This window comes from Gossypium arboreum, chromosome 8 (assembly GCF_025698485.1).
Source record: "Gossypium arboreum isolate Shixiya-1 chromosome 8, ASM2569848v2, whole genome shotgun sequence".
Lineage (NCBI taxonomy): Eukaryota > Viridiplantae > Streptophyta > Magnoliopsida > Malvales > Malvaceae > Gossypium > Gossypium arboreum.
In genome coordinates this window covers 23,983,869-24,044,816 of record NC_069077.1, presented here as the reverse complement: position 1 = coordinate 24,044,816, position 60,948 = coordinate 23,983,869, and the positions used below count along the sequence as shown (strand labels likewise).

General features: G+C 34.1%; 5 protein-coding genes across 5 annotated transcripts; 2 read left to right on the top strand and 3 right to left on the bottom strand.

Annotated features, from left to right (window-relative positions):
- Positions 1-16,153: 16,153 nt before the first annotated feature.
- Positions 16,154-20,409, top strand: LOC108467676 (WRKY transcription factor 22-like). The gene is made up of 3 exons (XM_017768407.2): positions 16,154-16,882; positions 16,963-17,073; positions 17,177-20,409. The coding sequence occupies exons 1-3, from the start codon at positions 16,500-16,502 to the stop codon at positions 17,658-17,660; spliced, it is 978 nt and encodes a 325-aa protein (XP_017623896.1). The 5' UTR covers positions 16,154-16,499; the 3' UTR covers positions 17,661-20,409.
- Positions 18,032-19,366, bottom strand: LOC108468773 (pentatricopeptide repeat-containing protein At3g61520, mitochondrial-like). Its single transcript, XM_017769629.1, has 2 exons — positions 19,285-19,366; positions 18,032-19,149 (listed from the first exon to the last, which is right to left on the bottom strand). Exons 1-2 carry the CDS (start codon positions 19,364-19,366, stop codon positions 18,032-18,034), a joined length of 1,200 nt encoding a protein of 399 aa, XP_017625118.1.
- Positions 20,410-21,314: 905 nt separating the features above from the next.
- Positions 21,315-23,806, bottom strand: LOC108467884 (3-methyl-2-oxobutanoate hydroxymethyltransferase 1, mitochondrial-like). Its single transcript, XM_017768698.2, has 5 exons — positions 23,364-23,806; positions 22,949-23,155; positions 22,710-22,856; positions 21,875-21,928; positions 21,315-21,782 (listed from the first exon to the last, which is right to left on the bottom strand). The coding sequence occupies exons 1-5, from the start codon at positions 23,766-23,768 to the stop codon at positions 21,522-21,524; spliced, it is 1,074 nt and encodes a 357-aa protein (XP_017624187.2). The 5' UTR covers positions 23,769-23,806; the 3' UTR covers positions 21,315-21,521.
- Positions 23,807-50,436: 26,630 nt separating this feature from the next.
- LOC108468054 (peptidyl-prolyl cis-trans isomerase CYP18-1) lies at positions 50,437-53,326 on the top strand. The gene is made up of 5 exons (XM_017768907.2): positions 50,437-50,658; positions 50,740-50,814; positions 51,586-51,747; positions 52,339-52,497; positions 52,984-53,326. Exons 1-5 carry the CDS (start codon positions 50,656-50,658, stop codon positions 53,065-53,067), a joined length of 483 nt encoding a protein of 160 aa, XP_017624396.1. The 5' UTR covers positions 50,437-50,655; the 3' UTR covers positions 53,068-53,326.
- A 258-nt stretch (positions 53,327-53,584) lies between these two features.
- Positions 53,585-56,181, bottom strand: LOC108467395 (4-hydroxy-tetrahydrodipicolinate synthase, chloroplastic-like). The gene is made up of 3 exons (XM_017767994.2): positions 55,634-56,181; positions 55,187-55,270; positions 53,585-54,635 (listed from the first exon to the last, which is right to left on the bottom strand). The coding sequence occupies exons 1-3, from the start codon at positions 55,717-55,719 to the stop codon at positions 53,708-53,710; spliced, it is 1,098 nt and encodes a 365-aa protein (XP_017623483.1). The 5' UTR covers positions 55,720-56,181; the 3' UTR covers positions 53,585-53,707.
- Positions 56,182-60,948: the final 4,767 nt, after the last annotated feature.

Sequence of the window (60,948 nt, the reverse complement as noted above, 5' to 3'; positions counted from 1 at the left end):
TATAGAAAATCACTTCAAATTTGAAGCTTGGTGGATTTTGGAAAACTCCTTTGTTGACGAAGCTAAACACATATGGGAGTTTGGCATTAGGGGATTTTCTGAAAAAGCTTGAAGCTTTCAAAAATGGCCTAGAAAATTGGGCAAGACAAATGCAAAGAAATAAAAAATGGAGAAAAGAATTTTTAACAGCAAAGTTATCAAAAGTGCTTGCAGCTGATAGGGATGACAATAACTTGGCTGAGATGATTGATGCAAAGATTCAACTAAACTTTGAAATCGAAAAAGATGAAAGATATTGGGAACAAAGGGCCAAACTGAATTGGCTGAAACTTGGTGACAAAAATACAACATTTTTTCATGGCCAAGCAACGCAAAGGCAGAGGAAGAATCTGATTAACAAGCTGCAAAATGATAATGGATGCGAAACGGGAGACCTTCAGGAAATGGAGAGTATTGCACGATCCTACTTTCAGACTTTATTCACTTTAGGGAATCAGAGAAACTATGACTGTTTGCTTTCAGGTACTGATAGATGTGTTTTTGAGGAGGATAACAGAAAGCTTACGGTGCAATATACAAAAGAATAGGTTTGAGAGGCGTTGTTTGAAATGAAACCCTTAAAGCCACCTGGCGAAGATGGATTTCTAGCTCTTTTTTTTTTTATCAAAAATGCTGGCACTTTATTGGAGAGGAAGTCGCTGCTTTTTGTTTACAAATTTTGAATGGAAAAATAGAGGTCAGTTCAGTTAATTCAACTCATATTGTGCTAATTCCAAAAATTAATAATCCTTCTAATATGACACATTTTCGGCCTATTAGTTTATGCAATATTATTTATAAAATAATGGCTAAAGTTATAGCAAACAGATTCAAAGGTGTTATTGATAAATGAATTGACAGTGCGCAAAGTGCCTTTGTGCTAGGAAGATTAATCTCTGACAATGTACTGCTAGCTTATGAATTATTGCATACAATAAAACAGGAGAGGATGGGGAAAAAGGGTTATATGGCGGTAAAATAGGACATGAGTAAAGCTTATGATAGGGTTGCATGGAAATTTGTTAGGGAGATAATGCTGCGAATGGGATTTGTTCAAAAATGGGTTGATGCTATTATGAACGGCATGTCTACTGTTTCTTATCAAGTTGTGCTCAATGGAAGTATTGGAGAAACTTTTCGTTCAACCAGGGGGCTTCGACAAGGTGATCCATTGAGTCCGTTTCTTTTTTTTAATATGTGGAGATGGATTATCTAGTATCATGAGAATAGCTACAAAAGAAGGAATTTTAAAAGAAGTCAAAGTAAGCAGAAGCGGCCCACAGGTTTTACACTTATTATTTGTAGACGACTGCATTTTATTCAGAGAGGCGTCAAGAAAAAGAGCTTTACTATTTAAGGAGATTCTAAATGAGTATAAAAGTTGTTTGAGTCAATGTGTAAATTTTGATACATTTACAGTCTTTTTTAGCAAAAACACGAAGGAGGAAGAAAGACAGTTGTCAACCTGTTGGGAGTTCAGTGTTCTGATGAGCCAGAACGATATTTAGGTTTACCGAACATGGTTGGTCGAAGAAATAAATAGTCTTTCCAAGCTCTAAAAGATAGACTTAAGCAGCGTATTGAGAATTGGAGTATTAGATTACTATCGCAAGGTGGAAAAGAGGTATTCATTAAGGCTGTCTTACAAGCCATATCGACATATTCTATGTCTTTCTTTTTACTCCCAAAATCACTATGCAATGAAATGGAGGGCATTGTTGCAAAATATTGGTGGAAAAAAGGTCGTGGAAAGGGGGAATTCACTGGTGTATTTGGAAAAATCTTTTCATTTTGAAAGAAAACGGAGGTTTGGGATTTCGAAATCTTAGCCAGTTCAACATTGTGTTGTTAGCCAAACAGGGCTGTCATCTTTTTAATTACCCAAAGTCTCTTTTAGCTAGAGTTCTTAAAGAAAAATATTATCTGCGCTCAAACTTTCTAAATGCATAGTTGGGAAACTCATCTTCTCTTACTTAGAAGAGCATTTGGGCAACGAAGGGCCTCCTTCTCAAAGGGCTAAGCTGGAGAGTTGGTAGGGGAAATGCAAACTCAATTTGGAATGACCGATGGATACCAGGGATCGAGCCTGAGATATTGCAGAACAGAGGAGACAATGGCTAGCTGGAATTAGTATTTGATATAATCGACAGTACAAATAAAACGTGGAAAACGGAGTTAATTACAACTACCTTTCAAATGGATATTGCTCAAAGAATTTTGCAGATTCCTCTTGGATAGCAGACTGTGAAGACTTACAAGTGTGGAAAGGTGAACATTCTGGCGAGTTTTCAGTACGAAGCGCCTACAAACTATTACAAGATGCTAGCTTGGATCCTAATAGCTATTTAGTACAGGCCGAAACTAAAGATTTCTACATAAAGTTGTAGAATTTACAATTACCAAAAAAAAAATTAATTCTTATTTGGCGGATCTCTTGGAACTATATTCCTACGCTAGTTAATCTTAGATACAAAAGAGTGACTACAAATGCTAGTTATCTTTGTTGCTGCTCCGAGGAAGAAGACAGCTACCATGTGTTTCGGCAATATCCTACAAGCAACGAAGTATGGAATAGTCTTAATATGACTTGGGTAACAGCACACACAGATCAAAATACATAGACATAACTTATCTGGGTTTTTGGAAGGGGCACCAAAAAGCAGATCCGAATGTTCTGCTGCGCTTTATGGGTTATTTGGGGCTCGCGAAATCAAATGGTTCATGAAAGGAAAATCACATCAGGTAAGGCCCTTTTACACAAAATACAAAGTTACTTAATGGAACTTGAAGGAGTGAGTGAAAAAAATCGTACCTTTAAGTCTGCTAAAACTCAAAGACAATGTGAGGAGTCAATAAGGGAGACAATACAGTTCGATGCAGCTTTTGATATTAGAAACTCCAGATCGACTTCAAGACTAGTTGTTCGAAACCTTAAAGCTTCAAAATCGATTCTTCATTCCAACGTCTTGTCTCCATTTGTAGCAAAGGCATTTGCATGTTTACAAGTAGAGGTGATCATGGGCCGGGTTCGGGCCGGGCCCAAATAAAATTTTAGGCCTGTGTACTAGGCCCGGGCTCGGCCCGGCCCAAAATATGGGCATAAAATTTTATCGAAGCCCGGCCCGAAATAAAATTACTAAGCCCGATCCCGCCCGGCCCATATTAATTTTTTTTTCTTATTTCATTAAATAAAAAATTTAAAAATATAATAAATCAAATATATTTAAAACATAAAATAAATATTAAAACAAATAAAAATAATACTAAAACAATTCTTAAAACAATACACAAATTAACAATATAATAAAAAATAGTTATATTAAAATTTTAAAATAATTAAAATAAAATAAAAAATATATTAATATATAATTCAAGTGTGCATGCCCGGCCAAAAACTCTTACGAGGTCTGCCCATTTTTAAACGGCCTCGTTTTTTGCCCAAGCCCATTTTTCGGCCTATATTTTTACCCAAACCCTCCCATTTTTCTAGGCGGGCCTTGGGCGGCAGGCCCAAAACCCATGATCAGCTCTATTTACAAGCAACCAAGTTAGGCATCGAAATGGGATTAGGCTCAGTTACAATTATGGGGGACTCGAAATCAGTTATTAAAAAATTCCAAATGACGGATCGGGATAGATCTATTATTGGAGCTATTATTAAAGATATTCAGAGCAGCAAATCTAGTTTTCAAGAAATTGCCTTCAGGTTTATTCAAAGATCAGAGAACCTTCAATACCACAAAACAGCAAAGGAAGCATTAGAGAAAAGGGAAGAGTTATACCTGGTGGGAGAGACGTTGAAATGTAATAAAACTACTCCAGAAGAAAGATGGCCACAAAATTCGGGCTGAAGATGTGGAAGGTGAAATGAAACGGAAAAGGTAGCAAATAAAAATAGATATTTTGGAAACTGCTATCATTTGAACAGACTTGATGTTTTGACATGAAAAGGCGAAAATGATAATGGCGTCCAGGCTATTGAGTTGGCTGGGAAATGACTATCGGTTTACTTTCTTTTAGCTTCTTTAGTATGTAATTTCTGTTTTAATTAGCTGCTCATTCCAGCAAAACTGAGCCCAATATTCTTTGGATTGTAGTTGTTTGTTTTTCTTCTTTTCATTTTCAATTAATAATATCCTAGCCAATTTTTTTCAAAAAAAAAATCAAATGGACCACATTTTTTGTGATGTTTGTTTTCTTTGAAAGTATTATTAATTTTTAGTCATGTTCTGGTATACATGTGAGATCTGTCAATATAAGGGTGTCGCCAAATTTATTAGAAACCATTCATGAAAAATTTTATCAATGATAGATCATAATAATAGTGATAGATTCGAGATAATAAAAAGGATGATAGGCCATTTGAGACTTGACTTTTTGTGCATCACTGATACGGTGGATCCCGTGGGGTTTTTTACAGTTTTTCTTAGTTGATTAGTATTTATAGTCAAGTTTATTTGATGATGGCAAGGCTAGGATACACAATTCAGTGATTTGATCAAATTAATGCATCTTTGGTTTATTTTTAGGTTATTCCGGTGTTGCAATTACTATTGATTTGTCCTTCTCTTTATTTTTTTTTTCAGATTATTATGGAAACATGACATTTGTGCATTAGTTTGTAGCGATTTATATATCGTTTAAACTATATACCATATCTTTGTACTTAAAAAAAAAGAATCACATTTCATTGGAATTTTATTATGGAAATGTACCAAGCACCACCTGTGTGATAAATAGTTATCCACCTACTTAGTTTATTCAATAATTATTAAATAAAATTTTAAAATCATTAAAAAATTTAAAATTAAATATTATTATATTTTAAAATAAAACCATGGTTTTAAATAACTTTATAAAACAATAGTCTCTAATGATTTTGGCATTATGTTAAATGTAGGCCTTAATGCTTACATCTATTGTCAATTTAGCTCTTATTCTTTTTTTTAGTTAAATTTGGCTCTCAATCTTTTAAAACGAGTCAAAATGATGTTTGTTAATGAGAATAGTAACCAAAATGTTAAAATTTTAAATATAACTGCCTATATGACAATCACATATACTCCATGCTAATTTTTAAAATTTTTTAATTATTTGATGACATAAAATACAAGACAAACGGTGTTATGTTAGCAAGATGTCCACATGAATTATTATAACAGCCCATTTTTTATAAAATTTGAACAGTAGTTTTGAGACCACAGATCCGAGTCCAGAAAGAAAAATTACTTTAATACTATTTTATGATCTACAGTATGATAATAATATTGTGTAAAAATGTATTAGTAATTTAATGAATAAATTTTACTAATTTGCTAAACCAAAAATTCTGTAAATTTTATAGGAGAAAGGCATATGAGTCTAGTTTCAAGTAAAATTAACGAAACTTAATTTAGAGTCTCGTAGCTCCAGATATAAATGAATTAGTAACTGTAACTTGGTAAAACAACTAAACCTGAACAAGAGTAAATTGTACAATTATGATGTTTTAACTTAAAAAATAAAAAAATAAATAAAAACATGTGGGTAATTGCTTATTAACTTCATATGGACTTACTAAACGTAAAGCTTACCCCTCATCTCTACTTCTTCAGTTTTGGCAGGTCGGCTCGGGGTTGGAGATCGTCGGAGGCAAAATCACACTATTAAGCTATCATTTTTGGGAGAATTAATTCAAATATTAGAAATATCAAGTGAGTGGCATGTATAGGAAGTTGGTTTGTGATATGTATTATTATTACGACTTTGACCAAACGTATCGGTCTGCATTAAGTTATCGTATATGATCATGAGATGTGGTCCTTATCCATTATGGTTTGTAAGTTTAATTAATCATGCCATGTCCTATGTTTTGATGTGATGATATAGTTAGCTTTGTTTGTTATGCATGATTGGTAATACATCAGGTAAGTTAAATGCAGGCCAGTGGATCATGAATTAAATGGAAATGAGTAATGTTGCCTTGAATATGGATGTTTAATAGACAAATTGGTAACTACATTATGATGGTATAAAATGAGAATAAGATTTAACATGTCTAGTTCTAGTTAATGTAAGAATGTATATTATATACAGGATGGTAAGCAAATATGTTTAAGTGAATGACATGTTATTGAATGATTATGGATGTGTAAGTGCTCATTTATGTCACGTTATATATATTTAAATATGAGTCTATGCATGTGTTCGAAAAGTTTTGAATTAAATGAAATTTTATGGCCTAGTTTTCGTCTATGTGTATGGTTAAGTCTGGTAATGCATCGTACCCTGTTCCGACCTTAGATACTGGTAAGGGGTGTTACAAAAAATTTCATAAAGAAATTTTATCGATTACATGTTTAATTTGATAATGGACTAAATCGCATAAAGTGCAAAAGTTGTGTTCTAATAGCTGAAGGTATTAAATAGCTATAGAACTTTAAATTGGAGGTCCTTACATGGCAATTAGACCATTAATGTAAAGTTAGTAGATATTTTTGGATGATTTATCCATGGAAAATTAGAAAAAGGCTAAGAACTAAATTGGAAAGTGATAAAATTAAAAGATGACAAATAATTAAATAGAAATAAAAATCATTTTATATCATCTTCTTCCCCAAATATTCCATGGAAACTATACGAAAGAGAAAGAAAGCTTTCTTGGCCAAATTGGATCCGGATAGACCAAATTCGAAGCTAGAACGAGGAAAAGAGAAAAATGTCGGATTAGTAGATTTAATGTACAGAAACATTTGTCGAGGTAAGTTCATGTAACTAAATTGTGTATATTTATATGCTTGAATTTAATGTTGTGTGTATGTGATTTGTATAAATATTATATATATATGACATTGAAGATATATCCGACAAAGCCCGATAAATGATAATGCCCGATACATGATAAATGATAAAGATGTTACTTTTATGCTTGAAATGAATGTGAAATGTGTTTATTTGAGTATTGTAAATATTGTAAATACATGAAATAATCAACTGCCTGATAATGCTTGAAAAATGCTAAATCCCGTTTGAATAAATGAAAATCGTTGGATAAATGTGATTTCCTGTAACAGTCTAATTTTCAGTGGTATCGGAACAGTGATTCGAGATCACTAAATCCAACAAATGAGTAGGAAATATTATTAATTTAGTGAGTATAAGTTAAATGTGAAGTTAGGAAAAATTTTGAAATAGTGAAATGTACAAAAAATATATATATATTAAAATAATTAGAATTGAAAACGAGGTATCGAGACCTCGAGAATTTTAAATCGAGCTATAAATATTTTTATAAATATTTATGGAGTGTTAATAAGTTAGTATTAAAGTTTCGTCAAGAAATTTTAAAGTACTGATAGCTAATTGAACAAAAAAGACTAAATTGTATCAAATGCAAAAATTGTGGGAAATGATTAAATAGCTTAAATGAAAAAAGAAAGAGGGTTTAAAAGGAAAATAGACCCAAGGTATATTTGGGCTGGACGGCAAGAGCATGAAATCACCAAGAAAATAAAGGCAAAATTGGAAAATTGCAAAATTTACTTAATAAAGCTAGGACTAAAGTGGAATTATCTAGATTTCTCTTTATTTTTCTGCATTCTCTTCAGCAAAAACACCATGGAAGAGTTCCCTTAAGCTGGTTTTTCATATTTTTACTGCAAGTAAGTTCAATTCTTGATTATTTCTTGAAATTTTTGTGTTTTTGTGACTTTTACAACTAGGTCCATTTGTTGAATTCATTAGTCCTTGATTCTATGAAAGAAATTGAAAGTTTATATGAATATGTGCTGGAATTATATGATGATTTGATATAGAATTAGAGCTTTAAATTGTTTATATGCTGATTTTATTGAAAGAATTGGATAGAAAGTGAATGTTTGGGACCTAAATTGTAAAAGAGTTTGAAGTTAGAGTTTTATGTGGAAATTCTGAATTTCAATAGTTATGAAATAACTTATAATGTCTAGGAAAAGTATTAATTGAGAAAATTAGTTTAATTGAGGGGTTAATTAAGTAAGGACTGAATTGTATGAACTGTGAAATTTGGGGCAAAATGGAAATCAACATTTTGCACTAAAACAGTTTTGGACAGCAGCAATAGTCTAACTTTGAAAAATCTCCAAAAATTGTATAAATACAATTAGAAGATGAATAAAATATAAAATTAAAGCTTATTGAGTCTAGTTTATTATAGAAGAAACGATGTAAGCAATGGAATTCTAAATCATGAGATATAATAAGTTTTGTGAGACAATGTTAGAATGATTTCGGATTCCCCTGTTCTGACTCTGGAAAATCATCAAAAATTGGAGAAAAATAATTAAGGGATTAAATTTATATGTTTAAAATCCTTAAAGAGTCTATTTTCAATAGAAATAAGCGGGAACATCATCCGAATCTCGTACGATGAGATAATTAATTCTTAGTGAAGAAGGATCGGAATTGTCAGACAGCAGAACAGAGGCAACTTTAAAGAATAAACTGTACTTATTGGCTAAACCAAAAATTCTGAAAATTTTATGATAATAAGATAAGTAAGTATAGTTTCAGGGAAAATTAGCGGATCTTAATTTCAAGTTCTGTAACTTAAGATATAAATAATTTAGTGACTATGACGCAAATGGACAGTTTTGAATATACATAAGTATATAGTGAAATTATTGATAATGTTACTTGTTGCATGTTATATAAATTAAGGATGTGGAATGGAGAGGAGGAGAAGGAAAATATGTATGAGTATTCAGCTAGCATGGCTAATTTGTATGTTTTAGGCTCATGGACTAAATTGAATAAAAGTAAAAAATTTATGGGCAATTTTGTAAAAAAAATTTAGAAATGACCAATTTGCATGAAATGGATTATTTTATTATTTAAATTACAAAATTGAATGAAATTATTAATTTAGCTCAAGATCAGGGAAAAACATGTTTTAAGGATTAAATTGAAAAGTGTTGAAATTATGGAAAATTCTGACATTTTATAGAATTCATAGGTTGTTATCAATTTGTGTGAGAATAACTGCTGGAAATGAGGATTAAATTGCAATAATTTTATTTTATTTTAACCTAAGGATGAAATTGTCATTAATTAAAAGTTTAGGGGTAAAATGATAATTTTGTTTAGAGCATTAGTTGAATGTATTATAACATGAAATAAATGAAAATGACGATCAAATTTCTTTATAAAGATCCGGATGACTTGAATACGAGACTTGAACGTGGAAAAGAAAAGATATCGGATTAATGAAATATCTGATAAATGAATCGGTAACTCCGGTAATGCTCCGTAACTCTATTCCAGTGACAGATTCGGGTTAGGGGCGTTACATTTCCCTTATTGAATGAGGTCCTGCATTTGTTGCTGGCGGGATTTAGCTCGGACAAGTAATCCTATTGACCTCATTGCAGAAAGTATTTAGCCTAGACTAGTAATCTTGATATAAGCCCTCTTGAGCATTTGTTACAGATAGATTTAGCCAGGACAGGTTATTCTGATTAAGCTCTTGTGAGCATATGTTGGAAACAGGATTTAGCTTAGACAAGTAATCATGTTATATAATATGTGGCTCGAGAGTGTGCTTTCTGATTTAGTGCCCTAATGGGTACCCCTAAATATGAATTGATGGATCTAGATTTGTACACCTCGAGTGTACTACCTGTGTAACCATTGATATTCTGAATAAATTCAACGAGTAAAAATCTTGACATCAGAAGTTACGAATAAGAAATTATACGTATCTGTCTGAAATACATGAAAATGATGATACATGATAATCGATATATGGAAATATGAGATGGTGATATTTGTACATGGAATTTATTTGATGAGTATGTTCATCCTTAATTATAGATTTGCACACCTTGAGTGTACTATTTGTGACCTTGATATTTCGAATGATATGAGTAAAGTTCTGACATGAAATAATTTGAATTCGAGATGAATTATTATGAAAATATACTTGTAATACAAATATATGATTTATACATGTTATATGAATACGTGATATGGAAAGTATATATATATCTGGAAATTTGATTGATGTTGAGTCTATATATGTTTCTCAATGTTATTGTAGAAGTATGACTAACAAGGGCAACGAGGATATGTGTAGGGCTTGAGATCAAATTGATTGAATGTGCCTTGCATGTTTATCTGGAGACAAAACAAATGGTAAGTTAAGTTCCATGTTATACAAACTTACTAAGCATTATATGCTTATTGAGTTTTATTTCCCTGTTTTATAGTAAATCGGAAGCTCGTTGGATTAGAAGCTTGGCGGAGATCACTCACACTATCCATCAGCTTATTTTGGTACATATTAGTTATGGTCATAATGACATGTATAGGTTAATTGGCCATATTGGCATGTAAATGATTGATTGTTATTTAGCCATTTGAAATGGCTAGTAAAAATTTGTTTTGGTAAAATTATAAGGTTATATCATAATGAATATCCATGTGTTAGTGTGGTTGATTAAATTATATTAACATGTATGTTCACAAAAGGGTAAGATTATAAACATGAATGCATGTAATGATGTACCATGTTAGATGTTAAAATTAACTTGATTATGATGCTTGAATTGGTTGGTATATGAATAAAAGTTTTGGTGTAGGTTATTGGCAAAGGTTGGGTGAGAAATAAAGCTAGAAAATGGCTTTATTTTGTCTACACGGGTAGACACACGGGCGTGTGTCTTAACCATGTGTGACACACGGCCTGGTACATGGGCATGTAGTTAGGCCGTGTGTCTCCTGTATCTTAAATTTGAGAAACAAAATGGTTAGAATTGAGTACGCGGGCAGAGACACTAGCGTGTGTCTCAGTCGTGTGTGTTGTATGGCCTAAAACACGGGTATGTGTCTTAGCCGTGTGAAACCTGCACCTAATGTCGAAGAATTTAATTAACCACACGGCCTAGCACACGGGCGTGTGGCCAGCCGTGTGGCACAGTTTAGAGAGTTACACGGGGTTGAACACGGCCTGCAGCACGGGCGTGTCCTAGGGTTACATGGGTGTGTCCCTTGGACCACACGGGCTTCTGTGCCCTATATCTTGGAAAATTTTAGAAATTTCGCGAAAAATTCTCTGAGTTCCTGATTTAGTCCCGATTCGATTCTAACACTCATATTGGGCCTCGATGGTTCATTTAAGGGATGTTATGAATAATATTGGAAAATGAATAAATTTTGACATGAATTATTTGTAAATGTTCTGGAAACTCTGATAATGCTCCGTAACCTTGTTTTCGGTGACAGATACTAGGAGTGTTACAATTATCATGCGAGTTATCAAGCCAACAACATTAAAAACGAATGTTTTGATCAGCATTTTTGTTTAAAAAAATAGTTGAACTCTTTTTTGAAATGTTAAGGGTTAAATTTAGCTCAAAAAAATAATCAGGATCAAATTTATATAAAAATATAAACTTTGAGTGCTAAATTTATCGTTATGCCAATGATTTTAGAGAAATGATTGTATGAAACTTGGATACCATGTCATTTATATCTCTTTCCAAAAATTTAATGTTATTTCAACATTTTCATCCTAAATTTCAACACGTCATGTTGGATTTGATTTTTTTTCAAGATGAAAATACTGAAATGACATTAAATTATTGGAAAGTGATACAGATGACATGGCATCCCAGTTTCATACAATCTTTTCTTATAATTTTATCAAACACTTCATAGTTTTAAGAACATTTTAACGTGCACTTTGAAAAGTTAATGTTTATTAAAATTTAGGTTAAATTATTAAAATAGTCACTTTTGTTTACCTCAAGTTACATTTTAGTCAACTATATTTGAAATGTTACATTTTAGTCACTTACATTATCCTGTTGTAACATTTTAATTACTGTTGTTAATTTCCGTTAATGGTGTAACGGTAAGCTGATGTGGCATGTTAAATTATCATTTCAAACAAAAAAATTTAGGTTAATTTATAGAATTGGTCTTCATATTTTTTCGTTTTGAGCAATTTAATTTTTTTCTTGTATGTTCTATTAACATTTTTTTCTTTATTTTCTACTTTATTCTGTTTCTCCCTCTATTTTTCTCCCTTCTCCGTTTCTTTTAATGCAGTTTTTCTATGTTTTCCATTTGTTAAAACTAGTCATTATACTTTTTTTTTAAAAACAATTTAATTTTTTCAAGTGAGACAAGTTTGTGGATTAGTTTTAACAAAATGGAAAACATAGAAAAACTATATTAAAAGAAATGAAGAAGGGAGAAAAACATAAGGTGAAGCAGAAGAGAATGGAAAATAAAGAAAAAAATAAAGTTAAAAGAGCATAAAAGAAAAAAAATAAATTGCTCAAAATGAAAAGAATATAAGGACCAATTGTAGAATTTAACCTAAATTTTTCGTTTGAAATGATGATTTAATATGTCATGTCACTAACGTTATAATCGTTAACAACAATTAATGGCTCAATGACTAAAATGTTAGACACGATAACATAAATAACTAAAACGTAACATTTTAAACATAAATTATTAAATGTAACTTGAGGTAAATAAAAGTAATTATTTTAATAATTTATTCTGAAATTTATAACATTAATGTAGATATAGTGAAAAAGAACAATATAACCTTATAAATTTGGATATATACTTTATTTGGATGTATACTCCTAATAGTTTTCAAAGTGTACAACTAGATTAATTTAAGTATAAACTGTTCCAAGAACAAATATTTAAAAGTTGAGTGTATATTTTATATATTTATCTCTAACATTTTGACTGCCTCAAGTCTGCATCATTATCAACACTTAAAACATATTTTATCCAATCCACCATTATCTTACACCTTTGGAAATCAATGCTTTTATTCTTTTAAATAATATTTGACTTTTAATAGTGTTAAATAAATTAATCTAGATTTAATGATGTGGAAGTGTAAAGAGTGAAATTAAATTTTTAGAATTTATTTTGGAGTGTTTTGACATATATGAGTTTTAAAATAAAATGAATAAATAAGTTATTGCAACTTTTATGAACCTCTGATTAATTTAAATGTAAATGAAGAGATTATTAACTTGTTATGAATAATGTAAATGAGTTTGATGTGACTCTAAGTATTGTGTGAATGCACATAAAAGATGTAGTCAAAGCATGATGATCATGTAATACCAAGAAATAACTTTATTTAAGTAACAATGAAAATAAGAAAACAAAATCAATTAGATTAACACAATTTACACGGGTAAAAGTATCATGGTTGTTTTTATATTAAGGGGAAAATTGTATTTTGCCTATTTTAAAAAAAAAAAAGTAAATAAATTTTTGTATGTTAGAAAAAAGTGTAAATTGGTCATCCCATTAAAGATTTCGTCTATATATTATGTTACCCTTATATTAAAAAAAAATATGTACATTACATCAAAGAATAAAGTCGTTGTTTTATTAAAAATTTCATTCATTTTTACTACTAAATGTTGATGTGGTTGATAGAGGAATCAAGCACTAACACATTGTATGCTTTGTGTGCCTTTAGGTGTCAATATTTTAAAAAAATTTAAAAATCTTAAAATTTTAAAATTATTAAAATAACATCCAAAATGATTTTGAACAAATCGTTGTCCAAGCTCAAATTAACTTGGACAATCATTTGTCTAAGTTCTTTCTAGAGTGGTTTCTTAAATAATTATTAAATAATTTTAAAAGATTATTTAAAAGTTATTACAATTATTAGAAACTAATAAAATAGTCAAATTCACTAACCAAAAATATCAACTTGATTAAAAACTACAAGAAACTATAAATAATGATGAAAATTTTAAAAATTATAAAACACATATAAGATGTTTAAAGAATTCAAATATACCCATATATATAAACACACACATATCTTCTTAATCGAGTTAATTTTTGGTTCATCAATTTGATGAGTACTATTTTATTAATTTCTTATAATTCATAATAACTTTTAAATAATTTTTAAAATTATTTAATAATTATTTAAAAATTTCTAGGATGAATCTAAAAAATAATTGTCTATACTGTTTGAACCTAGATAGTTGTTTATCCAAATTAGACATCGCTTTTAGTAATTTACAATAAGTTCAAAAATTCTATAATTTCTCATAAATTTTAATAAGATTTCTATAATTTTTTTATAACTATTTAAAAAACCATGCCCAAGTTTGTCCAAATTCATTTGATTATAGACAAATATTTATTTGGATTCATTTTAAATGTAGCTTTTGAAATAATTAATTAATTTAAAAAATTAAAATTAAAATATTTGTTTGTATGAAAAAATGTGCCACATTATGTGTCACTGTTTGATTACTTCGTCAGTTACGTCATCACTTAAAAATTTAAATAAAAAGAATTTTTAACAGCAATACCAATTGACTTTATAATTTAACATATAGGGACTAATTTACCCGCTTTTTGAGTAGATGGGCAAAATATAATCCGACTCTTAATATAAGAATCTTCATGTTAATTTACTTGATTCTATTCATCTTTTAATTCTATTGTCATTTACATAAAAATTATGAAAATCCAAATCTTCATTGAAGGACTTATAGGGATGAAATTTTTATAAAAAATTAATTTACATTTTTATCTATTTATTAATAGAGAAAATAAAATACAATTCACCTGTGTACAACTTTTATCATCTACGCACAAAATTAACATGTATGGAAATTAGAATAAGCTTTATAATACGCACCAAGTCAATGTATTAAAGTATTTAGAAAGCATGATCTCATCCAAGTATAAAAAGGAAAAATTCTAGACGACTGCCGTCGCTGTATGAAAATTGCGAAATAGACCCCACACGCTTGCAAGTCCATACTCTCGTGCCATCCACGTCTCTCCAATAAAAAAACCACTGTTTTATCTCAATTAATGCCGTGTCAGCCGCACCCTCAAAACCACAAATCACTGAATCATCACCAATTTGTAATCATCGTCCACCGTCCGATTCTCCATCATAGGATTCCGTATAAATGAAAAAAGGTAAAAGAGAAGAAGAACATAGAGCCACTCGATGCAGGTTGTAACGGTAATTTAAAGGGAAAAAGAAAAAGGCAAACCCACAACATACTCCCCCAGCTCTTATTTGCCAACTCACGCATGTTTCCTCCTCCCCACGGCCACGCGCTGATCCGGATTTCATGTGTGAACTAGAACGGTTACAACTTCAACAACTCTCAACCGTCGATTCAGAAGACTGGTCAACCTTCGAGTACTCCAAAGACTGAAACTCGCTACTTTTCGGTGAACACGTGGCTATCCGACACTAAATAATGGAGTATTGGATTACGCACCCGATGAGGTATTACTTGCTTAAAAAGTGCAAACTGTATTCACGATTTCCCGATTTTGTTATATTTTAAAGGGAGAAAACCAACATTTAATACTTAAAACTTGGCAACCTTCTCAATTTGGTATCTACTTTTTTTTTGTCAATAATAGTCCCAAAACTTATTGATTATCTAATTTGATATCTGAATATACTATTTGATACTTATATTTGGTTTCAATAATTAATTTAGTACCTAAATTTGACATCAATGTTTAATTTCATACTAAACTTATGTGACTCAATAAATATTTGATATATGTGCTCTATTAAGAAAACATATAAGTTTTTAATTCGAACAAAACAAAAACTAAAGTACCAATTAGAATATTAAAGTCTAACTTAAATATTTGTATGGGTCAAAGAAAAATGAATCAATTTGAAAAAACTTATATACCAAATTATATATTAAAACTAAATATAAGGATCGAAAAGTAAATTGTCCCTTATTCTTTCTAAGAGGAAAAAGAAAAACAATGGTGATGCTCAGCACGTGTAGTCACGAGAGTGTCAACTGTCCAATGTAAGGTAAAATGTCCCACATTTTTAGTGATTACAATTAAGAGCAATGTTTTTTCAATTAGTGTGGGTTGAGTTGTAAGCCTGGTGGACAGAAGAGAAGATAGAAGAGTAGGACCCAGCTCATTGTCGGGGCAACCTAATTAACTGGCCTCCACTTTACTTTTATTTATTTATTTTAATCTCTATTTCATTTGTCGGTAATTCACGAGCCTCCACCTAGACAGACAGACATAAAAAGTAAAAGAAAACTAGAAACAAAAACCGTGTGGACTTTTTCCACAATCAAGAATTAAAAAACCCTTTGACATTGCCCAAAAAGTCAACCCCAAATCCAGTCCGGTTTTCAATGTCGGAAGCTGAGTTATATAAATCAGATAGAACAAATGAAAAAAAGATAAGGCTTTGACAATTGAGACGCCCAATTTATCAACCAAAAATACCTCCTTTTTTTTTTTTTTTTTTATCTTCTTCTTGTTTATATATATAATAATCGCAAAAGCCCACTCAAATACAAACTGCCTCCTTTTCTCTCGTTGCAACCATTAAAAAGTCAGCGCCTTATTTTGTCTTTTACATTCTGTTCTAGCGTTTCCTTCGCAGAGGAGGAGGCAGCCGAAGATACAGGGGTGTGTTCATGGATGTGGATTGGGATTTGCATGCGGTGGTGAGGGGCTGCGCCACCGTTACAACAACCACCAGCAGCAGCGGCGGCGGCTGCGGTGGTGTTGCTGCAAACAGTTCTTTAATGGCGGATTTATACCCTCAATCCCGTTTTTCTTCGTTTGGTAGCCAAGAAGAACCTTTTCAGGGTCAATTTTCGTGTTTTCCGAACCAGTTCGAAGCTAAGAACGCCATGGAGGAATTGCATGAGCTTTACAAGCCTTTCTTCCCCAAATCTCAACCTCAGACAAAACAACAGCAAGAACATCAACAAGTAAAGCCTAAGCTGTCTCAAGTTGGCTCTGTTACAACAACTAGTAGCAGCACATCTACGAACAATTCTCGATCTAAAAGAAGGTAAGTTTTAGCATTAAATGTTTCAAATAAACCGGCTGAAAAGGGTTCCTCAAATCTAATTACTTTCCCATTTTTAACAGAAAGAATCAGCTGAAAAGGGTTTGCCATGTGCCGCCGGAAGGTCTCTCTTCAGATGTGTGGGCATGGAGAAAATATGGTCAAAAACCCATCAAGGGATCTCCTTATCCAAGGTAAAATCTTCTTTAAAAATGGAGAAAATAAGTTTGGTTTTGTGTTTTGATATTCGAGTAATGGTTTTTGGTTGTTTTTGGTTTTTTTTTTTTTTGATAACAGGGGATATTACAGATGTAGTAGCTCAAAGGGGTGTTTGGCCAGGAAACAAGTGGAACGACACAGATCCGACCCGAATATGTTCATAGTTACGTACACAGCCGAGCACAACCACCCTGCTCCAACGCATCGGAATTCACTCGCTGGCAGCACTCGCCAGAAGCCTTTCACTCCACAAACGGTCATCGCCGGTGACTCAGTCAAACCTTCCTCATCTAAACCCGCCGACAGCTTGTCTCCGACGGCCTCCGTGGATGAAGGGGTTGTGGTTCAAAGTACAAAGGTGGACAGCCGAGAGGATTTGGTTGAAGATGAAGGGGAAGATGAGTTTGGGATGTCGGACACGGCGGTGAGTGATGATTTCTTCGAGGGTTTAGAAGGACTCGCTGAAATTGTCACCAGAAATTGCTTTCCCGATAACTTTCCGGCAAGTTTTGACTTTCCTTGGACTGCAAATAATGCAGCTACTGCCGCCGGTGGCATCTAAAACTCGCCCGGATGTATATTTTTAATTTCTTGTATATGTCATATACCTTTTTGGTTGAATCTAAGCCAACAATATGCTTCCTATAGGATTCCATTTATTCTTTGTAGAGAAAAAAATGGTATAGTTTCTTGTTTTAATCTTCAAGTGAAGCTTAGTTTAGTTATTGGTTTTAGACAACCTTTTATTTTCCTAGAATTAATGGGTTTTTTTTTCTTGGACAAAAATAAATCTGAAACCCATTCGAGTTAGACTCAAATCAAATAATTATTCTCTGTTATTCTCGAGAATTTAAATGGTACATGGCAGAATGCAAAATTTAAAGCTTCAAGGACAACACGCAGTAAACATAATCCTAATCTTTTGCAGCCATTCTATTCACTAAGGGGAGAAACCTTGTATCCTTGTATGACGCTTGTTAATTTTCCAGATTCACCAACAGTAGAAAGCCACCCCGTGAGAATCTCCATGGTTATATAATCAGGCTTGCAAGCATGCTCAATCATGGCGTCCATCAATCTAAAGCCATCTTCCAACAAATTGTTCTCTTTAAGGCCTTTAAACATTGCATTATATGTGTCGGAATAAGGCTTCACCGCTTTTGCTTTCATGTCATCCACCAGAAAGAGTGCACCATTGATGTCATTGTTGTTGCAGAGAGATTCTATACGAATGTTGTATGTTATGGTGTTTGGAGGAATCTTTGATGTGGAACTCATGTCATTGAAGAGCTTCATTGCTTCCTTAATATTTTCATTTGAGCAGTATGCGTGAATTAGATCTCCGTATGTGGCGATAGTAGGGACATGACCTTCGTTAATCATCCATTCCATTGCTTCGCGAGCAAGTCCGAAATTCCCATTTTGACAAAAATAAGCAATCAAACTGTTATATGAGACACTATTAGGCTTCACTCCTGCTTCTTCCATTTCCTTGATGATGTCATACGCTTTATCAACCATGTTTTTCTTGCAGAACCCTCTAACAAGCGAATTGTAGAATACAATGTCAGGGCGGAACCCAACTTTTTTCAGCTTCGACAAAACATTGCTGGCAGCATCCATCCTTCCAGCTTTGCACAAACCAGATATCAATCTGTGGTAAACGCTAGCATCCGGAGAGCATCCACTTGCCAGCATTTGATCAAACAGATCAACCGCTTTAACGATATGGTCGATGTCACAGTAAGCTGTAATTAGGGTAGTATAAGTAACTGCATTGCCTTTCAACCTGTTTCCCTGCATACCAGAGAAGAAATTGAGTGCACCATTGATCCTCCCATGTCTGCACATACCATCCACTAATATATTAAGAGTGATCACATTAGGTGAAACCCCCACTTCATTCATTTGATCAAACAACTCCTTCCCTTTCTCAATGTCAACACAATTACAAAATCCATCAATCAAGCAATTATAAGTAAATACATTAGGTGCCAATCCCTTCATGGACCTCATCCGATCCATCAAACGCAACCCTTCTTCTTGCCTCCCTACTTTACAAAGTCCATCAATCACGGTATTATAAATGATAACATCAGCTTCGATTGAAACACCGTCACTCCCTTTTCATTTGCCGAGCTTGTTGTTTAACACTTCCATTGCTTCATCGACCCTCCGTAACTTACATAGCTGATTGATAAGAATCACAAAAGTTACAGCACTGGGCCGAATATCATTCTCCTTCATGTCAGCTACAAGTGTATGCATTCTTTTAACATCTCCATTCCTCCCTTAGCCGGTCAAAAGTACATCAAAAGGATGAGATTCGAGAGGCGCTCGCAGTGTCAGTAGTTCATGCAAAACATTCCAAGCTTGATTGGTTTTGCCACTCCTACATAACCTAGAAACCAAATGGGGTAAGCCAAATTATCTTTGGGAAAAACACCATGTTTCCCCAATTTAAAAACCAAATTAATGGTATATTCCTAGCTTAAATTTCTCTCCCCTTTCCTGTCTCCCTTCAATAACTCGCTAAAAATAATATAACCAGTGATCTCATCAGGTGGAACCTCAGACAATGGTTAAAGCATTTCTTCGAGCACATTGAGCGCGTACTCAACACGTCCGTTTCTTAACAGACCATCCATAAAAACATTGCGAACGTGCGTGTTTTTAACAGAAGGGTCGAGTTCTTTAAAAGGAATAACAGATTCATCTACCATTTTGTGTCTCCCAAAACCCCGGATAAGAATCGCGGCGGCATTAACAGTCAGAGGGATTCCCCATTCTTTCGAAGCTTGATACAGTTCGGATGACCTCGACCCACCATCGAGTTCTCGATTCACTTGCTCGACGGGCGCTTGGAACGGATGAGAGAGGAAATGGGTGTGTTGAGATGGGGTGTTTTGTTGAAGGTGTTTGAAGAAATTAAGGGCCAGACTAGAGGAACCGAGGCCACAAGTAATTTTGTAGAGAAAACGAGGAGATGGAGAAGGAGAAGAGGAGAGGAGAGATTGCAGGGGTTAATTAGAGGACCATTGTTGGTGTGGGTTTTCGCGGAGGAGCTGAACTGCTTCGTTGATTCTTGATTCATCGTCATGCGGTGGTGGTTGGGGTCAGCTTTGGTGCAGAGGTGACGGTTGAGGAGGTAAGATGCCGATAAGGGTTTAAGGAGGAGTAGTTTTGAATGCTTTTGAAAGTTGAAACTAGAATTGTAATGTTCATTTTTCCTTCTTTGTTTACGTTCAAAACTTCGAATATTTCACTGAAACTTAGACTTTTTATATATATTTGAATAATATTTTCGAAGATATCTAATCTTTTTTCACTTTAATGACACATAAATTTGAAAGCGGTAAATTAATTTAGTATTATTTTTAAGTATTCGGCTAACAACATTAAAAAAAATGATATGGCACTCGACGATGAATAGTAACAGTCTCATAATTTGACATATGGTAAATTCTTTAAAAATAAAATTTGACATTTTTTCATGTGTCAAAATATGAGGTAGCCATATGTCATCACAATATTAGTTGTTAGTATCACATCAGTGTTAGTCAGATATCTAAAAAAGAATATCAGGTTGGCTTACAATTTTTAAATTTTAAAGTTTAAGTATCAATTAGATAAAAAAATACCAAATAAGCACAAATTATCAAGTTCAGGTAACTTTTGTATATATTAACCCTTAAAATTTAAACCATTCCACAATAAAATGAGTTAAATCTAAATCCTAAACTTTAAATTCAGGATTGAATTTTGTAAAATAGAAAATGATCTTAAATTTTGTTTAAAAATTGATTCAACTTGATTTGAAATTCAATCAAGACCAATTTCTTCATATATTGATAATATTAATTATTATGAAAAGATCTGACAAGTTTTGACTACGGCTCCAAACAAGTATTGATTGAATTGGTATCACCCATTAACCAAATCTCAAGAACAATTACCTAAAATTATTCTTTTTAAAAGATAATAAACATTATTATGATGGTATTTTATTGTTCTAAATTATGTAATTTCTGAAAAAATGTATATGAATGTCGTCAATTCACCATTTCAACCAAAGCTACAATTCTCTTTAATATCAATTTTTATAGATATATTAGTCACATAAAAATTTTCATCCATAAGTGTGCCTTAATTTAATGTTGATTAAGCTTTATGAGAAGTTTTAATGATAAGATGATTAGGCCAGGGATTGACCATGTTTTTCTGCATCCTACTTTGAGGCATTCCAGTAAATTTCAGATAAAAATTACAATCTGATTATAGTTGCATCCAATAGCAATTCACTTCATACAAGAGCCATTTCTCAACCATGAGGTGCCTGTAAAAATAGATGATGCCGAAAGGAACTATTTGGTTCTTGATTTTTTTTTAGGTAAAAAGCTGAAGAAACCTAGCCTTATTTTGGTCACTTTTGAGACGCCTCAGTGTCTGGCCGTTGTGCTGTGTTCATCTTCTCGGCTGCTGCAGTCGCCACGGATGCTGCCTTGTTCAGACCCAATTTCTCCAACTCCTTAAAGAAACCATTCACATCATCGGGATTCATTTTGTATGGGGTGTGGGAAGGACCGGGAAATGAACCGTTGTTTACTTCTTCCTTGTACTCTGAAAGGGCTTTTTTGATGACATCTCCGACACAAGCATACTGCTTACAGAACTTTGGAGTAACCTTTAGAAGGTAAAACCACCACTTTTTGAGAATTTTTTTCATGTAAAATGAAAGAATCTGCAAAAAGTAGAAGGCGGTAATCGTGTGCTTACCTTTGCATGATGTGGGTGTTGAAGCATTCCTAGTAGATCATGGTAAACTAGAACCTGTATCGACAGTACGAGTAAAGGTGATGACAAACATTCGAAAGTGCAGCAAATACAACACCCAATTTCCTTTTTTGTGAAGTAAAAAACATCAAATGGTAGGGAATACGGTTGTACAACTCCATAACACAAAAATATAACTTTCTAGTCTCTTGAAAACATGTGTTTATACAGAACAATACGGTTGAAAAAGGCAACAAAGAGTGAAGATGAAGATGAAGATGAAGATGCATTACAAGATTCTCCCATTAAAGAGTAGTACAACCATTTGAACAAAAACTTTGTACAGATAGAATGCATAGGAAGAAACACAGTTAAGCTTTTTCCGAAGTCAAATCTCAGCTAATGATTCGTTTATAGGAATAAACTTGAGGTCCTTAGAACCATAAGAGCTGCTATGCTATAGCATCAAAGTTAAGCCTTTCTAATGATAGAATCAGCCAAATGAGTTGGTTATATGTCACCAGCCCTAAGCAGAGATGCTGATGCCAGGAACATGTTCGCTTATGTTAACATAATATAAAGAAGAACCCCACCTACGAAATCAGACAACAGCTATACAGAATGCAATCTCTAGTTCTGGTTTTCTAAAGAAATTCATACAGAATGCGCAACTCACTGTACATTCCAAGGTTGATTGAGCTGCAATTCACCTCTTTTATCTTATTCAATTTGAATGATGGTTGTTGGTTTCTAAACTAAAACATTTAAGGTACACAATTAAGGCAATGTGAGGACCTAGATTTCAAAGAGGCAGAGAGATTAATAGTCCAAAATTAACCTGTCCACTGCAAAAAGGACCAGCTCCGATGCCAATTGTGGGAATTCGAAGAGCAGATGTGGCTGCAGCAGCCACAGGTGCCGGCACACATTCCAAAACAACCGAGAAGCATCCAGCTTCCTGCAAAGCCATTGCAGTCTCTACAACCTGCATAAACCGACCCAAACCAACATGCTAAGAAGACAAACATAAGCATATATTCAAAGATAAAACAAAATAGAAAAGACTAGGAAAGGGACCTTGATGGCACTAGAAACATTCTTGCCTTGTGGTCTGAATCCCCCAAGTACACTAATTGCCTGAGGAGTAAGTCCGACATGCCCTATAACCGCAATTCCGGCTTCGACAATGGCTTTTGCGGCAGTGATTCTTGAAGGGGACCCTCCTTCCAGTTTGATAGCATCCATCCCACCTTCCCTTAAGACCTTAACCGCCGTATCAACTGCCTGTTCATAATCCAAACTGCAATAACATCAAGCATCACTAAGTGGCAACTATCTTACACTTCTCAGAAAAAGCCAATTTCCAATATACCATTTAGTAACACAATTTGTCCTAAAAATGTAAGTCTAAGAAAGGAAAATTCATTCAAAGAACACTACTTCCATCAATTCCCAGTAATAAAATGAGGGCAAAAGTTCATGGGGGGCTTACCTGACTGGTGCTTGTCTCGTAGGTCCCAAAAGGCAAATCACCAACAAGAAGCGGTCGCTTGGCGCCGCGAGCTACAGCGCGACAATGAACGAGCATTTCTTCAAGTGATATAGGGAGAGTTGTGTCGTGGCCGTGAACGACCATGGAAGCAGAGTCTCCAACGAGGCAGATGTCGATGCCGGCGATGTCGAGGTGGACCGCCGATGGATAGTCATAGGCTGTGACAACGGTGATGGGCTCGCCCTTTTTGTATTTTTGCTTCAACTGATTAAGGGTCACTCTCCGGTCGGCGGTTTGTGGTGTTGGGCCACCGTAGACGGTGTTCTCCGGGACGTGGCTCATGCAGCGACTTAGGCAGACTCTGGCCAGTGGAGAAATCTTGGACAGTTTGGTTAAAAATGCCATTCTCGAGGTTCTAAGAGGGAGACGAAAAGAATATATAAAATTGGGATAAAGTAAAGGCAAATTACAACAACAGTCACCAAACTTTGGGATAAATGACAAATCAGTCACCTAGATTTCATTTCAGACACTTAACTTTCAAAAAGTAACAAAACGGTCCTTTTTACCGTTTTCCGTCACAGACGTCACAGTAAAGTGACATGGCAGGTGACGGAGTCTTAGCTGTCAACCTTAAATCTAGCTGGCCGGTTACTAACACTTTAATAATAGTACTAGCACCATTTTAGGGTTTGAAAAAAAGAAAAAGAATAAGAAAAAGAAGAAGAAGAAGAGGAAGAGAAGCAAGAAGAGAAGAAGAAGAAGAAGAAGAAGGAGAAGAGGAAAAATGGATATGCCTGAAGTGATTCTGATGTGCTTTTGTGGAGACCCAGCCAAATTAAGCATGTCTTGGTCCAATGACAACCCAGGTAGAAGGTTTTTGGGGTGTAACAAATTCGGAAGTCGATTTCAAAAACCATGTCGATTTTTCAGCTAGTTTGATCCACCATTGACGCCCCGTTCAAGAATGGTGTTGTTGGGTCTTCTGAAAAGACTAAGGACATTGGAGGATGCAAGGAAGAGGGAGAAAAGAACCTGGTTTTTGGTGCTTGTAATTGTTACTGTTTTGCTGTTTTCAAGACTTTAAAAATCATTTAATGTTAATTGAAAACCAGCTTATGTTTTGTAATTTTGTTGCTGGTAAATTGTTGCTTATGGTGGTATAGATGGCTGCTGTTATACATGGCTAACCAGTTGTTTACAAACACTTGAATGAAATGGAAAATTTTTGTTGATTACAAATTGTGTTGGAATATTTTTGTTGCTTAACATGTGTTAAAATGGTCATTGGTATACATAGCTAACCAACTCATGTTGTTGTTTACAAATTGCTTAACATTTGGTATACATGGCTGCTGGTTAGAAAAGATAACAATTGATATACAAATTTAACAATTGGTATACATGGTTGCTAGTTAGAAAAGATAACAGTTGGGTAACAAATAGCATGATAAATTACTCATATATTAAGGCCAATATGCCAAACTGTAAACTGTTTACAAAAGGAATGAGGGGCAAAATATTGCCAAATTTTCCTACAATTCATTACAATTGAACAGATGTGAATTGTAGGAAAATTTACAAAAAGATTCAGTGACTATGCCTAAGTTTATCAACAGTAGCAATCATAGGCAAATTTCTAAAAAATTATCTGCCTAAGTTAATAATCAGTAGCAGGTAAATTTACACAGTTTTAAAAGGTTAACAAAATGCAGTCTGTTCACATCATCATCAATGGTCTGTCATGGATGACTCTTGAGTAGAAAGCATCCATCTAACAGTGGTTGTGGTTGAATTTCTCTTTAATGGGAGCTTTTGTCTTGAGGCAGCTTCTTGATGAGTTGGGGCAGTAGGTAACTGAGTTGGGGCACCTTGTTGAGTTGGGGTACCCTCTTGCTGACTTGGGGTAGCCTCTTGCTAGGTTCGGACACAAACTTGATGTCTTTTAACCTACACGAATAAAAGAAATATGAAAAACAAACAAATTCATAGATAGAAGTATATTATAAGTTAAGGCAAATTACTTACTGGAATGTTTTGGCCAACTTCCCCTTTGCAACTCCTCTTATTGTGGCCTATTATTTTGCATTTACTGCACCTCATCTCCACCCCTCTCTTGCTCAACCTTTCTATTGTTTGTGGTTCATCAGGTTATTTCCTTCTCACTTTAGTAGGTCTGCCAGGTGGCCTTCTTAGTGGAGGAGGTAGTATTGGTAGCATGTTTGACAAAGAGGCCCATTGTTTAGGACCCATTACTGGACTTACAAAGTTGGAGTAAATTTGAATCTGGGTTTGCTTGGTGTACTAGGTTTGTACATAGGTTTTTGGGAACTCATTTTTTACATGAATGACAGTTAATGCATGCATGCAAGGGATGCTAGTGAGATCCCAATTCCTGCAAGAGCAGGAATTCTGAACTAAGTCCACCACATGCTGGCTGCTTGGACCACATTCAACCTGATACTGGTCCCCACCAGCATGTGATGGAACACACCTAAAAAATAGTGAGCATGCTTGGTTAAAATATACAATGACACCCCCCTAAAAAAGCAGTCACTACATGCATATTATAAAAAAAAAAACTCATTGCATGCATATTAAAAAATAGGCAACACACCAACAATCATTGCATGCATATTAAAAAATAGTCAACAGCTTTCCAACAATCATTGTATGCATATTAAAAAATAGTCAACAACTTTCCAATAATCATTGCATACATATTAAAAAAAGTCAATAGCTTTCCAACAATCACTACATATGATCAGCAACATTAAGTCAGAATATAGGCATTAGAAAGAATCTTTACCTTAATGAATCTTTTATATTTACATCCAGCTTTTTCTTGATCTTTGGACACAAAGTTCCTTTCCATTTGTCAGCTTCTTTTTTTTTCTTAACAATAAGTAACATAATCTTGGTCCTTACTGTTTCCATCATGGTCAGAATAGGTTTACCTCTTGCTTATAGTATCATCTGTCCATAAACCACATAAATGATTAGTGAATTGCTAATGATCAGTAAGAAACATAAAATATAGGGATTTATCTTGTTAAATGATTCAGATAGATTATTCACCAACATGTCAGAATGGCTCCTAATTGAGAAGTGAGACCTTGACCAGTGAGCAGGGTTTTTCTTCTTCAACCAGTCATAAGTATGGTGATTGGTTTTTCTCAGTTCATCCATGGCATTATCGAACTCTCTTGTAGTGCTTGCTCTTGCATCTTTCCAAAGCAAATCTTTCAGCTCTTTTGTTCGGAAACCAGCATTCTTGAAATTAGAATGTAGGTGTCTAACACAGTGCCTTGTTTCTGCATTAGGAAACAACATACATATTGCTTCCAAAAGTCCCTGCAATTAGGAAAAAACTAATTTAATTCTTTGACAAACCTTAAATAGAAACAACATAAAAAAATATATAAATAGAGTTTTACCTTTTGTTTGTCAGACATGAAAGATATGTGGTACGAGCTCACAATTTCCAAGTTTATTGCAAGCAACTCCAAGAACCAAAGCCATGATGCTTGGTTTTCACTTTCGACAGCAGCATATGTAAGTGGTTAGATGCCATTATTTGCATCTATCCCAACAGCTGCAAGCAAGTAGCCACCATAGTAGCCCTTTAAGAAACATCCATCTAAACCTACTATCCTCCTACAACCAACCCTATAGCCATCTTTGCATGCCTGCAAACAGACATACATCCTTTGAAACAATCTGTTATCCAAATAACAGATTGTTGTTGTTCCCTCATTTTGGGTCTTAACCTCCAATAAGTACTCATAAATCTTCTCATATTGAGCCTTATGAGCTCCTTTAATTAATTCCAATGCCCTAAGTTTAGCCCTCCTACATTTGGTTAGTGAGACCAAGCAACAAAAATCTCTTTTGACATATTGCTGTAATGATTTCAAAGAATAATCAGAATCGGCAATGAATTTTTCTTTATACTGTTCACCTATCCAAGCTGAGGTTACGTTCCTATTTTTATAGACTTTAGAACAAGTATGGTTAGGGTTTGAACTCCTAATTTGCCAAGTCTGGTCAGTGGGTCATTAGGGTTTAGCCTAGAAGCCCATATGAACCAAGAACATTTTTCATTGCAGACTGCCTTTAACCTTCTTAAATCATTTTTGGGAAACTTAATAAAATAACTATTCAACCTATCATACTGCTTGGCAGCTTCTTTTAGACTGTGTTTAGACTTAAATAACATTCCAACCTCAAGTCTAGGATTACTCATGTCATTCTCTAGGTTGAACTCAGGCAAATTTTGGCCATCCGAGTCAAATCCATGTGTACTATCTAACCTCCCAGAATCATCACTATCACACAGTTCATCTACTCCTATACCATCCATGTTTAAACCATCTAAAGTAACTCTTTCAGATGCATTACTATTACTACCAGACGATTCACTCCCAGACACATCACTACCAGACACGTTTTCTTCATTCTCATTAAAATTGTCATCAATTAAACCTGCCAAACAAAGTACTCATCAATAAAGGCAGACAACATAGGCAAACACTTTAACCATTTTTGTCAGACAATAACCAATACAAAATACCGAATAATTTAATACAAACACTTTTGTCATGCACATGGCAGACAACAACCAATACAAAAATTAATTTAATCAAACACAACCATTTTCCTCATGCACATGGCAGACAAAAATAGGCAATAACCAGTACAATAAAGAAGGTAAATAACAATAGGAGCCTGGATACAAACAATGACAGATATACACAATAAACATCAGTTTAATAATGTATAATTTAATGGCAGATATACACAATAAACATCAGTTTAATAATATATAATTTAATGACAGATACAAACAATGGCAGATATACACAATAAACATCAGTTTAATAATGTATAATTTAATGGCAGATACAAACAATGGCAGATATACACAATAAACATCAGTGTAATAATGTATAATTTAATGGCAGATACAAACAATTGCAGATATACACAATAAACATCAGTTTAATAATGTATAATTTAATGGCAGATACAAACAATGGCAGATATACACAATAAACATCAATTTGATAATGACATTTATACAATGGAAGATACAAACAATGGCAGATATACACAATAAAGATCAGTTTGATAATGGCATTCATACAATGACAGATACAAACAATGGCAGATACACACAATAAAGATCAGTTTGATAATGGCATTCATACAATGGCAGATACAAACACATCAAAATCAAAATCGAAATAACCTTAAACAATGGCAGACACAATACAGTACACATTATATGTCATAAACTTTAAAAACCAAACCCTAATCTGTCATGCACATTAATAACAAATAAAATCAAAATCGAAATAACCCTAAATCGAAATCTAAATCGAAATCAAAATCAAATTCTAATCCTAGATCGAGATCGAAATCGAAATTGAAATCAAAATCAAAATCAGAATCAGTGAGTGTTTCAAAATTGTAATCAAAATCGAAATAGAAATCGAAAGCAAAATCAAAATCGAAATTAAATTTGAAATCGAAATATCCCTAATTAATCCTAAATCGAAATAACAGCATGGAAATCCAAAAAATTTAAAACTAAATGCAAGCCGTTAAAGTGGATGTAACAGCACTAGTAGCTTCCCTTCTACTGCCCATTGTCTCTGACAATCAAAAACTTTCGGTTCGTCTTCTTTTCTCCCTAAACAAAATAAACCACCCTAAACCCTAAAACTTATACCATGTTAATCGATTATTGAACCGATTTCTAACCCCAAATCAATTCCCAATTCAGTTTAAAACCTAAAAAACCCCAAATCCCGATCAAAATTTCCCAAATAGATTTTCGTTCCCCCCCCCAAATCCCCCGAAAGCTAATCTATTTCTAACCCTAAAACATTAACCCATTAACCCTTCAATTTTTTTTCCTTAAACCCGTCCCAAACCCATCAGCTGTCGCCAACGTGGCAAGTTAACTTGCCACATCAGTGATTAACTTGCCACGTCAACAATCCCGTTAATACCCTAACGGTAACTGTTAGTTAGTGACTGTTTTGTCACTTTTTTATAACGTTAGTGACCGTTTTGTTACTTTTTGAAAGTTAAGTGACTGAAATAAAACCTAGGTGATTGTTTTGTCATTTACCCCAAAGTTTGGTGACTGTTGGTGTAGTTATTTATTTATACAAATAATATTTGGTGCGCAGTGCATGAATTTTTTGAGTAAATAACAGGGCAGTATAGCAGAAAACATCTATTTCCAAAATTATTTATGAAAATAGGCTGCTCCAAAAATATAATTGGAATAAACCGAAAATACTAAAATGTTTTGATATGGACGCATTTTTAAGAAAAAATGTAGAAAAGTGTGTTGACGAAGACGTATTTTTCCTCGTGCCAGGCAAAAGCGTATTGATTAGGACGTGCTTTAGTAAAAAGCACTGATGGGGACGCGTTTTTCCCCGTGTTTTCCCTTAACGGAGTTTAAAAATTTGACTGTTGAGCCCAACGGTTAGGGAAAAATTATAAAAACCACCCCACTAATTTTTTTCATATCAAATTTCTTTCAAATTATAATTCTTCCAAATTTCTCTTTCAATTTCTCAAAAAAGCTCTCAAAGCTCTCTAAAATATTTAATTATTGTCTAAATTATTTTTTTTATAATTTCTAAGAATTTTGGTCGTGTTAGCAATGACCCGAAAATTAATTTGTCTCGATTATAAACATATCTCTGTCGACCAAATGAAAATGGTAAGAGTTAATTTCATTTTTTTAATATTATTTAATATTTTTATTTTATTTTTGTAATATAATTAATATTTTTTATAATTTTTTTATTACAGTCGGTAGATCAAGTGTTACAATATTTTATTCGTAATATATCTGGTCCTCCATCATTGTTGATTGAAAATTACTTGAGGGAAACAAGTTTTTGACACATGGCCAATATAGGTCAGGGGTACAAGTTGGACCCGAAACTTATCAACACATTTGTGGAGAAGTGGAGACTCGAGAAGCACACATTCTATCTTTCATTTGGGGAGTGTACTATCACTTTGAAGGACGTGCAATTATAGTTGGGGTTACCAGTGGATGGGTCCGTACTCACAGGGTCCGCTCAATCTGCTGATTGGGGAACCATATGTTACAATTTTTTGTGTACGATTCTAGATATTATTTACAGAGGTCGGATCAATATGGTCTGACTACGAGACACATTCTCAGTGTCGGGGGATGATTCGACTGAATTATAAAGAGTACGATACGTTCGAGAGTACATCCTTCAGAACCTCGGAGGTTATCTAATGCCGGACATGTAACGTCCCCCCTACCCGAGACCGTTGCCGGAGTCAAGCAGGAGACATTACAAAACTTATCTTAGCACTTAAACAGTTTTCGTAGTAAACTATCCATCTGCGTCACAGTCGCTAAAAAAATCATATCTCGAGTTACGAAACTCAAAATCCAATTCCGTAAATTTTCCCTGAAACTAGACTCATATATCTACTTACTAATTTTTTTCTAGAATTTTTGGTCAGGCCAATTAGTACAGTTTATTATAAGAAGTCTCCCTGTTTCAGGGTTCAGCTACTCTGACCCTTGTGCACTTCGAATCAAATTTCTTCCTGTACAGAAATCCAATGACTATGCCATTTGTTTCAATTAAAATAGACTCAATAATGAATCCATACATATAAATTTTGAGTCCTAATTCTTAATACACAATTTATGGTGAATTTCTAAAGTCAGAACAGGGAATCCAGAAATTGTTCTAACCCTGTTTCACCAAAACGTAAATATCTCATAAAATACAACTCTTTTACCAATTTTGTTTCTTCCATATAAAAATAGATTCATTAAGCTTCAATTACATATTTTATTCATCATCTAATTCACTTTATACTATTTTTGGTATATTTTCAAAGTTGGACTACTGTTACTGTCCAAATCTGTTTTAGTATAAAATGTTGATAACTAAGTTTATAACATCTTCATTTCTTCTTTCTACAACATTTACCAACAATTCCTCTTATTACTCTTCACTAACATATCAAAACATACCATTCTTAAGGTTTTGGTAACATTTACAAAACATACCAAAATATCATTTAACAACTTAGATACTTTCAATATAACCAAAAGACATCCTAGGTACAATGCCATTTTCCAAAAGATAGAAACTTCACCAATTTGAGTTTGGGGATCGGCTTGTATCTTTGAGTCCTTATACTTTCAGTACCTAGCTGCGCACGAAACAAACCGCACGCTGAGAATACTCTCAGTGGTATTTCCATAAACAATAGCTTAATCAACTTTAAAACATGGTAATTCAAACACATTATTGCTATTATTCAATATCAATCAAGACTTTAATAACCTTTACTTTATTTACCCTTATTAACATAACTCGGACACTAACGGATACACGGATCCAACCCACACTCGGGATAAGCACATAGTGCTTCATCGGAACAAATCCGAACTTTAACATTATAGTACACAAAGTACTTCATCGGAACAAATCCGAACTTTAACAAGAGTCGACACATAGTGTCTCATCGACTCAATGTCGGAATATCCCAATACTTCCAATTCCTATGACATGTCAACTATATCCGACTAGCCCGACAATCGTTAATAGGGTATTCAAAATCACATTCATTTCAATATGGTAAAAATACTTACCTCATTCACATTTTCATACAATATAAATATCAAATATAGCAATAACGATTAAGCTCGGTTTATAGAAATACAAACCACTATTTATCGAATTTAATCGATATCTTCGTTCACTTTCTCTTTTCCCTTATTTGATGACGTATCCGTGCTACGTTTGCTACTAACAATCATACAATTAAAATTCATCAATATACTAATTCATAAAACACATTTTCACTTTCTATCAAACTTTTACAAAAATTCCAATTTCGTCCTTTTTCCATTACTAATCTTTTTCTTTAACTTAAGCTTCATATTCTCTTTTAATCAACTCATTAACAATTTCTAACTCATAAAATTCATTATAAAACATAAATTTTGAGCTCTATTCAACTTAATTCCTATTTAAACCTAACTTAGAATTCTTTTAATAAATCACTCAATTTTCACTTCTAACTTCAATTCCTATCAATTTAACCCATAAAACCTCAATTTATTCAACTAAATCAATATCTAAAATTTTCTATTTTTCTTCATTTTAACCTCATACATGTAGAACTTTGAATTAGGCTTCCATAAACATAAAAATCATAAGAAAATGAGCTAAAACAACTTACCAATTAAACTTTAGGGCCTTAATCCTCAAATTTCCCTTTTCTTTTTCTTTCTTTCTTTCCTTCTTTCTTTCTCACGTTTGCTCTCTGTAACTCTTTCTATGTTTCTTTACTCATTATTATTTATTCATTATACTATATTATATTATTATTAACCTATAAAAAATATAAATTAACATGTGTAATAGCTATAACATAAAATATCTTATAGCTATTACACATATATACCAACTATTACACATGTTATATCATACATTCACACACATGGCACTTAGGGTCTAATTGCTAGATTAGTCCCTTTTACTTCTTTAATCTATAATTAAACTTTTATTCCTTATGCAATTTAATCCTTTAAACTAAATTCAAGCTACTTCACTTAATTAAACACTAAATAACCATTCAACTATAATTCATAAATATTTCTAATAAATATTCATGAATAAATTTTACGGAAACAGTACTCAAGACTCAATTTCCGATACCGTAACTTTCGGTTCATTACAATTCTCTCCCCTTAATAAATTTCGTCCTCGAAATTTACGAAAAGAGATGGGGTATTGAGATCTCATCGTTTCTTCGGTTCCCATGTAGCTTCTTCAACACTGTGACTTCGCCATAGCACTTTTACTAAAGGAATACGTTTATTACGTAATTCTTTTACCTCTCGTGCTAGAATCTCAACCGGTTCTTCTTCATACGATAAGTCGGTCGAATCTCTACATTCTCGGTCGTAATAACATGTGAAGGATCCGATCGATATCTTCTTAGCATAGAAACATGGAAGACATCGTGCATTTTTCGTAGTTCGGGAGGTAAGGCCAATCGATACGCCATTGGTCCAATTCTCTCAATAACTTCGTAAGGCCCAATAAAACGAGGACTTAATTTTCCTTTTGACCAAATCTTAGAATTTTCTTCCAAGGTGAAACCTTTAAAATACTTTATCCCCGATCGAGTATTCAATATCCCGTCGTTTCAAATCGCATACGATTTCGTCTATCAAAAGCGTTTTCAATCTTTCCGAATTTTCTTAATCAGTACTTTCCGTTTCTTGAACCAATTCAGTCCAATCATCTTCTTCTCATTCGATTCATCCAACATACGGTGATCGGCATCTTCGTCCATACAAAGCCTCATACGGTGCCATCTCAGATACTTGATCGAAACTATTATTATACACAAATTCGCTAATGACAAATAATATTCCCGTTAGACTCAAAATCAATCATACAAGCTCAAGCATATCTTCTAAAATTTGTATTACCCGTTCAGATTGACCATCGACCGTGGATGAAAAGTCGTACTAAAATGAAGTCGAAAATCGAAAGATTCATGTAATTGCTTCCAAAACCTTGACGTAAACCTTGGATCTCTGTCGAAATTATTGATTTTGGAATACCATGTAATCTAATGATTTCCGAACATAAACCTCAAGAAGTTTCTTTAACGACCAATCGGTTCTCACACTAAGAAATGAGTGACTTCGTAAGTCGATCAACTATTACCCAAATAGCATTCTTTTTACTTGTAGACATCGGTAATCCCGTCACAAAGTCCATCGTTATTCGGTCCCATTTCCATTCGGGAATATTGATGGGTTGAAGTAATCCGATGGAACTTGATGTTTCGCCTTCACTCGTTGACAAGTCAAACACTTTGCCACATATTCGATTATATCCTTTTCATTCCGACCACCAATACAATTCACGCAAATCACGATACATTTTCATACCTCCGGGATGAAATGCAAATGGACTATTATGAGCTTCTCAAGAATTAACTCTTTCAACTCGTAATTATTCGAATGCAAAGTCGATTCTCAAATCTTAAGCGACCATTTCCATCAATGCTAAAATTTTACATTGTACCATTCCGAATCATCTCTCTTTTCTTTAACAACTTATCATCTTCTAACTGTGGCTGATCGATTCGATCAAACATTCTCGGCTTTATTCTTAATTGGTCAAAAGGCTTCCATCTTCAGTGATACTAAGTTGTGCAAACATTGCTCGTAATTCAATCGCGACTTTTCTACTCGGTCTTGCGGCTACTACATTAGCCTTCCACGGATGATAGTCTATGACACAATCATAGTCTTTTAGAAGCTCTATCCAACGCCTTTGTCTCGATTCAAATCTTTTGTGAAAGTAGATACTTCAAACTTTTATGATCCGTATAAACATAGCACTTTTCACCATAAAGATAGTGCCTCCAAATCTTCAAGGCAAAAATTACATTGCTAATTCTAAATCATGAGTTGGATAGTTGCGTTCATGCGGTTTCGATTGCCGTGAAGCATAAGCAATGACTTTCCGTTCGCATCAAGACACATCCCGATCCACTCAATGAAGCATCACCTGTACACTACAAAATCTCTTTCGATTACGGTAAAGTCAACACCGGTGCCTCTGTTAACATTCGCTTTAATGCTTCAAAACTTTTCGACATTGCTCATTCCAAACAAATGGAATATTTTTTCGTAGTAGCTTGGTCATCGGTAAGGCTATCTTTGAAAATCCGTTGATGAATATTCGATAGTAACCACCAATCCGAGAAAACTTCGTACCTCGATACATTCTTAGGAACTTTCCTTTGAATAACCGCTTCAATCTTCTTTGGATCCACTCTAATTCCATCCGCCGATACGACATGACCAAGAAACACAACCGATAACGAATTCACACTTGCTCAATTTTCCGTACAATTGCTTTTCTCGTAGTATTTGCAAAACAACTGGAGATGTTGCTCATGATCTTTTTCGACTTGGAATACACCAAAATATCGTCGATAAAAACTACTACGAACCGATCCAAGTATGGTTGAAAATCCGATTCATAAGATCCATAAAAGCAAGTAGGGTATTTGTCGGTCCAAATGGCATCACTAAAATTCATAATGCCCATACCTCGCATGCGAATGCCGTCTTCAATATGTCGCACTCTTTTACTTTCGGTGATAGTATCCCGACCTTAGATCAATCTTTGAAAATACTAAGCTCCTTTCAGTTGATCAAACAAATCATCTATTCGGGAAGTGGATACTTGTTCTTGACAAATCAATTTGTTGAGTTGTCGATAATCAATGCACAATCGCATCGACCCATCTTTCTTCTTAACAAATAACATTGGAGCTCCCCATGGTGATGTACTAGGTCGTATAAAACCTCTCATCCAATAAGTCTTGCAACTGTACTTTTAATTCCTTTAGCTCAAGAGGTGCCATACGATGACGGAGGTATCGATCTCGGATCAGACTGGGTAGACTTCAATCACAAATTCTACCTCTCGATCGGGGTAATCCGTAATTCCTCGGGAATACATCGAAAATTCACATACAATCAATTTTACTACATCGACTTTCAACCGAATTGAATTAATCACATATGCTAAGAAAGCATTACAACCTCGATGAAGAAGCTTGCTAGCTTTAATGGTCGAAACAATACGAATTGATCCACTAGTCCGAATACCATTTACTTCAATTCTATCTTCACTTTCATTACGAACAATAAACTTCTTCTTATAACGATCTAAAATCACTCCATGTTCGATAACCGGTCCATTCCCAAAATAACATCAAAGTCGCCAAATGGCATAATCAGCAGATCAACAGGAATATTCTATCTTGAATCATTAACGAACATCTTCGACATATATGGTTCACTAAAGTAGTTTGTCCCAAAGAGACTAGACACTTCTATTATAACTTTAGACAATTCAAACTCTAATTTTTTGTCTCAACTACTTTCAGATTAACATATGAATGTGATGACCGTGGTCTATTAAAGCATAAACGGGTGCTGAATTCAATAAGAATATACTGTCACCACATCGTGAGCATCTTTCTCTTCTCGAGTCCTCACAACATACGCCGAGCTGGAGCTCTAGCTTCAGATTGTTGTGTAGCACTCTCACTAGTTCTTCTAGTACCACCTCTAGCAACGAACTACTTGGCCCGATCCCGCCTCTGGAAGAAAATTCAGATCTTTGCACTCATCGGTGTTGTTCCAGATATCTTTGGGCAATCTTTAATAAAGTGATCGGTAGCTCCACAACGGAAACAACCTCCGCTTAATTTTCTACACTCCTCTTTGTGTCGGTTTCCACAATGCTCACATATTGGAATTTCAGATTCAATCGGACTTGGATCTCGCCAAGAGAACACGATGATCTGTTTTTTCCGACCTCGATCACTCCTTTCGATCGAGAACTAAATCTCCAATTACCTCGTGATTCCTTTGACCGCTTAGGTCATGCGGACTTGAACTAACCATTCGGGACGTTTTTGATCGAATGAGCAACTTGGACTTTTTATCCCTTCCAAGAATTTGTTCAATCATCTTAGCTCTTTCCATTAAATCCATAAACTCGGTGATTCTAAGAGGCATCAATCGTAGTCTAAATTCATCACGTAATCCTCTTAAAATCTTTTACATCGGTCGGCTTGATCGGTACAAACTTAGTGGCATATCTGCTCAATCTCGAAATTCTCGTTCATAATCCACTATAAGCATCTCACCTTGTTTCAGGTGTTAAGAACTCCCTCTTTTGTCTTCTATGTACATTTCTCCCAAATACTTATTTTGAAACTCTTTTGAAAGAAGTCCCAACTTATCTGTTCCTCAAGTACATTCTCAATCACCGATTCCCACCATACTAAAGCTTCCTCTTGCAGAATGAGACAACACACACTAAGCTTTCTTGTGGTGTACATTCAAGTTGCTTCGAACTCTCTTTGTAGTCTTTAACCAATTTTCAGCGAGAGTCGAATCAATTCCTTGGCACCCAAAAATTCTGTAGCTCCATATTTTCTCAATTCTTTAATTGGAGCTCTTCGGTAGTAGGGATAGAGGACGTAGCAAGCATAGTTCCTACCGCTTTTTGAAGGGCATCGGCGATTATTCTAAAGACTTCAATATTGTCACTTCCAACATTCGGTTGATTTCCTACTGGATTCACACTTGGAGTTGCAGACTCCGATTCATTCACATTATACGGTTCATCATCTTCACTATACATCTCTTGATCAGTATCCTCAATGCTTTTATCGACATTCTTAATGCTATAAAACAAAAATATTCAACAAACATATCAGCATCCAATCCCAACTCAAATTTGACTCAGTAATGGCATGTACCTCTAGATTCCCATTGACATTCGATTTAGTCCTAGAACCGACTAAACCTAAATAGCTCTGATACCAATCAATATTGTAACGCCCCTTACCCGAGACCGCTTGCGGAGTCAAGCGTGAGACATTACAAAACTTATCTTAGCACTTAAACAGTTTTCGTAGTAAACTATCTATCTGCGTCACAGTCGCTAAAAAAATCATATCTCGAGTTACGAAACTCGAAATCCAATTCCGTAAATTTTCCCTGAAACTAGACTCATATATCTACTTATCAATTTTTTTCTAGAATTTTTGGTCAGGCCAATTAGTACAGTTTATTATAAGAAGTCTCCCCTGTTTCAGGGTTCAGCTACTCTGACCCTTGTGCACGTTGAATCAAATTTCTTCCTGTACAGAAATCCAATGACTATGCCATTTGTTTCAATTAAAAATAGACTCAATAATGAATCCATACATATAAAGTTTGAGTCCTAATTCTTAATACACAATTTATGGTGAATTTCTAAAGTCAGAACAGGGAATCCAGAAATTGTTCTAACCCTGTTTCACCAAAACGTAAATATCTCATAAAATACAACTCTTTTACCAATTTTGTTTCTTCCATATAAAAATAGATTCATTAAGCTTCAATTACATATTTTATTCATCATCTAATTCACTTTATACTATTTTTGGTATATTTTCAAAGTTGGACTACTGTTACTGTCCAAATCTGTTTTAGTATAAAATGTTGATAACTAAGTTTATAACATCTTCATTTCTTCTTTCTACAACATTTACCAACAATTCCTCTTTAACTCTTCACTAACATATCAAAACATACCATCCTTAAGGTTTTGGTAACATTTACAAAACATACCAAAATATCATTTAACAACTTAGATACTTTCAATATAACCAAAAGACATCCTAGGTACAATGCCATTTTCCAAAAGATAGAAACTTCACCAATTTGAGTTTGGGGATCGGCTTGTATCTTTGAGTCCTTATACTTTCAGATTTACCTAGCACTGCACGGAAACAAACCGCACGCTGAGAATACTCTCAGTGGTATTTCCATAAACAATAGCTTAATCAACTTTAAAACATGGTAATTCAAACACATTATTGCTATTATTCAATATCAATCAAGACTTTAATAACCTTTACTTTATTTACCCTTATTAACATAACTCGGACACTAACGGATACACGGATCCAACCCACACTCGGGATAAGCACATAGTGCTTCATCGAACAAATCCGAACTTTAACATTATAGTACACAAAGTACTTCATCGGAACAAATCCGAACTTTAACGAAGAGTCGACACATAGTGTCTCATCGACTCAATGTCGAATATCCCAATACTTCCAATTCCTATGACATGTCAACTATATCCGACTAGCCCGACACTGTTAATAGGGTATTCAAAATCACATTCATTTCAATATGGTAAAAATACTTACCTCATTCACATTTTCATACAATATAAATATCAAATATAGCAATAACGATTAAGCTCGGTTTATAGAAATACAAACCACTATTTATCGAATTTAATCGATATCTTCGTTCACTTTCTCTTTTCCTTCTTTGATGACGTATCCGTGCTACGTTTGCTACTAACAATCATACAATTAAAATTCATCAATATACTAATTCATAAAACACATTTTCACTTTCTATCAAACTTTTATAAAAATTCCAATTTCGTCCTTTTTCCATTACTAATCTTTTTCTTTAACTTAAGCTTCATATTCTCTTTTAATCAACTCATTAACAATTTCTAACTCATAAAATTCATTATAAAACATAAATTTTGAGCTCTATTCAACTTAATCCCTATTTAAACCTAACTTAGAATTCTTTTAATAAATCACTCAATTTTCACTTCTAACTTCAATTCCTATCAATTTAACCCATAAAACCTCAATTTATTCAACTAAATCAATATCTAAAAATTTTCTATTTTCTTCATTTTAACCTCATACATGTAGAACTTTGAATTAGGCTTCCATAAACATAAAAATCATAAGAAAATGAGCTAAAACAACTTACCAATTAAACTTTAGAGCCTTAATCCTCAAATTTCCTTTTCTTTTCTTTCTTTCTTTCCTTCTTTCTTTCTCACGTTTGCTCTCTGTAACTCTTTCTATGTTTCTTTACTCATTATTATTTATTCATTATACTATATTATATTATTATTAACCTATAAAAATATAAATTAACATGTGTAATAGCTATAACATAAAATATCTTATAGCTATTACACATATATACCAACTATTACACATGTTATATCATACATTCACACACATGGCACTTAGGGTCTAATTGCTAGATTAGTCCCTTTTACTTCTTTAATCTATAATTAAACTTTTATTCCTTATGCAATTTAATCCTTTAAACTAAATTCAAGCTACTTCACTTAATTAAACACTAAATAACCATTCAACTATAATTCATAAATATTTCTAATAAATATTCATGAATAAATTTCACGGAAACAGTACTCAAGACTCAATTTCCGATACTGTAACTTTCGGTTCATTACAGGACAAGTCACAAAGCTTTAGACATCTGAGCTGGCTGTTGAAACTCATTAATTTTAGAGTAGCTGGAGAACTCAATTGGGGGTCTGTCGTGTTGTCGACATTGTACTGAAAGATGTGTCAGATGACGCAACCAAATAAAATCAAAATCAGATGTTGCCTCTCACTGCTACAATCATTGGCTCAATTTCGCTTTCTATTTTTACGTCATCGAATGGACCACCCGTTTACATTCTCACTCTTAATAAGGTAAAATTTATATTAGATTTTACAATTATTAAATAGATTTAAAATAAAATTTTATGCTAAAATTTTATTTAAATAGGTGGAACCATTTACCGAGTTACAAGGGAATACCTACCGCTCTTGACAATATATAGCTTCTATTAGACCAATGGTTGGAAGCGCATGTAAGTATTTATTTCATTTTGAACTATATATTCATAACATAGTCGATTTTGTATTTAGTATTTAGTATTATGTATATAATTAATATTTTTATCACGTTCATATAGTTTCAATTGATACCATACGAGGATTCAACAATTCGAAAGTAATTTTGGATGAATTCCTATAAAATCCGAATATTTGGCACGTTAAGGTCTCATTGGTCAACTACGCAACCGTTAATATGCACCAAATGGATAGAGTATTGTGGCAATTCAAATTCCGACAACTGATTCTCGTAGCATCTAAGGTGCTCAATGATAAGCACAAAATCGACTTACAGTAACCGAATACACATTGGTCGGTCTCCCACTCGGAATACATCGAAATGTGGGAAAATCAATATGATAATATACTTACTCGCGAATCGATTATCGTTCCAGAGTTAGCCTGCGATCTGAATTATATGCCATGGTTTAGGATCCATGGCAAGCCATATTTTCTCTCAAAAAAGAAGAGGCATCAACAAATCTGTGTCGAAAGGGAACAACGAAGCCATTTAAATCCAAGGATAATAGATGGTGAGGCAGGCCCATCAACAGAGCTCACGCAATCACCGACTCCAACGAAGCAAGTGACGATGCCCACACCACAGCCCCTTCAAATTATGTCAGGTGTGTATGTTAACCTTTATATATATCATTTTCCCACATTTATACAAGGTTGGAATGTATGGCCCGATGCATCTCATTTTCTGATAACTCCGAGTCAACCGATGATATATAAGCCATCGTCACAGGAGGGACCGTATGAGGCACCATTGGGGAGCTCAACTTATTTCCAAACCCCATCGCTTTATAAGATTCAAGCCGGTTATGTTCATTAGTCGTGGGTGATGCAAATACCTCCACAATCTTTATTCTATTAAGGTAGGTCATCTTCCCAACACCCACAACCAGAATTTGATCCTGAAAAACCACAGCTTCAGTCGAAAGCTGAACCAAGAAGGAATTTAGTGCGTAACCTTCGACCACCCCTATGTGGCATTGATTCCAATCGTCGCATGTATTGATTTATTTTTTAATATTTTTGTACAAATTATTTTTATATTATCTTATTTAATAAAATAGAAGTTCTTTTGAATATTTTTGTACAAATTATTTTTATATTGTTTCATTTAATAAATTAGAAGTTATTTCAATGTGGATATGTTGGCATTGTATGACCTGTGCTCCTACACCCGCATAACTTTTGTTGATTCGTTCTTTCTCGGATATCTATATTATCATGTATTCTAGTCAAACACAGTCAACCTTTTTGTTTACGACACAATTCTCTATCTGATAACAACTTAAACGGAGTAAGCGATACAAACGACCACTTATGTTTATCTAGGATTAGTGGGAATACGTGTCTCTACACGTTGTACATGTATTCTAATTTATACACTTTGTCAACATAACTCATGGGATCCAAATAGAGATTCTGACAAGCTACAATTACATGAGTACAAGGATATCGAAGTGTGTCAAACCTCCCATAGTCGCAAGTCCTATTTTTAAGGTGTACACGATATTGTTTATCGGAAATACCTTGGTTCGGTCTGTTGACTCCATTATATGAAACCATAGGTTGTCGCGATCGTGATACACTGTGTGCATAGAGTTGGCCCGCGCCTTGGCCTTATTAATTTCTTACAGTACCTTCCGGCACCATACATGGCCTCCCTACATTTGGCCTCTATAACTCGCTGCTCGCTTTGGAAACTGTGCCGCTAAATTGAAGCATGTCTCACGCACAACTGAGGTTATCAGCAAATGACGCATTCCTTTTAAAACAGAATTGATACATTCAACCAGGTTTGAGGTCATTTGACTATATCGTAAGACGTCATCGTATGATTGTGTCAATTGATCGAAAGGTATGTTACAGAGATAGTTTGCGTCTTTATCGTTAATTAACTGTAAAATTGCTAACAGATCATGAAAACGGTCTTTATTGATCTCGTACCCTGTCAATATAATTGGATAGCGATAATTACATATCATTCTTCCATTCACAACAAATTGAATATTACAAACCAAATAATATTGGTGACGATTAAATACCTATGTTGGTAACTTGTCGTCATTCAACAGTAGACAGATATTACCCGTACTAGTTAGACATAACATGCCTTAGACAATACCGATAGTGTGTGTGATCCTAGAGGCTTCCCAATCATTTAATTGCAGCTAGTATTCTAGTACCCCGATCCCATATAACGTAGATATCAGTTTGGGGACAGACATACCTTCTCAACCAAGAAAGAAAGAAATCTCAGTCGTCACCTAACTTTTCCGGTGTTATTGCAAAAGCAATTGGAAGAATCCTCCCATCACCATCCTATGCCATACATAAATGTGCCGTCAATTTGTACCAATGGCTTGCAGTATTAAAATGCGTCCCGATATTACTTAAAGCTCCAAAATAACTTGAACGCTTGGCATCCACGGAGCAAGTGACTGTTGTAATATGTAGGAATTGTTTCAAGGTCTGTTACACAACCTGGAATGTACCTCTCTAGCACCTAACACCACTGCCACACTTCATTGTATGAAGCGTCCCACCTACTGTTCATCTTCTCCAGTGTCTTCTTCTTAGCTATCCAGGCCTTGTGGTAAGAAAGCTTGTAGTTGAATTGGCGACGAATATTGGCAATTAAGACAGACACAGCAGTCTTGGGATTTGCTTTCACCATCGGTAGTATTAAGCTCACTATCATCTCTGAATCTAGCTTGGGATGATCTTATGAAACACCTATCAACCTATGAGTACGTTAAATAATGCAACATTAAATATTAACAGTAATATTCAAAAACCCTAAACACCCAATAATACTGTACCATAGGCAACACATGTATGCAGGCTAGTGAACTTCTTTATCTCCCATAACCTAGATGGGTGTCGAAACCACTAAATATAAATTCATACGACAAATATAACAGTAAATTGAAATATAGAGTAGTAGGGTCGAATCCACAGGGACTGGTTATCTAATTTCTCCTTTTCTTGTGACCAGATTCGTTGTCGCGGCCACAGTCATGCCTACGACTTGTGCGTAGTAGCGCTGAAAAAAATAAAAATAGAGGTTTAAATTGATTAAGATAATAAACTAAGGAAATATGAAGTGGAATAAAATAAAAAAAAGATTCGAAAATGCAAAAATAAATTTAAGAAAATAAAATAGATTGGTAAATAAAATATTTTTAAGTTTAGCCTTAGCCTCGATGTACTTCAATCTTGAATCAATCCTTGAAATAGATTTTCCCTTCCTATCGATAAGCTGGTTATATAATCGAATATATCTCAAGCCGCCAACTTTTTCTTTCATAGTTGATCTCGGTATCACCTGCAAATCAGCCCTTGTCAAATTTCAAACCATGTGGCACGTACCCGTAATTTAATACTTCGACAGCCTTACGATTTGAAAAGCCTAACTCGAATTAACGACCTTAACTGTGTAAGTCATTTAAATCCGATCACTATCTCCCTTGACGGAATCCAACTAGCTTTTTTTCCAATTAAACACGCCAATTTGTTCGCGGGATTTTGAATACAGCACCGTCGACTCAACTTCCCAACTGTAAGCCAAACGATTCCAACCCAACGCGCGTTTTTTGAATTGAAATCAAATCAACTTTGAGGGAAGAATTGGTACTGTTCCATTTACTGGAGAAATAGCAAATACCGAATTGCAAAATATTTAGTGTGGGTTCATATCTCACAATTACTTTGTCGAAGCGATAACCGGGCTAAGGCTAAAAATGGTTTAGTTAATCATGGAAAGAATCATGCTTGAAAATAAATGGTTTAAATGGAATTGTGAAAAGTAGAAAGAGGAAAGGCCTTAGAAGGCAGTTAAACCAAAAGGTTGAAATCAAAAGAAAAAAAAAGAATGAAATAGTAGAATTGAATACTAAGAAGCATGAGAGGAAAAAAAGAGAGAATTTATTAAATGCCAAAGGTAAAGTGTGTGTTCAATTGGTTGTAACCGCTAGGTATTTATACACACTTCTGGTGCTAAAATTTAGTTAGATCTTTCCTAAATTTATCACTAAATAATCTTAAATATTATCACTAAATAATTCAAAATTTTAAAATCAAATTTAAACTAGATATTAAATTTAAACTAATTACGAGTTGTAAAAATATAAAAAATCCTCCATTCTTTATCCAGCCACTTTAAAAAAAAAAACTTCAACCCTTCAATCTTTATCCAATCATCTTTGAGTTTTTATTTTTTTCAATCAAGCCCTCCTCTTTGCTTTTATGTTTCAATTTAGTCCCTTTTTGTAAGAGTTTGAATTTAGCACATCAACTTCATTCCTAATAAGAAAAATCTAAATTTAATAGCATTTTATTCAATAATTAGCCAAAAATAAATATATTAAAAATACGAATTTATCTTGCTATCAAACCCTGTCCTCTTCTTAACCGAAGCCATGGTTTTCCATGAACACTTGGTCTCAAATTTCTCGGATTTGGATTTAACCACGTGATAGTTAACTCCGTTCATGATGCTATATTACGTTAATGCACCAAGAAAACCATCCTTACTAGAAAACTCCTTACCAACTTCCAATTCACCCGAATCCAATGATGAACTTGTGTGGCCACGCCTCTTGTGTGGTAGATCTGGAAACTTCAAGTATTATCTGCCGATAGATCGACATTATGCATGTGGCCTGGGGGCGAGTACGCCATGAATCGTGGATCTTATTCTCATTCATCTGAAACCCCTTCATCATCTTCAGGTTCGGTTGGAATAAACTCTGATTTAATGCAACTTCTGCACCACCGGCACCGAGCTCCCGAGGTGGATCCATATCGGAGCCATTATTCGACCTGTAAGACCCCTCACCCATATTTAATGCCAGAATAGGGTTTCAGAGCATTACTGAATTTAAAACACAATAATAATACATTTCTCATATAGTTAGTCAATTCAAATATGATTCATTCACAACCAATCATATTGTCCCTAACACGAGCCTACGAGCCCCAAAACATGCATTCGGGGTGGTTCGGGACTAAATCGATAACTTTTACAAACTTTAAAAACACTTACGAAATTTTCTTAAAAACAAGGGACACACGCCTGTGTGGCCCGGCCGTGTCTCTCACACGGTCAAGGATACGCCCGTGTCACAGGCCGTGTGGACATTCGAAATAGAAGCACATGGCCATGTTCCAGCCTGTGTCCAACCCCGTGTAACTCATTGACTTGGGTCACACGACCAACACACATGCCCGTATAGCTAGCCCGTGTGCCCTAAAAATGGCCACACAAGCCCATGTGCCAGGCCGTGTGCTAGGCCATGCTAAACCTGTAGGGTATACTGACTTATGCCATGCGGCTAAGCCACACGCCTGTGTGTGAGGCCGTGTGGAGCATACTGACTTGGTTTCTAATTCAACACCAAAGGACACACGGTAAGATGTGTGCATGAGCTGAGCTACCTGGCCCGACCGAAAAATGAGAGGGTTCAGGTAAAAATATAGGTCCGAAATATAGGTTTGGGCAAAAAAAGAGAGGAGGCCCGATTAGAAAACGGGTCGAGCCTCGGGTAAAACTTTTTTTCCCGAGCCTTGCTCGGCCAGGCCTGAATTATATACTAAATATATATATATATATATATATATATATATTATTTTTAATCATATTTACATTTTATTTTCAATTTTAATATAACCACTTTTTATTATATTTTCAATTTGTGTATTGTTTTAAAAATTATTTTAGTCTCTTTTTTATTTGTTTCTAGTTTTAATATTTGATTTTATGTTTTTAAATGTATTTGATTTATTATATTTTTAAAATTTTTATTTAAAGAAATAAGCTAAAAAAAATTTAATATGGGCCGGCTAGGGCCTAAAAAATGGGCTTAAAATTTTGTCTAGGCTCGGTTCAAACCCGGTCTAGCCCGGTCCATGCACACCTCTACATACAACCGTGTACATGACCGTGTATCAGACACGGCTGAGACACACGCCTTTGTCTCTACCCATGTAGACAAGAATAGGTTATTTACCAAGCCAATTTGCCACCCAAACTTGCACAAACCTTCACTAAACCAAATTACACAAAAACAAGGCATAAAGAGGCATCTAAAACATCCACAACCAATACTAAAACATGCCATTTCAATATCATCAACCACAAAGCACATGATATCATGTTTTACCAATTCAAAACATATCAATTTCTCACCTAAAAATTTACTTAAAAGGTTTCATTCAAATATGCAACAATTATCCAAAATTCCAAGCATACAAATCTCAAATTCAACCATTTGCTACTCAAGCTACTCATCCACCACAATCATTCATCAAGCAATTATAAGCTGTATCACAAATAGAGCATTGGCACATATATAGATATATAACACCAACTAAACCAAATAGGCCAACTATATGGCTATACACAAAACTAAACCTTAGACATTTACAGGCCAATTCATTTGGCTATATTCATTATCAAATTATGAACCAAAATGACCAAAATCCCTATATATTCCATATATTCCAAAACATAGATTCAAAAGTTCCAAAACGATAGCTTGATAGTGTGATGAAGTCTCCAACAATCCCGAATCCGAGCTAGCTTTGAGATCATTATAAAACATGGAAAAATAAACAATGTAAACTATAAAGCTTAGTAAGCTCGTATGAAAATAATAAGCAAGTCTCACCATTCATTTACCATTCAAATTAAATGACATAATATGCAACAATATGTTAATCTCAAGCTAACATGAAATTTAATCACATAATTGATCATAAGCTCACAACTTCCTTAGACTCTTTGCTTGTTTAGTTTTCCGTACATACCTATACCGATACGTATCTATTTCTCACCATTTCACATCCAATATACCCATTGAACCATTAGGAATAAAATTCAGATACTCGGGAGTCTCACATCCTAAGTGCCAATATCATGGCCCGAAGCCAATGCAATGTATCCCCTAATGACATGTCATTTGTATCCTAATCTATTCCTAAAGTTCAACCAAGATTTCCAATGTCGAATCTTCGCCGAATGTATTCGCAAGCTCGTAATTCACAACTTATGCAATATCAAAGCATTTAAACACAAATATAGCAATACTTATTACATACGAACTTACCTCGGATGTAAAAACGACAACACGAGTCAACTAATCTGAAACCTTGTTCTTCCCTCGATCTAAGTCCGTATTTATCCTTTCTTGATCTAAATGTAATCAAAATTAACTTATTTAATTATCTCTCTATTCAATTTAGTCAAAATTCACATTAAGGAACTTTTACACATTTGCCCTTAATGTTTCACATTTTTACAATTTAGTCCTTATTTAAAAAAATACAAATTCATGCAATTCAACCGAAACCCATGCTAGCCAAATTACAATTAGGTCTCTAACAGCCCATATTTTTCATTTATTTCACATTTTAACCACAAAATTTTCACATTTCATAATTTAATCTCTAATTTGTATTTTCACTAAAAATCACTTAACAAAACTTGTATAACTATCATCAAACATTCATAATTTATCATTAAACATCAAAATACTCATGTATTCATCAATAGAAACATCTAAAATCTTTAATATTTTAGCAAAATAGTCCCTGGGCTAGCTAGACCTAGTTGTAACGATTTCAAAAACATAGAAATCATTAAAAACGAGACGAAAATGAACTTACATGCTCAAGAAGACAAGGACAAATGCTTAAAACTCTTTTCATGGTTTTTCTATGCCCTAGATTCGGCTAGGAAGATGATGAATGAATAAAATTACATTTTGTTTTATTAAATCATCTTTTAATTAACTATTTACCAATTTAACCTTAATGTATAACATTAAAAATTCACCTAACCATGTCCATCTTTGTCCATTCATGTTTCAAATGGTATAATTACAACATAAGGACCTCTAATTTAATGATTCATAGCTATTAGATACGTTTAACTAATAGAACATAACTTTTGCACTTTACGCGATTTAGTCCTTTATATCGAATTAAACACTCAAACGATAAAATTTCTTAATGAATTTTTTTACACCATCATATTATCATGTTGTAAATATTAAAATAATAATAAAATAATTATTTTGACTTAGGATTTGTTGTCCCAAAACCACTGTTTCGATTTGACTAAAAATATCTCCTCGCCGATGGACGTTGTAGGGAGTACATCATTCCTTCCCTTGTACGTTTCAAAACGTCCCCAATCAAATGTGGATTACTAACAACTAGAAGTTGATGCCATTCCCTAGTAAGTATTTTCAGCATTGAACATTAACCCACAGAGGTGCATGTCCCATCCACTAACGCAGTGTCGTGCAGGGATCGTGTATTCCTTCCTATCACAAAAAACGGACGGTTCCGTGTTTTGCCTCCCACTAATGGAGTGTCAGGTAGGGGTCGTGTATTCCTCTCGAACAGTAGTAGATGTTGAAGTTGCAAGTGTTTCATTTGACGTTGAAAATTCCACATATAACTTAAGATAGGGTGATCCACTAGCGAGGTGCGTCTGCATCATCGCCTCCAAGCACGAGCACCTTTGATATCAAATGAGTCATATGTCACGGGATCAGTCAAAACACAAAATTGATACTTAATAGACGAAACTCTCATTGGCGTTGTTCCGAAGATTTTACACCTAATTCTTTTACGAAGTTCTGTCAATTCTATGTTCTGGTTAAAAACCAGTCACGCTGTGTTCTCCAATAAAAATACAATACCGTCCTTGGTGTCATGGACCTCACCGCCCGTAGTAAATAACAACACTAATACGTCCACTCATTTTCAACAAAATTATCTGTCTAAAAAAATTCAAAACAAAAAACATTATGCAAAAATATAATGATTCGTATAAATATTAACACAATAAATCAACTTATACCTTTTCAACTTCTTCAATTTCTATTCTTTTGAACTTCTTCAATTCCTCTCATTGTAATTTATGCAACAAGAGAATGAAATTTGGGTCATTTATAGCCTAAGAAATAGTGGGATGCACTGTCACCAGCACTGTTGAAAAGAGCGTCCAGTTAAGAGCTTTTTTAGTACTTTTACTGACAATGCATTGAGCTTGAAGCGTTTTTCAACCCCAACTATCAGATTTCTCGAGAATCTTGGGATATTTTTCAGAACCATCTTCTCAAATTTATTTTTTCAGAATCATTAGTACAAAAAAAGTCTAGTTGGAAGCTTTTTCTGTACTATTATTGACTATACAAAAAAACAAAAACAAAATCCATCTCGTCAAATAATTTTTTCAGAACACATCATGTGAAATTTATTTTTTCATATCCCATCTTGTCAAATTTATTTCTTCCAAAACAATACTTAGTAATTAAAAAAATCAAATAATAAAACCCTAAACACTAGACCCTAAATCATAAATTATTTTTTCTTAAACCCAAAATAAACTCCAAACCCTAACTTAAGCCCTAATTTACAAATAACCCAAAATCCCTAATTAAACACGAGGAAAAACACGTCCCATTAGCGCTTTTTACTAAAGCTCGTCCACGTTAGCACGCTTTTGCCTAACACGAGGAAGAACACGTCTTCATCGGTGTGCTTTTCTGCGTTTTCCCCTAAAAACACGTCCATATCAATGCGTTTTAGTGTTTTTAATTTATTCCAATAATTATTTTTTGAAGCAACCTATTTTCATATATAATTTCAGAAATGAGCCTTTTTTGGTACTATTATATTTATTAATTTTAGGCCTGTGGTGCAAAACATTGGCCCACTTCAAGCATATAAAGGCAGCGCAGGCCGTCGTGGTGACCGCAGTCTAGAAACATCTTTAAAAAGCCACGGCAATTCTCAAGCCTTTGAACCCCGAAAGCTCAAAACCAGACACTTGCTCAAACCCAAAGAAACTCCCTTTGTTTCGATATCGATTTCTGATCCTATTCATAACATGGTGAGTTCTGTTTGAGTAATTTTATCGAACACATACAATGCGTTACCAACAACTAATCGATACTTGCCTTGGGTATTGCAGTCGGTTACTTTGCATACAAATCTTGGTGACATTAAGTGCGAGATCTTCTGCGACGAGGTCGCTAAAACGGCAGAGGTTAGGACCCCCTTTTCCTTCAATTATTTTCCTTCTTTTATTTCCTTTTCAGTACTTTGATTTTATTTATCAGAAAATAATACTAGCTTAAGCTTCTGCTGCCGCAAGCTGTTCAGAAAGATAGTCAGAAGATGATAAAGTATACGTTATGATTAGAATTCCGCTTAAAGTCGGTACCAATTGGTGTGCCCTAAACCCAAGTTTGTAATTTAACTTCTTTAGCCCTGAAGTTGTGAAATTGGAGAGGAATTCTATGTAGTTTTTTTTGGAGATTATGACTTATATTTTTCTGTTACACTTGAAGGGTGATTTTCTCCGTCTTTATTAGTAAGTTACCTCACTATATATAGATATAATTTTGCTATATACCTGTACACTATTTTGCTTAGACTCCTATTTTCTTAAGCACTCGTGTTTGGAGCTATGTCCAACACATATCCGAACATGAGTTTAGGAATACGATCCTCCAAGGACCTTTCAAATACAGGATAAAAATTGAACTTATCCGTATCAGATACATACCTGCATCTCACACTCACACTTGAGAGCACGTAACATGGCCTATACTTGTATGTTTTCCTTTTTCAATGTATAAATGTAAATTTAACTCTTGCTTGCTTTAATTAAATGGATAAATTTTAAACTCATACGGTGCACAGCTTCGTGATGCATCTGTTTCAGTGAAATGCTTTTGTTGTGATTTATAAATTACTTATTGTTTCTTACTTTTTTTTCCCTTGTAAATAATACTAATATTTCATTTGGATGCAGAACTTCTTGGCACTCTGTGCTAGTGGTTATTATGATGGGACTATATTTCACAGGAATATTAAAGGGTTTATGATTCAAGGTGGAGACCCGACCGGAGCAGGCAAAGGGGGAACTAGCATATGGGGCAAGAAGTTCAATGACGAGATCAGAGAATCCCTCAAGGTATGCTAAGTTTAATAGTTAGTGAAACAATAAAGTTTTACATCGTGAACTTCGGCTCATGCTATCTTTCGAGGTTTTTCGAGAGAAGTTTGTCACCCAACCTTTACCCATTAAGGGAAGGGGGGGGGGGGCGCAGGGTGGAAACTCTCTTCTTTCTCGTCTGCTTCTGCTGATTAAGGAGATTGGTTAGCTTTCTAATGGAGAACCTATACTCTCCATTTGATGTCCAGGTTTTAACCTTGCTGAGTAAATGGAAACTAGCTTAGCCGACTTTTCCTTTATCTACCATGGAGTTTGTCTAGCTGCTATGCTATTTGAGTCTGAAATTTTGGTTTCTATAACCCTTCCACCCTGCATCTTGTTCTGTCTTGGAATCAACATAACTACACATCTTGGTCTATCTGCTCAGTGTTTTGGTATACTTATGATTTTCAAACCGTTCGAATTTCTGAGCCTTTCAAGTGCAACTGAAGCTTAATCTCAATGTTTTGTAACAATATATAATCTTTTACCGCTAGTTGTATATTGGGTAGCTTATTAGTGTTAAACGTGGACATGTCTTTTTTCTGACAAAACTTTGCCTTCATACAGCATAATGCGAGGGGTATATTGGCAATGGCTAATAGTGGTCCTAATACTAATGGGAGCCAATTCTTCATAACTTATGCAAAGCAGCCACATTTGAATGGATTATACACTGTGTTTGGCAAAGTGATCCATGGTTTTGAAGTCCTGGATCTCATGGAAAAGGTACGGTGTGCTAGCACTTTGATTTAGAATGTTTTGGGGACAATTATGTTAGGATTTAGTTATTGTAAACTCTTTTTTTCCCCTTTGTCCATGTGGCTTTCCGAGTTAATATTTCACAAATCAGTGTATTTATCCTCGGTTCTATTTTCGGCCTGCTACATTGCCACGCAAATTGTTATTAGCTCGCGCTGAATTACGTTATCTTTCACAAATATGATTTAGAGACTTAAAAAGGGTAGGATAAAATCTATATTACTTCAAAGTGCTGAGATACCCCAAAGAAAGACGTTCAACGTGACTCTGTAGTTGATAGTTTTTTGGGACCAACTTTTTGTCTTGCAATCTCAGTCTCACCATGAATAGTTCAAATTGCACAGAAGTTTGTGTTTGTGGACTATCGATTGCAGCTGAAACCTGTGCAATTGCTTGCTTTTTTTCAGTAGTTTACCGTGCTTAACATTATTGAACGCCATTTTGTTGATGTAGACTCAAACAGGAGCAGGCGATCGACCTCTTGCAGAGATAAGGCTCAATCGTGTGACAATACATGCTAATCCACTCGCTGGCTAGTCTTCCCTAAGCAACTGTGTTTAACTTGCAGTCTAGTGAAGTTCCAGTGTGTCAAGACAATGGAAAATTTTAGGATTCAACTCCTGAGTTGCTGACATTCTAAGGGTTGAAGACTATAAACTACTAACAAGTAAAACTTTTGAGATAAAGAGAGAAATGGTTTGTAATCGGTACTCTTCAGTCCCAGGACAGTAATTAAGATATTCAGCAATATGTAATTTAATTTTTATTATATAATTGAATAATTTCTTTACTTGGATATTTGGATTTAGATGATTAGATTCGATCTTAAAACAAGTAATAAACGGATTTGGGCATCATAAAAAATATTAATCAAATATGGATTTGTTAGAAAGCGTAATAATTTTTTAAATTTAATAAATTAAATTTGAAGAACCTAATATTTTTCAATTCAATTAGTAATTTAAAACATATATTTGCAGTGGACATTGCCCAAAAAAAAAAAAAGTTGATTTAAGAGAACAATTTGCTTTTAGTGGCATCACAACATTAACAATTAAACAAGCAAGCAAACCTAGATTTTATTTCTAATTTTGTAAACGAAAATGTAAATTTGCAAACTCGAAATTAGACACATCCAATCCTAGAGTTCTCTGACCATTGACAAAAAAGACTACTACTAATAACGCCCAACCAAGATGAAGTCATCATCATCAAGAACTTGAATATCATTTTTTCCTACAAAATTCTCCCGCCCAATTTCCTTGACCAGATTAACAAATTCTACCCTCTTTTCCAATGGAAGTGGTACATACGGTAACCTGAAAACTGGCCTCACAACCCCAAGCTGTGCAAGGGCCGTGTTAAGCCCAACGGGGTTAGGCTCTTGAAAGAGCCACTCGATTAGAGGTAAGAGCTTTGCATTAAGTGAAGGGTTTTTACCTCCGAACATGAGTTCTCGCATCAAACCCGGGACGAGGTTGCTTGTAACAGAAATCACACCGGTAGCCCCGTGGCTCCACCTAGCATCATGACACTGATCATCGTTCCCACTCCATACTACAATTCCATTACCTGTGTACTGCTCAATTCGGTCATTTCCAATACATTCTTTAATACCAGCCAAGTTGGGACTCTGTGCTACGTTGTTTATGACACGTGGGGGAATGTCTTGGCCAGTTCGCGATGGTACATTGTATATGATGGTAGGTCCCATTGGCAGCACACTATCGAAGTGAGAAATCAGGCCATCCAGAGATGTTTTGCCGTAATATGGATTGATGTGAAGAGCAGCATGCATTCCAACAGCAAAACCTTGTTCAGTGGCATGAATCGCTTCCCTGGTTGAGTTGCTGCCAGTGTTTCCGATTACCTTAATCGATCCACCAAAACAGTTGACTGTATGACCAATAAGCATTATGTGTTCGTCCCAGCTCATCAGCTGGCCCTCACCGGTTGTGCCACCAACAATTACAGCTTCTGCACCGTTTTCAATTTGCATGTGCATCAAGTCATCGTACGCTTCGAGATCAAACCTTCCATCGGGTAGATACGGGGTTTTGATGGCTGTTATCAATCGAAGAGATTTAATATCATCTGCTGATGTCCTGCAAAGCAGAAAGCAGGTGAAATCATCAACCAGTAGCAACTATTTCAAAAGAAAGGCTCGTTACCACTTTCATCACACATTGAAAATGCATATTGCAACACCATCATCATGGAACTAATACGTCAAAGATATCCTCCCTGCATTAAGCATTACAATCGTACCAACTCCAAACATAAAAAAATGAAAAGTAAGAAATTCTAATCGGAATTATGCATGGACCGAAACCAAAGTGTTCAACTATGTTTATCTTTGCATAAATCGTTTATGCTCCCTTCAAGCACTCATTAAGAGTGTAACAAAAGTACACAACTTGATAAAGGTAGGATAACAAAAAGTGTCGTGGCACATCCAACATAAATTCATTACGGTAGCACAAGAACCAAGGAACAAGACACAAAGACATAACCAACATCGAGATTTTAGGGACAATTGAGGAGCATAGCTAGAAGCAGTGCTTATCACTAAACTCGAGCAACTATAGGTGAACCAACAAGAAATTTCACTCACTTAAACGTCAATCAGATTCAGAAGCTAGCATAAAGTTATTACCTGTTTTTAACCTCAAAACTACGCATTGGGAGATGGAAATTAGGAATTACAGCAGCTTGTGGGGATCTCCATTTTACATTTCTCCTGGTACAAAGCAAACAAATAAAATGATGAGCCAATATAGCAATATGCAGATATAAATTCCAGCTGAGATTAACCTTGCTAATGATTAATACCCGGTAAGCATAAGCTAAAATTTAAAAAAAAAACCAAAAAAAAAAAGCAATTATGTTCAACCATTACTAAACAGATTAAAGGGAAAATATATTATCGTTATATATCTAGTTCTCGGAAGCAATAAAGAGTTCCCACTTAATACCAAAATCAGCCAACAAACAGTGTTGATTAATAAATTAATTAAATTATTTAAGGACTACTACGATTAAAAAACAAAAAACAAAAAACGAAAAACAAAAGAAAACAATATGTTATATATAATGTCAAAACCTCTTGTAGTTATCGCAGAGATTGGGACGCGGAAACTGGGGCGTAGACTCTCTCAAACGCACGCCATAGCTCTTCAAAATAGCCATCTTTCAACCAAACCAACAACCAAAGATTAGACCCGGTTCTAACCGATAGTCTAGATAAAACTTGAATTTGGTTTCAGAAACAGTCTATATACTTTGGACTTTGAAGATGAAAATGCGTGAACCCAATAGTGGATAGAGAGATTAATTTTCTATTTCAGTGACTGGAAATGGTGATGATAGTTGAAATGGTGGTGGTAGTCGTGGTGGAAACGGATGTTTGAGAAACGGAGGAGGTCAGGAGAAGCTGATAGTTCGGGGACATGACGTCAGAATCCGGTGATGAGGTGGCAGATGGTAGTGGACTGAGTGCGAGAGGCTAAGTGGTGTAGAAGAAGGCAAAGGAGGCTGCTTTAATTTATGTGGTTTTGTTTTTAGGGTTTTGTTTGAGGCGTGGCCTTGTTGTCTACTTTTGTAATTTTGTGCCCAATTTCCATTACTGTCAGGGTTCATTTAATAGTGGGTAAGCTATTTTTCTATATTGAATTTTTTAAACTTATCCGTTATTACATAAATGTCATTTCCTTGTTTACAATGCGTTTGATATGCCACATGTTTAAAAATTTTATTTTCGTTCTTTTTTACATTAAATTATTTATTTTCTATTTTTGTTTTTATTTTTATTTTTATTTTTATTTTTTCTTTGTTTTCACTTAATTTCTCTTCTTCAACAAACCCTAATCGAAATAATCAATCTTTTGTGCTACTTTCAATGCTAATGAGTAGGCTTGTAATGCTTTTAATTTACTAGCAAAAAGTTAAAATAACTAGAATTTGAACCATTATTTGCAATTTAAAAAGAAAATGTCTTTTTTAACTTGTTTAACAATATTTCTTCATTGTGATAAAGCTTGTTAGGTTTTTGTGAAGAGTTCAGCTAATAATATGGTATGTATTGCTCCAATTATAGCAATAAGAGGAACCACACCAAATGTGACCACAAAACCAAACACAAATGTTGCCATATAAATAATGAAATTGCCTAACTGCAACAATAAAAAAAAAATTCAATTTGACCTCATGGAATCCAAAAAAGATCAAAACTTTATGAATACCTTCGCATTATTAGCATCTTTGACCATAACAACATTAGTGTTGATAGCAAAAACAACATTAGATGTTTTAACATCAATGTTAAAATATTGAATGACTTTGATTCAAAGTTATTTCTAAGTACTTGATTCTCATCTTTGTTGTATGTCTCTCACTAGTCCACATCCAACATAAGATTTCTACAACAAAAAATTTAAACTTTTTTGTTTTCAACAATCAAACCCCAAGAACTTGAGAAAAAAGCTTTTATCTTTTCTACTAATGAAAATGCCCAAATTGTAGCCCCCACCTCTAGGAAGTCAAATGCATATTAAAAGCGGAAGGGCAAAAAGTAAACATTTGCCTTAAAAAATACCCAAGATCACAACCCTATAAAAAAGTACATGTATATATACCAAAAATTAAAAAACTAGACCCTAATTTGACTTTCAATTTTTTTTAAAAAAAAAAAAAATAAGAACCACACACTATGTATTATGCCTTTAATTTGGATAAGAATAGAACTCCAACTCATTTCTTCACTTTGATAACAATACCAAAAGTTAAAAAAAGGAAAAAAATCTCAAAAAAAAATCAAAAGGAAAAAGATGAATAAAATGAAGAAAAATTGATTGAAATTTGTTGAAAATAAAAGAAAAAATCATAGCAAAATAGGTTTTTAGCAGCATTTTTTTGACCCTATAGTGGTGCTTATAAGCACCCCTAAAACAGTTTGCAACGCCTATCAAAGCGCCGCAGAAAATGCAATTAGAAATAGTGCCGCTAAATTTTGCGGCATTTATTTTGGAAAACGCCGCTATAGAACATGATTTTTAGCAGCGATTTTATTACAAACACCGCTAAAGAACTTTAGCAGTGCTTTTTCTTACAAACACTACAAGAGAGTCGAGCATATTGTGGCGTTTGTAGATAGAATCGTCGTAAAAGATCATGTTCTTTAACGACGTTTGTAGTAAAAGCGCCGCTAAAGATCATGTTCTATAGTGGCGTTCGTAGTAAAAGCGCCGCTAAAGAACATGTTCTGTAGCAGCGTTTGTGAGAAAACGCCACTAACATTAACAGATTTACCAACCCATTTTATTTCATATAAAACTTGAATTTTCAACATATTTTCCTGTAACTTCAAATCCTACCAAAAAGTTTAAATTTAAATGATAGTATCACAAAATAAATATGTATATGATCTAAATTAATAAATGAAATAACAAAATATATTTGAAAGTTATATTGTTAATATATTCTCACAAAAGAAAACAAAAGTCTAAGATGGCAGATTCTGCGATTGATTCTGCTGAAACATCTTCATCATATTTTGAAGCTGTAGCTGGAGTTCGTCATATTTTCTTGTTGCCTCTGCTGCTCTTGCTGTTGCCTCTGCTTCCCTCGCTGCTGCCTCCGCTTTAAGTTGTAGCTAGAGTTCATCATATTTTATTTTAGCCTCTACTTCTCTCGATGCTGCCTCCGCTTTAAGTTGAGCAATTTGCTCAATTGTGCTCGCTTCATTTGAGCCATTTGGTCTCTCAACCTCTAAACTTCAGCTTGAGCCTGATTCACTGAAGGCATGTATTGCTGCGAGTTGGATCCGAAATATTGGGTTGGGCTAACAAAAGATCCTTGAAATCGAACCTGACCATACCTTTCAGGACCCAAAACTTCAGTAATAACTCGATTATCAATATTGTCCAGATTAACAGAACTATCACTTGAAGCCATCACTTCATACTCCGCCATTTTATCCTTTAGTTTCTCTTAATAAATTAATCAAGGAGTTAGAAATGAAATGTATAATCAAGCAAATGCAACATAACTTGGCATTATTTGCGTTAAACAACAAACTAAACCATTACAATTAAACATGATAAATATTTAAAATAATTCAAATTTTATTAAGTAAATATACCATAATTTCTGCAGCTTCAGTAGTCATAGAATATCCGTCTTTCTTTCTATATGTAATGTCAAAAAGTTGGAGGCGTCCAACTTTTTGACGAAACTATAGTTCCTACAATATAGTAGGAAAAATATTATTTAGTAGAAAGTAATTAATATTTAACATAATTAATAAATTCAAAATACCTCGTCATCAGTTACACGAGTAAAACTTTTTGACCCAGCTGTGTGTGTGAATTTTTATTTTTGCCTACTTGTACTTCCAACTCGCTCACGATCCTACATTATGAAATTATTATTACGTCTATAGTAAATACTATAAACTGAAATAATTATAAGAGTTTGGAAGTACGTAATACATCTCCTTTCTTTAAATTGCAAAATCTAACTACATCTTTCCATTGGTACTGTAGAAGGCCCAATCTGCCCGGGCCAGTTACAGAAAACAAAATACATTAATAAAACCAAAATAATAAAAATCCATCGTCCATTATTACAAACCAATGGCCCAAACCCGAGACCCAAATTGAAACCCAAAATAAAACCTAAATCTATTGGCCTAGACCCTAACCCAAAATCCTATTACACCCTAAAACCCCCAACTTAATCCCTAGCCCAAGTTACAATAGCCCACTGCTAAAACAAGCCCAAAACGACCCAACAATTTGAGAGTACCAGAAACCTTAGAGGTTTTTGGAGCATGCTAGCATCGTAGCCAACCATAGAATCGGGCTTTCACGAGTGGTTTCCCATGAACGGCCCCGCTATGTTAGCAGCACCACGACCTTTGTACCTGTAGAAAATGACAAAAACAACAGCAAATATACAGTAAAAAATAGGCAGCGAAAATAATGAAAAGAGATCGAAGAAATTTCTTTTATTTTTCTTTTTTCTTTTTGCTCTTTATTCAGCTATAAAAGAAACCGAATGTAAATTGAAAAGGGCTGGATTTTTTTCGAATACAATAACAAAAAAATATACACAAAAAAATCGATAGCAATCAAATACAAAAAAAAAAAAAATCAAATACATTTGAAGGTAGTTCATTCTTGTTTTTTTCCTTTTCTTTTATTTTGTTTGAATCAATCATACAAATAGGCAAAAAAGGAAGGTTTGTTTACCTATTGTTCGACGTTGATCTAGTCGGCGTTTGCTCCTCTGATCTAAAGGCAGACGGATCCCTAGGGACCGTTTGAAGCTATGGAGGAGAATGAAGCATATTTCGGCGCCATCAAGGTCCGCATGGGAGATTAAGAGAATTTAAAAAATGATTTAAGGTTTTGTTTTGAGGAAATGATCTGCTAAATGATTTTTAGGGTAGATTTTAACTTTTATATGTGTTTAAAAATGACATCATTTTAAGCCGAGAGTATTGGCGTTGAAATGGCGTCGAAACGACGTCGTTTCACGATTCAACCCGACTACCCGACCCATTTACCCTCAGGACCCGGGCGTTTTCGTGGTGAAGGGATATTTATGCTATAAGTCCCTCTCCTCCTGCACTGATCCTTAATTAAGCCCTGATCATGTTTTATTTATTTTTATATTTTCTCTGGGATTTGTGTATTGTTTCAATTTAATCCTTATTTGAACGTTGTGTTTTGAGATTCGGGATATTTGTATTCTAAGTCCCTGCTCATTTGTGCACGTTTTATTCCGATCCTCAACTCTGTTTTAATGATTTGCTTTATTTATAAATTATCCTGTCAATTTTGTTTCTTATTTCAATTAACTTTAAGTTTATGTTTTTATATTCTTAAGATTTATTTATTATTCATTTTTAACCTATTATTTTAACATACTATTTTGAACTATTTTATTAATTTCATTTTTTCTTTTGTATATTGTTGAATTGTTTTATTATATAATTTATTATTTTAAAATTTTCTTCATGTAATTCTATGTTTAAAAATTTTATATAATATTTGTCCTCATATATTCATATTTATATATACATATACATAATTTATATCAAATTACTTATTTAAACCCGCTTTCTAACATGTTCATATACTTCATCTTTTAAATTTATTTATTTATTATTTGTTTCTTTTAAGAATCCAATTTTGGTATTATATTTTGTTTGTTTCAAATATTTTCCTATATTATTGTCATTTTATATATACATTATTTATATTAAGTTTTTCACTTTATGTATATTAATTATTGCAAACGGATAAATTTTGTTTCAAATTATTTTGTATGATCATTAATTTCATATTATATAGATAGTAGTTCATATGTATTCTTTTATATATTTTCATACGGTTATATTTAATATAATTCATT

Bases quoted from the DNA above. Each gene is read 5' to 3' on its own strand.
- LOC108467676 (XM_017768407.2), top strand. From the start codon at position 16,500: ATGGATGTGGATTGGGATTTGCATGCGGTGGTGAGGGGCTGCGCCACC. The intron at 16,883-16,962 runs GTAAGTTTTAGC...CATTTTTAACAG, and splicing joins AATTCTCGATCTAAAAGAAG to AAAGAATCAGCTGAAAAGGG. The intron at 17,074-17,176 runs GTAAAATCTTCT...TTTTGATAACAG, and splicing joins AAGGGATCTCCTTATCCAAG to GGGATATTACAGATGTAGTA.
- LOC108468773 (XM_017769629.1), bottom strand. From the start codon at position 19,366: ATGCATACACTTGTAGCTGACATGAAGGAGAATGATATTCGGCCCAGT. The intron at 19,150-19,284 runs GTAAGTTACGGA...TTTGTAAAGTAG, and splicing joins GATTCTTATCAATCAGCTAT to GGAGGCAAGAAGAAGGGTTG.
- LOC108467884 (XM_017768698.2), bottom strand. From the start codon at position 23,768: ATGGCATTTTTAACCAAACTGTCCAAGATTTCTCCACTGGCCAGAGTC. The intron at 21,929-22,709 runs GTTAATTTTGGA...CTGTCGATACAG, and splicing joins GTCCTTTTTGCAGTGGACAG to GTTCTAGTTTACCATGATCT. The intron at 21,783-21,874 runs GTAAGCACACGA...TACCTTCTAAAG, and splicing joins AACACCCACATCATGCAAAG to GTTACTCCAAAGTTCTGTAA.
- LOC108468054 (XM_017768907.2), top strand. The intron at 50,815-51,585 runs GTTAGGACCCCC...ATTTGGATGCAG, and splicing joins AGGTCGCTAAAACGGCAGAG to AACTTCTTGGCACTCTGTGC. The intron at 51,748-52,338 runs GTATGCTAAGTT...GCCTTCATACAG, and splicing joins AGATCAGAGAATCCCTCAAG to CATAATGCGAGGGGTATATT.
- LOC108467395 (XM_017767994.2), bottom strand. From the start codon at position 55,719: ATGGCTATTTTGAAGAGCTATGGCGTGCGTTTGAGAGAGTCTACGCCC. The intron at 55,271-55,633 runs GTTTTGACATTA...GCTTTGTACCAG, and splicing joins CTCTGCGATAACTACAAGAG to GAGAAATGTAAAATGGAGAT. The intron at 54,636-55,186 runs GTAATAACTTTA...TCTGCTTTGCAG, and splicing joins AGTTTTGAGGTTAAAAACAG to GACATCAGCAGATGATATTA.